General features: G+C 43.7%; 1 protein-coding gene across 1 annotated transcript; it reads left to right on the forward strand.

Moving 5' to 3' along the window:
- The first annotated feature begins 2776 nt into the window (after positions 1-2776).
- On the forward strand, positions 2777-35422 carry BMS1 (BMS1 ribosome biogenesis factor). Its single transcript, XM_010989931.3, has 23 exons — positions 2777-2848; positions 4339-4562; positions 5288-5478; positions 6452-6531; positions 7844-8032; positions 8764-8906; positions 9625-9746; positions 10035-10228; positions 11252-11391; positions 12635-13401; positions 13617-13718; positions 14623-14783; positions 19454-19535; positions 27060-27133; positions 27792-27968; positions 28766-28954; positions 29044-29224; positions 29436-29494; positions 30263-30385; positions 31332-31479; positions 31826-32001; positions 34189-34350; positions 34887-35422. Exons 2-23 carry the CDS (start codon positions 4387-4389, stop codon positions 35115-35117), a joined length of 3867 nt encoding a protein of 1288 aa, XP_010988233.1. The 5' UTR covers positions 2777-2848; positions 4339-4386; the 3' UTR covers positions 35118-35422.
- Positions 35423-71573: the final 36151 nt, after the last annotated feature.

Here is a 71573-nt window from a genome sequence, read left to right on the forward strand (position 1 = left end):
GTAAGAAGAGAACTCTAAAGGGTATAGAGGAGGGGGAGGGTATAGCTTAGTGATAAAGTGCATGCTTAGCATGCATGACGTCCTGGGTTCAAGCCCCAGTATCTCCATTTAATAAATAAATAAACCTAATTACCTATCCCCTCCCCAAATTTTTTGAGGGTATAAGAATAGCAGCTCTGAGGAGCAGCCACTACCCTATGGTGGTGATGGAGGGTCCAGGAAGGGGTTCCCTGTCCCTGCACCTGCTCCACAACAGCTGAGATGCAGACCTCATTGGAAGGGGTGTGGCCATGGCCCACCAGTGTCAGGGGGAGTCCCTGTGGTTCAGCACCACTGAAACTTGTTGGAAATCCCTCTCTTAGGTACTGGAGAAAGGGGAGGTGTCTCAGGAGAGTAAGTCCATGACAAAACTGCTGGGAGGTGGGAATGGGGCAGTGGGATGCTGCTGGTCACCATGCACCAGAAGAGCAGGCTCTGCAGGAGTCACCGACCTGAAGAAGTGTGGCCAAAGCACAGCAGAACCAAGAAGGAAGACTGCTTCTTTCTGCAAAGTCTCTCCATCACACTCTATTGACAAAACCTAGGATCCCACTAGCGTCAAAGGAAAAATATTTAAAGGGCCAATTCCATTTTTGCAGAGTAGGCAATGAAGGGTGAATCTGTAGCAGAGTTACAATAAATTGATAACGGATACAGAGGGCATATAAAACTTAAAGACATGATGAAATCACCAAGGGAGTAAGTATAGACACAGAAGAGAAGACGACTAAGGCTGAGCCCTCTGGGCTCTAACGTTACCAGGCAAGGCTGAAAGAACCAGCAAAGGCCACTAAGAAGGAGCAGCCTGGGCAGAAGGTGGTATTCTGGGAGCAAAGTGAATCAAAGAGAAGTAGGACAGAAGAACCAGAAATTTTGTACAAAGGGAACAGACAGACGATGTAGCGACTGGTATAGGAAATGGGGTCAAGAGGTGGTTTTGAAGATGAGAGAAATCATTACATGTGGTATGATGATGATGATGATGATGATGTTGGGGATAGTCCAGTAAAAACTGCTGATGTTGAGGAGACAACAGACTGGCTGGAGTGATGCCCTGGAGCAGTAAGAGAGGATGGGATCCAGTACTCAATACAGAATTCCTTTAGGTGGTCACAGTGGTAGTTCATCTACAGTAACAGGCAGGCAGCAGAGAGGGACATGAGTGGATGTGGCGGTGGAGATCTCTGGTGGTGGTAGTCTCCACTTCCATTTTCTTAGTGAAGAAGGAAGGGGGAGGCGGTGAGAAGGACTGAAGAGAGGAGGTATGAAATAGTCGTTTGGAGGAAGGGCATAGACAGGCAAAGTTAGAATCATTAAAGTGAGAGCGCTCAGCATGGTTCTGGGTTTTCCTCCAGCCATGTTTAGTTGCATTGCTATAGCATGGAGTAGATGGGGAATTCGGTTTATCCAGGGCTCTCATTTTACCAAGCAAGTATGATGAGGTGACAGTGAGGCAAAGGAGTTGAAGAAGCATGCAAGACACTGATGATAATGATTGACCATGGAGTTTAAGCTAGTTTATTAGAGACGGAGAAGTTATCAAGGGAAGAAGGTAGTGCAGTTTGGATTGGAGGTATGGGTAGGGTTACAAAGTCTTGATTTCAGGGCATCAGAGGGAGTTACCTGTAAAGAAATCAGGTGGTGTTTTAGAGTGGGATGCTTCAGGAGTTCCAGTCCTTGGACCTGCCAAAACCTAGAGTATGATCACAGGGGGAGTGAGAATCTGAGGTAAAGCAGAAGATAAGAATGGGATCCATGGAGCCAAGAAGTTAGGATTATCTACCTGTATACTGAAATCTCCAAGAAGAGGATAGTGGAGTGAGTTACAAAATTATAAGCTCTTTACAGATGAGGGAAGTGTTTGCCTTGTACAGCAGCCTCCCAAGCACACCACAGAGTGTACAGGATATGCAGAGCGAATAGCTGTGGGATGCTGAGGGAGAACGAGACCGCTTTGAAAAGGCATGAGGCGTAGTGGGGTCTCGATTACCATAGTGAGTCTAGTACTGTGAGGTAGAAAAATTGAGCCTCAGGTGCCTTGGTGGGATCATATTGAAAAGAAAACCTCCAAGACCCTGAAAATGTACCTAGTTCCCTAGGCACTGGCGCATCTCAGCTCACCGGAGAGGTGGGAATGGGCGGAACACTGGGAAGATAATTGTGCTCCAAGGAAACTGCAAGAAGCTGCAGCCCCGCAGGGAAAGCTCCTTTCCCAGGAACAGAGAAAGGCCAAGTCATTTCATGCAGGGTCAGAGACTGTTGGTCCCGGCAAAAGAGGGTCCCAGCACCAAAGACTTCCGAGAAATCTCTTTAAGTTATCTTTAAGGATGAGCAAGAGGACCAACTAGTGTGACTCCCAATCAAATGCTACTCCTTTAGGCCAGTTGGAGGACGGGTGCCTGGAGCTTTCAGAGCAGACGGGCCTGGTGACTCCGGGGTGAGCAGGCTAAATCTGTTGTTTTCGGCTTTTCTCCCGCACCTGGAAACAGATGCCAGGCGGCACTCTCACCGAAGTCTCCGGGTAAACTCGAGCATGAACGCCGCTCGCTGCTCCGAGACCCAGAGCTGCAGCGCCGAGCGGCGGCGGGGCGCTGCTTTAGATGGAGTGCGCCGCTCAATCGTCGCCTGCGACCGCCCTCAGCCAATCACGACCTTTCCTTTCGGGTTTTCCCTGAAAGTCGTCCCTCCGCGGAACGCTTTCTTTTGCTCCCTTTGTTTCCCGCCGGCGTATAGAGTTTGCTCATAGAGTGCATTTCCGCTTCCGGCGCTGTCCATGTGGGCCGGAGGAGGAGTAGCAGTTGTGAACCCGGTAACGGCCGCGGGCTGGGGGGAGGCCGCGATGGTGGGGTCCTCAGGGCTGGGGCTCCGGGAGGGTCGCGAGTCGCGCGCGTGGTAAGGTCCTCCCTCGGCCCTCCCGGACAGTCTTTGCTCCCGACAAGCGCCTCTTGCCACGGGCAGACATACTTCGTACCTGCCGGGAAAGTGTTGAAGGAATTCGCGCAGAGAGCCGGGACTGGGAGGGGAGGTGTCAGGGAGAGGTGAGAGGTCGTTAAAGGGCAGGCGAATCCTAGCAGATAGCTCAGAGCTGAGCCAGATCTGTTGACTCCAAATTGTGCCCCCACTTGCGGAAAGAAAAGGAGAAAGGCGTCATCAGTACAAGTTCGGAACCAAAATATAGTAGAGAAGAAAAATAATGTCTCTGAAATCACACAGCTGTTTAGTTAAAGAGTTCCTAGAACCAAGCTCTCCTAAGTCCCAGCCATTGTATTTTTGACATTGTGCTGGTATATGTGGACTTTGTATTTCCGCTGGTGTCTGTCCGTGGGAAATCTGACCGATCAACAGTTGTGCAGCCTTCTGATGTGGCCCTTACTGCATGGTACAGGAGACATTGGTTTGGATTTCCTCCACTAGTTCAGATCATAGCTGTAGTCATCTCCATGCACAGTGCCTAGCGCATTATAGGCAGATATGAGTGCTTATTGAACTGAAATGAACCTTAATTGAATGAAATGAGCACCCCCCCCCCCCCGCCTTTTAAAGCAAGCGCTCATATTGTATGTGACCTGATTTCCTAAAAAAAAATAAATAATCCAGTGATGCCCAATTTATGGGCCATGAATTCCTGGGACTCTCAGAAATTATTGTGAGGATTTTGCAAATCCGTATGATGTCCAGGCATCATCTAGGGCCAATCATACTGCACACACGTAGGGATTGTTTTTTTTAATGTATATACACGACTATTATGATGTAAAAGTTTTAGAGATTCTGCAGTAACTTTAAGTAATACTGCCATTATGTTGGAGAGTTATTAAAATGATTTACTTTTTCAAACTATCATAAACATAGTGTAAGTTTGGAAGCCACTTCATTAGTCCAATTGATATTTAGGGCTGAGTTAGTATGGTAACTACTAGTTACATACGGCTATTTGAATTTAGAGTTGAATTAATTAAAATTAAATAAATTTAAAATTCAATTTCTCAGTTTCACCAGGTACCTTTTAAGTTCTCACTAGCTACACGTGGCTGGTGGCTGTATTAAAAAATATAGAATATTTCCATCATTGCAGAAATGAACAATGCTGATGTAGACATTTAAGACAAAAAGTAACCTAAACAGAGGTAAATGATTTTTAGCATAATAGAAGTGAAATTGGGGATAATGTTAAGCAGTTTCCATCCCTAATGGGTGAGCAAATGCGTATCTCCCCATAAGGAGATAAATGAAATATACTGTTTTTCTCTGGGTGTTTTCTGGATTGTAAAATGTTTCCCCCATCCTTACCCCATTCAGTGTATTCAGTGTAGGTTAGAATTACGTGTGAATTGGTAAAAAGCCACTATGGAGACTAAAGACCAGAAGAAACACAGAAAGAAAAATAGTGGGCCCAAAGCTGAAAAGAAGAAGAAACGGCATTTGCAGGATCTCCAACTTGGAGATGAGGAAGATGCCAGGAAGCGAAACCCCAAAGCTTTTGCAGTCCAGTCTGCTGTGCGAATGGCTAGATCCTTTCACAGGTATGTTTAGCTGGAGTCTAGTAGTTTTTCCATTTATTCTTTTTAAACAGTAGGAGCCTCTCCAGATATTTGGGTTCATGAATCCATTCCAACTCTGAAGGACATGGAGATGCATGCCGTATTTTTTTAACTAAAATGTGAGAAGTCTTTCCTTGCCTCTAGCATCTGCACACTTACTGCCTTTTTTTTGCCCAAGAGAGAAGCTTGAGAGTTTCTTTATTGTATTTGTTTGTAAACTTTAATTTCTAGGTTAATAGATGTGGTATTACATTTTCTGGATATGTTTCATATAATTGTAATATGTAGTATTAAAAAGCTTTATCTAATGAGTGCTTATTATATGTACGTTAAAGGCAGTGTAATTTAACCATTATTGAATTCCATTTTCCCAGTAGAAGAGCCAAAGTTAACTCCAAAGCCTCAGCTCTTATTTATTATGGTACACTACCTCCACGTTTGCCTTATTGTTTTCTTTTTAAACTAGTACAGTCAACTAACAAAGCAATCAGACTTAAGGTGTATATGGTTTTCAGCACTGTACTGTCGAAGTCAGTCTGTTACATATAGTTACTGAAGTGGTTATTTGGATTGGGGCTAGAAGTTAACAAGTTAATTGTGCTCACATATTGTCTGTTCTGCTCTCTTGAAAATCTTTGCTTCTAGGAGTGATGCCTTTTATATTTTGAAAGTGAATTTACTTTTTTTTTTTTTTTGTAAACAAATAGAACTCAGGATTTGAAGACAAAAAAGCATCACATTCCAGTGGTTGATCGAACTCCACTGGAGCCCCCACCAATAGTGGTGGTGGTGATGGGGCCTCCAAAAGTTGGAAAGAGCACTTTGATCCAGTGCCTCATTCGGAACTTCACCAGGCAGAAGCTGACCGAGATCCGGGGCCCTGTAACAATTGTGTCAGGTAGGAGAGTGCTGTCAGAGACTGACGTGGCACATCCTGTCGTCTGGGGGACATACATGTCTTTGTTGAATATTTTCTTGACAGGTGACTGTTAAAGTAATACTGTCACTTCATATTACCACTCTTGTACTTTTAGTAAGGTGGTTGTAGCTTCAGAAAAGGATAGATAATAATGATGTAGATGTATACCTTCTTCTGACTGCTGTATGGATTTGCCAGCTGTGGTCCTCTGAAGGGGTTGGCAGGCCTAGGCAGGCTGGCTTGGTTAGAGTGGAGCACCTTCCTTTAACAGATAGTGAGTCCCTGCTACATACCAGGCTTGCCCACACGAAGCCACGTTCTTGTGGAAGTGAGGGAGTTTTTCTCTTTTTTTCCTGTGGGAGCTTGTCTGCTCTGGGAAATGGTGACCTTTCTAAACTTTTAGGGACACTGAAGCAGATTCCCAAATGGCAGTGGTAGAACCTGAAATCTCTTATTAGAGCAATAATATAGTTGAATTGAGGCTTTTCTTATTAAGGCATTCCCATTATTTTGACTGATTTCTTTTAACTTAAATTAGAAATAATGATTATGCCATGAACATTCTGTTGCGTTAGGTTTTAAGATGTTTTAGCTGTGGTGAGAACAGAGGAACTTTATTAGAGAGAGAAGCATTGGCCCACTGCTGAAAAGGAGGATCATGATCATCATGAAGCCTACTTGTCTGCCCATTCCAGTTGGAATTGTACATGTTTGAGCACTTGATTCATATGGCTAGTCTTTTGGTATTACTTTAAAATTAGTGAACATTGCAAGAAAACTAAGATGGAATTTATTTTTTATGATCAGTTTTCTCCTCTGCAAATGAATTTCTGGTATACTCTTTGTAAGTGTGTAAGGTGCTTTAGTGGATGCAATTAAAAATGATAATTAGAGTTAATAGATTTTTTTCCCAAGGTTTTTAAAAGTAAAATTTTTATCTTTCTACTTACAGGTAAAAAGCGCAGACTCACCATTATTGAATGTGGGTGTGACATTAACATGATGATTGATCTGGCTAAAGTAGCAGATTTGGTAAGTTATTGGGGACGGTGTGAATTTCTGGTGGGGACTTGCTGCATTATGATAGGTTGTTAATCCCATGTTGAAGGGAAGAGGTTTATGATTATTAAAGGAATGGTGCGTATCATCAGGGATACAATAGATGTGTTTGAATTGATGGTAATGATAATAATAATTGTTGTAATAAATGGGTAAATAATATAAATGGAATGCACATAATGAAATGTATTCTGAAATCTAAAAGCAAACCATAGGACAGAGAAAACGTTTAATGAAAGTACCATTTTTTGGACCCTCGCTAGGCACTGTGCTAAAGGCTTTCTACAAATTTAGCTCATCGAATCCCCCAGCATGCCTTAGAGGTAACTGGGTCTCCAGTTTACATATGATGAAATCGAGGGTCCCGGAAGTTAAGTAATTTATCTGAGGCTGGGAACTTTGCTCTTGATGGTATCAGGAACTCTGTTCTTAACGGTTATGGTAAAAATAAGTACATGGATTACCCTTGAGAAGTTGTCAAAGTTTATAATAGAAAATCTAGACAGTACTCAGCATATGGAAATTGTTTAGTCATGAATGCGCTTACAAAATGGTCATGTTCATTAATTACCTTTTAAACTAGCAAAAATAAAGCTAAAAAGAAAAAAAAATTAAACCATATTGATGAGGAAGTGTGGGGTGACAGATATGTTGGATTTTCTTATTCATTTTCATTGGTGACAAAGAAGATGCAGGTTTTATCCTTTGGTTCAGGAAGTCTCCTAAAAAATAAAATAAAAAGTAATTTAATGTAATTATTATAGTTGTGCCATCTTAATATCCAGAAACTAAGTACCATTCACATTTTGCTTATGTAATTCTGCGATTAATAAAAATAAGTATGTCGTTGGCCACACAAAATAGCACAGTGTTATTAAATCTTGTATACTTGACATGATTGAAACAATTCAGCATGTCATTAATTTCTTTTATGTAACATATACCATATATTAATTTTAAAAGCATACACATATTAAGAAAGATGCCTTTCGTATACATCTTTTTAATCTAGAGCAGGAGTAAGCAAACTTTTCAGCAAAGGACTGTATATAAAGATAGTAAATACTTCAGGCTTTGCGGGTCACAGTTTCTGTTGCAGTTACTTAGCTGTGGTTGTAATGCAAAAGCAGTTGCAGACAATATAAAGAAATTAATATGTCTGTATTCCAATAAAACTTTAGTTGCAGAACAGGTGATGGGCCAGATTTGACCCGTGGGCCATTGTTTGATGATGGTCTGTTTTGGGTAGCCTCCTTGAGAAATTTTGTTTCTCTTCTGTTTTTAGGTTCTGATGCTTATAGATGCCAGCTTTGGGTTTGAAATGGAAACATTTGAGTTTCTAAACATCTGTCAAGTACATGGCTTTCCTAAAATTATGGGCGTTCTCACTCACCTAGACTCCTTCAAGCATAATAAGCAACTGAAGAAGACAAAGAAGAGATTAAAACACAGGTTCTGGACAGAAGTCTACCCGGTAGGAATAGTACTATAATCCTTTAAAAATAGAATGAAAAGGAGAGATTAACAAACCTCTCTACAAGATCGCCTCCTTAGTTTCCTTTATATATCTGTTCGTAGTCCCTGGAATATTTCCTCACGATAGTCTTCATTCTGGGCCTCTTGGTGTGTCTTATTTATCTCTGCTTCTCCCAGCACCAGCACGAGGCAGCGTCTGGCTGTATGTCTTTTGGATTTGTGATTTAGTAGAATTTGTCCAAAGTTTTTCCTTGTCACAGGACCAAGAACTGTATTGCACACACACTGCCACTGCTTCCTCTCCCCAAGACCACTGTGTCCCATTGGTCACAGAATTTTTTTGCTGCCCAGGAGCCTCATTTCTCCTTCTGTGCGATGCTGCACTCAAATGTCACTGCTTGACTTGAAACTAAATACATCTACAGCTCTGTCCCTACAAAGCCCTAACAAGATGAGTCCTGAAAGAAGCCAGAGGCCTTCCGGAAGTGCTGGCACAGATGGGTTGCTAGAAGTCTCCCTTTCTTACCGTTGCAGCTTCTTTTTTTTTTTTTTTTAATTTTCAGTTTACAATGTTGTGTCAATTTCTGGTGTACAGCATAATGTTTCAGTCATACATATACATACATCTATTCAGTATTGCTTCTTATTTAGAGGCCTTTATTTTGGTGTGGTAGTGACAAAAATTCAGTTGAAATTTAATTGATTAATTAATTAATTTTTAATATTTAGGGTGCGAAGCTGTTCTACCTTTCTGGAATGGTGCATGGAGAATATCAAAACCAAGAAATTCATAATCTGGGCCGTTTTATTACAGTTATGAAGTTTAGGCCTCTTACATGGCAAACGTCTCACCCTTATATTCTTGCAGACAGGTAAAAAGTGAATGTAAACTTCGTCTTCCTGACCCATATGTTTCAAAGCGAAAAAGGTTAGAAAAGGAACAGTACTAGAGCTTATTTTGTCTTAGTTTTAAACAGTGGAGAGAGAAATATAGTTGATGGAAAATACCTGCTTTTTCGTATCCTTTCTTAAAAATGCTATGGCTTCAGGAGTAAGTAAAGAATAAATGTTTAGAAAAATGTGAGGATTTTGAAGCATTTAAGGCTACAGGATGTAGTCTTCATTTTCAGTGATGCTGCCTTTGGACCATGCTGCTCCTGTCACTCAGATGTGCCCTGTGCTTTCCTTCCTTTATGCTTTCTTCGTATTTTTTTTCTTGGCCTGGAATGCCCTTTCTCCACCTGCCAGAATCTAAGCCACACTAAGAAACCCAAATCAAAGCTTAATCTTCCATAAAGGGTTTTTCTGGATATGTTCTCCACTCTTGCATAACCCCAGGTGTATGTCATTCCCCATTTTTGGCATCTTGCTTATAGAGTGTGTATCATGTAGAGCTTGAGAGAGAGGCAGTCATGTGTCTGCTCCTTTTGTTCCGGTAGATGGTGAACTGTTCTTATGTCTGTATTTTCTATAATTTTCTAAACAATATGTTTAGTGAACTGCTGAATGTGATGAATCATTGAAATGTGAAGAGAGATATAGGAACTTTGACATTAATTTCTGCCATATAATTGAGTTTTATTTTTCCAGGATGGAAGATTTGACAAACCCAGAAGATATCCGAACAAATAGCAAGTGTGACCGAAAGGTGTCTCTTTATGGTTATTTAAGAGGAGCACATTTGAAAAATAAAAGCCAAATTCACATGCCAGGTATCCTTTTGTGGTAAAATATACTGTATTTGTAGAGCTCTTGGGATGACTTTCTTTCTCAGGATGCTTCATCTTGCTGGAGGGTTTAAGAGTAAGTCAGCTCTGCATCGTTCAGCAAAGGTGTTAAGTTGACCAAATTTCCTCCGCTCTGATGGTGGTGTTTAGCTAGAGAGGCACAGTGCTGGTGTCAACCAATGCCTTTGTTGTGGCTGAAGCCTTCTGACTGTGGGCCATTTCTGCCAGCGGTCACTTGTCAGCTGAAGCCATCTTTCTGGGTCTGTCTTCCAGGTGTAGGAGATTTTGCTGTGAGTGACGTCAGTTTCCTCCCAGACCCCTGTGCGCTTCCTGAACAACAAAAGAAGCGCTGTTTAAATGAGAAAGAAAAGTTGGTGTACGCACCTCTGTCTGGAGTTGGTGGTGTGCTGTATGACAAAGATGCTGTCTACGTTGACCTTGGGGGCAGCCACGGCTTCCAGGAATCGGTGAGAGGGAAGTCACGGGAAGTACTGTAGTCAGCTTTTGTTTACTGAAGCTTTTTATCTTCATGTGAATATACATCTTGTAAATATACGGAACACTTAACTACACCAAGCAGAAGGTGAAAGTCACGTCCTCTGTACCTCCCTGCTGCCAAGATACACAGGGGACCCACGTCTCCCAGTGTGAGCTTTGGAAACAGTTTGGCATACTTCCTGCTTCTCATTATACAAAATCTGTGTTTTCTGGCTCTCTTTGGTCTTTTTCTTTCTCTTTCTCTCTAAACATACACATGTTTATTTAGACTATATTGTTTATATCTTTAGATTATTATACATTATATGTAAACACTGTATGTGTGGTATTTGTGTGTGTGTGAGAGAGAGCAGTAGTATTTGTTATATGAGATCCAACTATAAATGCTCTTGCAACTCTTTGGGGGCACCTAAGAATATGTGATGCCATTTTTACCCTGTTAGTATTTGTAGAGATGCTCCAATCTCTTTATAACTGTAGTATTTCGTTGTATCGATAACTCTCCTTTACTGAACCAATCCTTGGAGGGCCGTGGGGCTCACCCCCAGTTTCCTCTGGTTGGAGCAGTGCTATAGTGAGTGCCCTCACACATGCAGCTTTGCTCACTGGGAGGGATCTTTTATGCAGTAAATTCCTTGAATAAAATTTTTGTATAAAAAGATAACAAATTAAAAAAAGTAAACTTCAGATTTTTAATTTCTTTGTTCTGAAATGGGATTTTTTTATTGGGCCAAAATAAATGCTTTCTGTAGCATTGGCACCTCTGTATTTAGGTTATTAGATTGTATACTCCATGAACTTTGGAAAAGTTTAATGAGAGAGAAATCAATTTTAGGCTTTGTTGTAAGATTTTTTTTTTTTTTTTTGAAGCAGTAAGAAAGGTTCTTAGGAATGGTGTTTAGGGTAATTTTGAGAAACTGATTGAAACCAGTGTATTTTTCTTCAGAATCCTTGTGCGTTCCTCACTTTCTCTTTCTTGGTGGCCTTGACAGGAGGAGGTGAGGCCCACCCATGAACTGGTCCAGAGTCTCATTTCCACCCATTCCACTATTGATGCCAAGATGGCTTCAAGTAGAGTGACACTTTTTTCTGATTCCAAACCGCTGGGGTCAGAGGATATAGATAATCAAGGGTAAGTTTGCTATTTTTCTATTTTTAATAAAAAAAATTATAGAAGATTATATCACACATAATTCTGCCATCATAAAACATTTTGGTGGGATTCATTCCAGGCTGTTTGGTTTTGCTTTGCTTTGCTTTGCTTTGTACGTGCATGTGTTTCTGAGGGCTCTTCGCTTATGTGAACATCATGTGTAAGTATTTTCTTGAAATAATATATGGGATTCAGTTTTTACAAACTCAGAGTATTCCTTGAATATCACAAAACCTTTCCATTGGTTGATTTGTTTCTTAGGAGTCCTAAGGCCACTTGGCTTTATTTTAATGTCCAAAATAGCAAGCAGAGTCAGGAAGCTTGCTCAGGTGGCTGTCCGGAAGCCACATGTGTTGTCTCTAAAATTTTTACTTAGATTGCGTTGTAATGTCTTCTGTGGGTTGATTTCCACTAATATCTGGCTTATGTGAATTATTTTTAGTCAGAATTGGGAATTTGTATACCTATACATAGTGGGTGTTCTGGTTTTATTATAGTGATTTATGACTCCCACTAAAAATTAGTCTGAAAACAAGATTAGTTTATAATTGTAAGTATATATAAATGCAGGAAAAATTTTTTGGGGAAACTCATCTGCTGCCCTCCAACTAGCAGTTGGTATATAGCATGGTAATTAAGTGCGATAGGACTACTGGTTTTGGGAAATCAATCTCTCTAAGCCTTAATTTCCTGATATCTCATAGTTTCATCTGTTATTATCCCATTACTATCATTATTTTTTGTGATGCCTTTAGTCTGTCTTTGTCCTTTTGGCTTGGCCCTGTTAGCCCTTGCCTCCTTCTTGCTTTCTGACACAATAGGACGTTCCAGGCTTACTTTGTACTTTCCCTGCCTTGGACCTGGAGTCAGCCATTCCTCTAAGGATCATCTGTTTCAAACTTGGAAATGATGAGTCTTCTAAAAGATCTGTTAAATACTCACTTCCCTTTTGAGCAATTTCTTTCTGAAATCAGACATTTTTTAAAGATTATTTCTTTATTCTCTCCATAAATTCTTTTGAAGAGTGTGTTTTTAGGGAAATGTGCATGAGTTTGCTTATCAACTATTCCAGTATTGAGCAAATCGTTCCTCTCTGTGCTGTGTCATTTAAAACCATTTCTTAAAGTTATTTACTATCTCTTTGCATATTTATTGACTTGCCATTTCTAGATTAGCCAATTATTGTGCAAATTGAGTTCTGTTGCTTTCCTTTCTAATACAGGCTGTTGATGCCGAAAGAGGAAAAGCAGTTGGATTTGAAAACTGGGCGAGTGCGTCGGAAAGCCGTTTTTGCAGATGAAGAAGACAAGTCTGGAGACAGTGATGATGAAGATGATGAAGAAATGTCTGAAGGTGACAGGTTGGAAAATAGCTCTAGTGATGATGAGACAGAAGAGGAGGAAGATGCTGAAATGACTGATAAACAGTATATGTCTGGTAAAGGTATCAAACGGCAAAAACTTGAGCTAGAAGAAGACGTGGAGATGGATTTGCCAGCGTTTGCCGATAGTGATGATGACCTTGAGAGGAGCTCAGTGGAAGAAGAAGCAGAGGAAGCCGACGAAAGCAGTGAGGAAGAGGACTCCACTGCAGAGGAAGAGAGGAGTATTTTACAATCTAAGGCTGTCAGAGAAGGCACTAAGCGAGGACCATTACAAACTAATGGTGTGAGTGATAGTTTGCATCTGGAGAAGTCTTTGACAGTGAAAAAGGCAGCCCTCACCACTTCAGATTCAGGCCATTGCACAGCTGAAGAGGCATTTGCATCCGAAGATGAATCTGAAGAAAACTCTTCTGTCAGTACAGAGGAGGCGGAGGGTTCAGAAAATGAAAAGGTTATTAGGAAAAAGTTCCCAGAGCCTTCTCAAGTGGTCAGTAGTCAGAAACTGGGGTTAGAGAACTTAACCGATGAGACCAGTGATATAGAAGACTTACTCAAAGAGGAAGAAGATTACAAGGAAGAAAATAACTATTCCACAGAAACTTCAGGTGTGTTTAAATTTAATTTAACGGCCATTATAAACTTGGCACTGAAAATGTTCTACAAACTGAATGTCTACATTTGAGGGTCTGCTGTTCTGGAGATTTTGTTAACTGTTCAAATATTGCACCTCATAAAGGGATTTCAGAATGAATGAGCACTGAGCTTGAAGCAGAGAGGACAGATAAACAGACTTAACTGATGTTGGTGTTGGTCCTTTCAGGTGCCCTCAAGTGGAAGGAAGACCTGTCCAGGAAGGCAGCTGAGGCCTTTCTGAGGCAGCAGCAAACAGCTCCAAATCTTCGAAAGCTTATTTATGGGACAGGTAAAAGAAGCTCTGGTTCAGATCTAGAAACATTTTAGTTTCTTAGACTATTTTCTGAAAAGGGGGTGAGAAAATTGGTTGGAGGATTTGGGTGGTACTTTTGGTATCCATAAGATATTTCTGGCTGTCAAAGTTTAGATCTGGCAGATGTTTTTAATCATCAGGTCATGAGGACCCAAAGTCAGTCATAAGAAATAGATTTATGGGTTTGCCATAAAACTTTTGATGAGAATACTCTCCATTATGTAATTTTGTACCTCCTATACAAAGTCTTTCATTAAAATTTTTGTAGAATTTAGTGCCAGAAAAATAATTCTGCCTATAAAGGCATTTTTTTCCCCTTCTGGAGAATGAGCTCTGTGTTTAACTCATTCTCTTTCCCCCCTTTGCCCTTCTCTGATTTTGTATTTTATTAATATGTCTATATATTCTTTTTGAAAAGAGCTTGACCCAATAATGCAAAAAATAAATACAAAGCGTTGAACCTGATATTGTGGTCCTTATTTTGTGATTAGAACAAGGCCAAGGAGTATATGTGAGCTAGAAGCATTTAATCGGAGGGTTGGTGTTTACTGATTTCCGTTCAGGTTTTGCCTTAGTGCTGTTACTAATTAGAGACTCAGTGCTCTTCAAGAAGAACTCTTTATGATAATTGAAAACTCTGCCTTTAAGTGTCTCTTCCCTCCCCCAAGCCCCAGCATTCTCCCTCCTCAGTGCACACTTTGCTGCTGCCTTGCGGGAGGGCAGCTGCCCTCCAGACGTTGAGAGGAGTTCCTTGGCCTTCTCTGTCTGTGGCTGATGCGCTCAGGGGCACCACCATACTTACCACAAACAGGGACCCTCAGTCCTGAGTCCTCTAGTGGGTAGATCTGTTCTCACTTTTCTATCATGGCGGTTTCTTTAGTGACAGAGGATAATGAAGAAGAAGAAGATGGTGATACCAGGGAAGAGCTTGGAGGGTTGTTTCGTGTCAGCCAGCCTGCCAGAGAGTGTAAGCACAAGGCTGACTCTTTGGATTGCTCCAGGTTTCACGTGGAGGCGCCCCATGACTGGGATTTAGAGGAGGTAAGGCTGAGTATGAATATGTGACTTATGAGAGAATGAGGGAATTGTTCTAAAAGAAGATTATGTGATTTCAATATTGCCTACCTGTTATTAGCTTCTTATGTTTATGACATAGCAGGACATTTCTCTGGCAATTGGAGTGAATGTTTCATGCATTCTAAGCAATAATACGTTCTGAGTTTAGTCAGACCACGTGCATGTGTTATGGAGAAAAGGAAAGTGTTCAGCTCTTAGTGTGAATAGTATTATAAATCTGCATTTTGAAGCATTACACATAAGTTTTCATACATTTGAGATATTTTGTGTTTTATAACTAGGAGATACCTAGTGTCCCAGAAGTTAACTTTTATAATTTCTACCATTTGTAAGCAAACGGCAGTTCATGACAGTGGTAAATTTTCTTTCCCTGCTCACCACTCTAGTCACACTGGAGAATTCATTCAGTTCTCAAACTTGCCAGGTTTAATCCCATCTTGAATTTCTTGTGCTCTATTTTCTCTTCTGGAATGTTCTTCTGATCTTCCCAAGGCTGGCTTCTGATCATTCAGTTTAGCTGAAAGGTCACTCCTTTGGAAGCCCACTCACTGTCATATTATCTATATTAATTCACTGGGTAGCAGTTTTATGCACTTTATGAGATTTTATGTAGCCATTTTTTATGGTAAAATTTAACACAGATTATAGAAAACCACAAAAAAATAATTGTTTAACTTAATGGATTATTAGGTGAGTACCTCTGTAACTCCGTGTATCCACCCCAGTCATCATCCTCTCCTCCCTGCAGAAGGAACAATGACTCCTATAGTAATCATTTCTTCTTTTCTTTATAACTTCATCTTCCAAGTATACATCAATAAACACCAGGGTTTTTTTTAGTTTACCAGGTTATCTTTGTTTGTTTTTCTCTGCCTTTTAAGTCTCTTAATCTACAGTATTCCCCTCTAGTCATCTCTTTTTTTTCCCCTTACCTTTTCACTTGTTTAAGAAACTAAGTATTTGATGTATAGAATTTCTCATATTCTGGGTGTCCTGAATTGCATCGCATCCCCATGTGCAGTTTGTCAGGCTCCACTCTTCTCTGTATTTTCTGTAAATTGGTACAGAGCAATACCAGTAGAATTGTCTGTAGTGATGGAAATGATCTGTAAAGAACTGTCCAGTGTGGTCGTTTGTATATATTATTTAAAATACTGAGCACTTTAAATGTGGCTATGAGACAGAAAAACAAAATTTTTAGTTTTATTTGTCTTATTTAATCTCAATTAATTAGAATGTAAGTTACCATGTAATAGTTGTAGCTACCCTATGGACAGCACATCTAGAAGTTTGATTAGATTTAGGTGGGTTTTTTTGTTGTTATTGTTTTGTTTTCAAGACTGCTTCCTAGGTTGTAGTGTTTTTTCATTAGGAGACACACAAAATCACCTTGTGCTGTTAGCAGCTATAGATGCTCAATGCCTAGATCCATTAATTTATTAAGGATGTAAAATGGTAATATTTTGTTCAAATTTCTCTTCACTTGTTAGCTGAAATACTTCTATAAAGAGAAACTTCTCATCTACTGTTTGGTTACCCAGTTCCATATAAGCAGTATAAATACTTGATTCCTTTTTTCAGAATGATTGTCCAAAGGTGACTTTTTTTTTTTTTTAAGTTTTATTTTTAACTTGGAGTTAAATATAGTTGATGTGTTCCCTGCCACTGCACTTGTTATCCTTACTGATGACCATATTTGTCTCATCTGTGGCCAGTGGGAGTCTCTTCATATTGGCTCCTGAGTCCTTTTGACATGATCCTAGGAGTCCCTGATTGCTTTATTGCTGTCTGATAGGAAAAGATGTCCCAGCATCATCTTGTACATTTCTGATGCCAGACTTGGAAACAGCCATAAGAAGTCCTGATTGTTTCTAGGCCTCTTCAGTGACCAGAGCTGGGAGAATTCATATGTACATTTCCAGTTCAGATTAAGGACTACAGGGTTTTTACTTAACCTCTTTTATCTTACATTTATATCTCTGTTTTTCCACTGGAGAATTATTCCGTTTGAATTGGAAGATGATTAAATTAGAAAGTTGTATAATTACTCATTTACTTTATCCCAGTTATACACAGAAGTGTCTAGCATTACACTTGTTTCTATTAATATGAATACTGAAAACAGGTAAAGTTTTTTTCTTATATGTTCTCCCTTCTCTCTTTTCAAAAGTGGCTACCCATTTTGCATTCCCACTGGCAGTGTGTGTGGCTTCCGATTTCTCCACATCAGAATAACATCACCAACATTTGTTACCACCTGTTTTGTTGTTGTTTTTTGTTGTTATAATCATTCTGGGAGGTGTGAAGTCATAACTAATTGCACTTTTGATTTGCCTTTTCCTGATGGCTAATAATGTTAGGTATCTTTCTTGTGCTTATTGGCCATTTGTGTATATTATTTGAAGAAATGTCTATTTATATTGTTTGCCCATTTAAAAAATTGGGTTATTTGTCTTTTTATCATTGAGTTTAAGATGTTTCTGTATTCAGGATCCAAGTCCCTTATCAGATATATGATTTACAAATATTTTCTCCCATTCTGTAGGTTATCTTTTCTGTACCCTTGAAACACAAAGTTTTGAATTTTGATGAAATCTAATTTCTCTATATTTTTGTTGTTATTTGTATGTTTGGTATCATACCTAAAAAACCATTGCCAAATCCAAGATCAGAAAGACTTACTACTCCTGTGATTTTGTGCTTTGTAGTTTAGCTCTTAAACTTGGGTCTTTGCTACATTTTCAGTTAATTTTTATATTTGGTGTGAGATGAGTCCAACTTCATTCTCTTGCATGTGGATATCCAGTTGTCCTAGCACCATTTGTTGAAAAATCTTATTCTTTCCCCCATTGCCTTGTCTTGGCACCCTGGGTAAAAATCACTTGATCATAGATAGATAAATGGGCTTATTTATGGACTCATAACTGTATTCCACTGAGCTATACAACTGTCCTTATGCTAGTACCATAATATTTGATTACTATTGTTTTGTAGTAAGTTCTGAAATCAGAAAGTATGAATCCCTTGACTTTGTTCTTTTTCAGGATTGTTTTGTCTTACCTGGATCCCTTGGGTTTTCTATATTTTATAATCAACTTTTTCATTTCTACAAAGAAACAAGCTGGGATTCTGATAGGGGTTATACTGAATCTGTATTTTGGATAGTATTGGTATCTTACCATTGTCTAATCTGTTGACACTGATGCCTTTCCACTTTGTTAGATCTTTTCTTCCAAGAATGTTTCGTAGTTACCAGAGTATAAGCTTTGCACTTCTTTTGTTGGATTTATTCCTAGTATTTTATTCTTTTTTTGGTGCTATTGTAAAAGAAAGGGACTGTTCTGTGAATTTCATTTTTGGATTGTTCATTCCTGGTGTATAGAAATAAAATTTGTTGTTGTGTATTGATCTAGTATCTTGCAACCTTGCTGAACTCATTACTCGGATAGTTTTTCAGTGGGTTCCTTAGGAGTTTCTACATATAAGATCATATCACTTGTGAATAGTGATAGTTTTTCTTTCTAAAGTGGACATCTTTTATTTCAATTTCTTGCTTAATGGCCCTGGCTGGAAGGTCTGGTTCAGTGTTGAATAGAAGTGGTGAGAGGAGACATCCTTATCTTACTCCTGATCTTGAGGGGAAAGCTCTGTCTTCCGCCATTAAGTATGCTACTAGCTGTGGGTTTTTTATGGATGCCCTTTATCGGATTTAGAAAGTTCCCTTCTATTCCTAGTTTGTTGAATGCTTTTATCATAGAGGGTCTATTTTTAAAACTTTATCTGGACCCCGGTTCCTTTAAGTTAACTATTGTTAACTTGCTTCCTGAAAGCAAGGATCTTCTTGGAACATTTAGTGCCTGCAAAGCTTCTTGACCACAGAGTAAATATTCAGTAAATATTTAGTGAGTGATTGTAGGCATGAAGGAATGAGTAAATGAGCAAATTTGCTTTTGCATCCATTATAACCATGCTAGCTTCAAGGCTACTCTTTGAGAATGAGGTTGTGTATGAAAAATACGAATCATGATCAAAATCTGATTGAAAGCCAGGACCTATGTGAAGATTTCTATATGTGTGCTTCTGAGGCCTTGGCTGTGAGTGACAAGTGCTGTCTTAGGTCAGGTTCCCCAGGAAACACTCTGAAACAGAGAGTTGTGTACACGTTTTAGTCTGTATTTGAGAGATGCACCCAACGTCCACTTCATGTGTATATTGGATGATCTGGCAGATCTGGAACTGGGAACCTCATCAGTACTCTTTGCACTATTGTGCTCATACAAGACGCTTTGTCTTTGTCAGAATATTATCATTGGCTACAGGAATTAAGTTTTCAAACAGCCGTGATAAGTCTGAACTAATGAATTAGTTAATATCTGTTTCTTTACCTATGAAGTCAGTGGGCTAGTTGTATTTTCCCTATCCACTGGTTAATGCTGTGATATTTATGTTTTTATCTGTTGTTACACCATCTACATCAAGATAGAGCTATTTCATAGGCCCATCTGGAATGAGAATGTCCATAAAAGTGTCTTGAAAAGTGTTTAAAGGCAAGCTATCACCTTCTGTTTCTCAATAGCAATTATTTTGTTGAATGATTGGAACCTGTCAACTAAGTGCTGACTTTTCTGTATAAGGTTATGAACAGTATCAGAGATTGCTTCGTGACTGGGAAGTGGGAAGAGGATAAGGATGCAGCCAAGATCTTAGCAGAAGATGGTAAGTAAAGGGCTGTATTTTTCAGAGAAGACTGCCTTCTCTATATCTTATTTTCTTTCATATCTTTAGTAGTCAAGTTGAAAATAATAGTCATTTGTGAAATGCCTTGGGGAACTCTGACAGAAGTAATAGTCTAGTTCCTCCTTTCATAATGATCTTATTTTCTCCCTCTGGTTAATGGACTTACTAGATACGGGCATTGAAGAAAAGTGGAAAGCTTTCCATAAATTTTATCACGCATTTGTTAAAAATAGTCATTCTTATATGTGTGGCGTGATTGTATTCAGGTTAAGCATTTTGGCAAGTAAGCATATATATGTAAAGGCTTCCTTAGAAACATTTTCAGTTTCTTCTGTGATCATTGGTCAAATCATTGATTTTCTTCCAGTGTTGGTTGTAGTTTTTGTGTTTATATTTTAACATTTTCCTGAGCTATTCTTCATAATATTTTGTGACAAGGCTTTTCACTGAAATTTTGAATTTATAATGGAATAAAGCTCTCATGTGTTATTTGCATGTTCTCAATTGTGTTCTTTTTTTTTTTCTTTTTAGTTAGATTTGCAAGTTACCTATTTTGTTAGATCTGTAACGTTCAGATTTATTTTTTATTCTCCCATTTTTCTTACGATTAAAAAATTAACAAGGTCTGATTTTTCCTTTTACTTGTATTCGTTAGTTGCGGGATCAGAAACGGAGTTTTTTCATTTTGTTTTTAAGGAAAACACTTTTAAAATAAGATACAGCTTAATGTTCAACTTACTGTATTTTGTTAATTATATATACTTGTATCCATCACACAAAACAAGAATAAGAACATTTCCATCACCCCCAGAATGTTTGCCTGTGCCCTTTGAAGTCAGCACCCAACCCCTACCACAGGCAGCCACTTTTGGATTTCTGTCACTGCAGATTTATTTTGCCTGATCTTGGACCTCATACAAATGTTCTGGCAGTATGTATTCTTTAGTGTCTAGGTTCTTCCCCTCAACATAATGCTTTACTTTTTAATAAATCCACCTTGTTGAGACATATTTTACATACAATTAAATATACTTGTTTTAAGAGGATAGTTCGGCTAGTTCGGACAATTGTATATACTCATGTACCACCACTACAATCAAGAAAAAAAGAATTTCCATCACAACAGAAAGCACCCTCAGGCCCCTTTGCAGTCAGTCCCTACTCCCACAGTCACACCAGCCCCGAGGAAACCAGTGGTCTGCTTTCTGTCCCTAAATGTTAGTTTTGTCTTTTCTAGAATTATATGAGAAAATGTACTCTCTTTTGTCTGTAGATGCTTTTACTTAACATACTGTCTTTGAGATTCATTCAGATTATAGTTTGTTTCTTCTTACTGCTGAGTAAGTATTCTGTTCTGCAGATATGCCACAGTTGTTGATCCATTTTATTCTTGATGGCCATTTAGGTTGTTTCCAGTTTTTGACTACTATAATTAAGGCTATATAGATCTTTTTGTGGAAATTAGTTTTTATTTCTCCTTGGTAATACCTGGAAGTAGAATGACTGAGCTATGGGATGGGTAGATGGACACCCAACTTTATAGGAAACTAATAGTCTGACTCCATTTTGATGTTTGACCACAGCTCTTAAGCCTTACCCTGCCTGTCCCCCTTTCTGTCCTGCATCTGGGCAGGCTGATAAAAAAAGCCCAGGTGCTCCTCTTTTGGCACCAGGAGGAAGTTCAAACCATGTACACTACTGCCCTCACCAAAGCCCCACCTCCAGACCACCATTAACAGCCCAGCTCTTCCCTTTTTCCCTCCCTGCTCTCCCAGGCTGTATTTGAACTAGCCTGGGAAGTCTACCTTGCTGTCCCCAGGAGGTCTCATTATGTGAATCATAATTCTTTCCATATCCTTTTGATTCATGCATGTAATCTGTCTCTCAGTATCCAAACCAAATTTTCCCAAGTTCTTCCTTTCTTTACAGGTTGATCACAAAGTAAACCACCCCACAGTTCTTCAAAGAGAACTCCAGCACTGGATGACAGTTTCAGTGCACGTCCTAGTGGGTGTAAAATAGTGTCTCATTGTGATTTTAATTTATAACTCCCTGATGACTAATGACATTGTGTGTCTTTTTGTGTGCTTATTGGCCAATTTAATATCTTTAACCTTTATGAGATGTCCATTTAAGTGTTTTGCCTATTTTTTTTAAAGAAGTTTATGATAGTTTATATTTAGAGAAAAATTGTGAATATAAGAGTTCCCATATACTTCACACACAGTTTGCCCTATTAATATCTTACATCTGTATGGTACGTTTGTTAATGAACAGAACACTAACAGAATCTTAAATCTCTGCCAGTTTAAGCACCTTTTTTGTGTGTTAAAGGCCATTTGTATTTCCTCCCTGAACTGTCTTTCAGTGTGCTTTGCCCATATTTCTATTCGGTTATTGTTGATATTTTTTCTTACTTATTTATAAGAATTTTTTTAAATATAAGAGAAATTAGTCTTTTGTGGTTTGAGGTCATTTACCCCCCTCATTTATCATTTATATTTTAATTTTTTGATTCTTTTATGTGGAGTTTTTTTTTGGTGAAGTTAAATTTATGTTTTGCCTTAAATGGCTTTGGGATTTGTCTTATACTTAAAAAAAATTTTTTTAAAGTTTTTAAAAAAAATAGATACATATATTTATATATACATGAAATATATATATCTTTATATACATATATAGAGAAAATAATTTCTCGTTGTTTCTTCCAGTACTTCATGATTTCCATTTTCTTTTTACATTTAAATCACTGATTTATCTAGTACTTATTTTAGTGTGAGTTGTGAGGCATAGATATAGTTTTTTCCAGGTTCTTTTGAATAATATTTATTCTTTTCAAAACTGAATAAAATGCCCCTTTGTTTTTTCCTTTTCTAAAATTTCTTTTTCTTTCTCTCTTTTTTTTAATTTGGAGGGAGGTGGGTAATTAGATTTATTTATTTATTAATTTTGATGGAGGTACTGGGGATTGAACCCAGGACCTCGTGCATGCTAAGCACGTGCTCTACCACTAAGCTATACCCTCCCTGCTACCAAATGCCCTTTTTGTCATATTCTTAATTGATAGATACAGAAATCATTTTCTGGACTTTTCTAGTCTGTCACTGATTTCTGTTGGTCCATTCATTATTGCTATGTTTAAAACCCTTATATAGTTTCAGAGTATGTTACTAAGACACCAGTTATTAAAACTGGCATGGCTGGTTCCTGTCTCTCCCTGCCTGTGCTGTGTTTTTTAGAATTCTTCTGACTGTTCTCTCTTACTTATTTTTCCATAGAACTTAAGAATCAGTTTTCTGTTTCCAAAAGAAAGTGTGGTGGATTCATGTGTTTTTTAGGAGACATATTGAGGTTTAATGGACGTACAGTAAACTGCGCGTATTTAAAGCGTACATTTTGATAAGCTTTGACATTTGTACACTATCACCACAATCAAGATAATGAACGTGTTTGTCACCTTAAAAATTACCTCATGCCACTTGTTATCCCTCCCTCCTGTCCTCTCCCTGTCACCAAGTAACCACTCTTCTGCTTTCTGTCACTATACAAGAATTTGTACCCTCTCTAATTTTATATAAATGGAATCATACAGCATGCACTCTTCTCTGTCTAACTTATTTTACTCAGCATAATTATGAGATTCATCCATGCTGTTGCATCTTCGTTCCTTTTTATTGCTAAGTAGTTAATTTCTTTTTATTGGTGAGTAGTATTCCATTGTATAATGCACAACAGTTTGTTTTTTTGTTCACCTGTTGATGGACATTTATGTTATTTCCAGTTTTGGGCTATTACAAGTAAAGCTACTGTGAACATTCTCATACAGGTCTTTGTATGAACAACTGCTTTCATTTCTCTTGGGTATATACCTCAGAGTGGATTAAATGGATCAGATGGTCGATGTATTTTCAATTTTTAAAGAAATAACTAAAGTGTTTTCCTTCATGGTTGTACCATTTTGCATTGCCACTAGCACTTTATGAGACTTCCAGTTGCTCCACATTCTTGCCAGTACTTGATAAGGCTGGTCTTTTGAATTTTAGACATTCTTTTAGGTTTAGAGTGGTATCTCATTTTATTTTCCTAATGACCAAGATACTGAGCTTTTTTTTCATGTGCTTATTTGCCATCTGTTTCTTCAGTGAAGTGTCTGTCAGATCTTTTGCACATTATTTTAATTTGGTTGTTTGTCTTCTTAATGAATTTTAATTTTTAACATATTTTTGATACAAGTCCTTTATTACATGCAGTTTGCAATTATTTTTGCCCAAGGTATGGCAAAGACCATCAAATATCATCTGTGAATAAAGACAGTTTTACTTCTGTGCTGTCTGGATGACTTATTCTTCTTGCCTTACCTTAGTACATTGGCGTAAACTTCCAGTACAGTGTTTATTAGAGGTGTTCAAAATAGACACTATACGTATTGTAATATCATACCTACTGATACTAACATTTTACCACTTTGAGTAACATGTGGAAAACTTTCTATATCTTCCCACTTAAAAAATTTTTTTTAATTATACAAGTTACAGATGTATAGTGTAGTGATTCACAGTTTTTACAGGTTATACTCCATTTATAGTTATTATAAAATATTGGTTATATTCCCCATGTTGTACAGTATATCCTTATAGCTTATTTTGTACCTAATAGTTTGTATCCTACCCTATATTACCCCCCCTTCCCTCTTCCCACTGGTCATCACTAGTTTGTTCTTTATATCTGTGAGTCTGTTACATTCATTAGTTTGTTGTATTTTCCTCACTTTTAAATATCATTGGCTTCAGTATTAGATGGTGGTATAATTTTTTTTGAATCATGATTTTAGAAATTAATAAGAAGATGGATAATCTGTTCTCTGTATCCATATTTCTGGTCTTTTTTTTTTTTTCTGATGATCCCAGATTTCTCCATTTATAATTTCCTTTCTGCTTAAGAGCTTTCTTTAGCCATTTTTTTTTTTAAGGGTAATTATGCTAGCTACAAATTCCTGTAGTTTTCCTTCATCTGAGAATGTCTCTGTTTCCTCCATTTCTGAAGAGTAGTTTCACTGGATATAGAATTTGGAGCTGACAGTTGTTTTCCTTCAGCACTTGAAAAATAATGCCATTTCCTTCTGGCCTCCAGGATTTCAGAGGACACATAGGCTGTCATTTTAAAAGTGTGCCCCTGTAGGTAATCTATCATTTCTTTCTGGCTGCTTTCAAGATTAAAAAAATTTTTTTTTTTTTAGTTTTCAGAAGTTTGAGTGGTGTAAATTTCATTGGGTTTACTCTGAGATTTACTCAGCTTCTTGAATCTGTAAGTTTATGTCTTTCACCAAATTTGAGGTTCTTCAGTCATTATTTCTTTCAGCCCCAGATTCCTCATAAAACTCTGATGATAGAAGTGTGTGGATCTTTTGTTTCTGTCCCACAGGTCCATGAGGCTCTGTTCATTTGCTTTTAGGCTGTTTTCTCTATGTTGTTCAGACTGAATGAATTCTATTATGTGGCCTCAAGTTTTCTGATTTTATCCTCTGTCTTCTCTACTCTTACTATTGAGTCCATCTACCCAGTTGTTTGTTTCTGTCACTGTGTTTTTTAGTTCTATAATTTCTACTTGGTTCTTCAGTTTGTTGCTGAGGTTTTTAAGTTTTTGGTTCTAGCCATAAGATTTTTTGTTGCTTGTTGAAGCTTTTTTTTGGGGGGGGCTTTTATCATTTTATTTATAATGGCTGCTTTAAGATACTAGTCAGATAGTTCCAACATCTGATTCATTTCAGTGTTGTTTTCACTTGTCTTTTCACATTCAAATGATAATTTTCCTGGTTCTGGGTATGACAGGTGAATTTTTACAGTATCCACACATTTTGTTTGGAGACTCTGGGTCCTATGTAATTTTTAAATTTTAGTAGGCAGTCATCCTGTTTAGGCTTAGTGTGCAGGTCCTGGTCTGCTTCGTGGGCTGTGGTTCCAATTACAGTTTAATTTCAGAGCCTTTGTGGTGCTGTTTTGGTCTGCTTGGTTTAACTGGTGCTACTGGTCCCTGCTGGTGCTTTCTGAGGGAGCAGAGGAGCTTCCCCAGGCTGGGCCATCTGTGTAGCTTTCCTTCATCACTTACTGTCAGTGGGATGCCTGATCCATCGCCCTTGCCAGTGCTGCTCGATTTACCTGGATTGCTGATGAGATCTGGTTCAATCTGAGGCAAGAATGAGCCTATCTGGGCTGCCTTCTGTTGCTAGCTTGGGACTTGAGAAACACTGGTCCTGAGTTGCCTTTCTGTGAATTGTGATGTAGTAAGACACAGGCCACTATGTCATTCCTCTGGTCCTGGGGTCCCTCACCAGCCCATCCTTGCCTTTCCACCTTTCAGATTTCTCCTCTGGTTATCTCATGCTCTTGCATTATTTCTGGAGTTGATGGTTATACATAGTCAGGAAGAACAGAGGAAGTATGTCTATACCATCTTTTCCAGACTAGAAATCCTTGGTGGTTAATTTTCATTGCAACTGTGTAAAAGAGAAAATTAGAATGTTCATGATACTGAATCTCTCTTTCCAAACACATGTACTCTTTATTTGTTCAGTAGATAATATTAATAATGCCTCCTTCATTATTGGGCTGCATTGTAGAGTGTAGTTAAGGCATGTAAAGTTATTAGAGCAGTGCCTGGTATGTGAAGCACTCAAAAGCATTAGCTATGTTATTCCATGTGTTCTTTAAAGCATATTAAAGCTCTTACATTTTTAAAAATAAAGTTTCAGCACATTTATTGTTAGGTTTATTTCTAAATATTTTACCCTGTTTTGTTTTTATTACAAATGAAATATTCCCATCTTTTCTGTCTCTTTTGGTTCTTTGGCTCTTCTTTATATGAAAATGTTTTGATATCCTTGTAAATGTCCCCTCCCAGAGGAGTTTTAACTTGGTTATTTCTGTCAAGGGTAGGATCCATGACTAAACTTAGGGCTCCAAAAACAATGAATGAGCTCTTCTTATGGGCTAGGCGGTTTTGGATATTACTGTTACTCTGAATGCTGTGTTTTATGTAATCCAAGATTGTCCTTAGGTCTGTCACATGGTTGTGCTGTTTTGTTCTTACTGTTGAGACTTTCATATGTGCTGTTTTCTCATGCCATGGCTTCTCAAGTCACTCTTTGAACTGTCGGTTTGGAGACTCACATGCAGGGCCATACATGCCACCTCTGTGTGCATCTCTGCTACAGAGTGTCCATCACATATACTGGAAAAATAGCTTTTCCCTAATTGGGATTTTGAAGTAAAGTATGGAAAAGTAGATTGGGTCCATTTACTTAATGGAAACAGGTGATGGAATGCCAACAATTTAACAAGAAAAAGAAGCCTGTGTAAGTGCAGGATTCTTCTGGAGTGTGTAGAAATAAGAGCAGTAAAAATGAAGTCTGAGATGCAGAACATGCAGTCCACCTGGTGCTGGGTGGCATTAGAGTGTCACGTGCAGACCTCACTTACAGGAGTCATTTGGGTGTTCTTTTCCCAGAGGAGCTCTATGGTGACTTTGAAGACTTGGAAACAGGGGACGTGCACAAGGGAAAATCAGGCCCGGATACCCAGGTATGACTTGGCCATGGCCAGCTATCAGCCACTGGTCCTTGATCTTTGGTCAGGATGATCTGCAAGAGGCTCATGTTGAGAAACACAGATCTTACTTGTTATCTATAGATTACGATTGGATGGATTTCTTCCTAAAAATAAGGAGGGCGGGGAAAGATCAAAAGTTCTTGGCTTATTTGTTATTCTTGATCTTTTGAGTAATGCTTGCTGCCTCTTGTTGTTGTGATTCTTCAATCATTGACAGTTTTAGCTCCTGGGTCACTGTCTTCCTCTCCACTATTCCTTTTGCCATCATTCTGCTCTTCTTAAATTTAAGTGCCATTTAAAAAAAACTGATTCCCTGTTCTCTCTAATATTTCTTTAGAACAGTATCTGGAAGCATCCGGGTTGGGGACACTTGCTGTTATTTTTATTCATGTTTGGCATTCCCAGCCGTATTAAGGAATGGCAGATAATTATAGTGTGGATGTCTAAATATCTCTTGTTGCAATACATGTTATTTAGATCCCAAGGTTGCGTTTTATTTTGTTTGTTTTATTTTCATGAAGATCATAACTAAAATTTTTGCAGCTCAAATAGAACTTTTAAAATCTGCCTTAATGTTTAAAGAAAAGGTCTCCACAAATTTTTACGAAATTTTCTCTTCTGGAAATTTAAGACTGATGACACAGAGGAAGAAGTTAAAGAAGAAACTGACCCCAGCGCAGAGGAAAGTGCCAAGAAAAAGCATTTGGATAAAAAGAGAAAATTGAAAGAGATGTTTGATGCAGAATATGATGAAGGAGAAAGCACATACTTTGATGATCTTAAAGGAGAAATGCAGAAACAAGCACAGGTGAGAAAACTCAGTTTCTGTCAGCCTCACTTCAGGGCTGTAATCGTGGTGCGGATACGTAGCTTTGTTTAGGTCTCTGCTCCCTGACCTGCTTCTGGGCCTCTCGTTTGGACTCCTAGGTTGAGATGCAGATGAGTATGTTTATTCACTCAGTCATCTAATTGTTTCTCCAGTTAGACGTTCATCAGAAAAATATCTGTCTATTTTGTATGAAGCCTTAAGTGTTGAGGAAACACAAGTAGCTGAGACACAGCCACCGTTTTTGAGGATCTCACAGTGTAGTGATTTGAGGCAGTGTGTTTGTTTCTTTGCAAGCATTGCCTTAGTTTTCTGCCTACTGCTCCCTGGAAAAACATAAGAAAATGGTGAATGGGTATGTGAGTCTTGGCCTGTGTGGCTTCTGTACACACCAGGGCTCTTTGGGGAAGGTTTTCTGAAAAACTCACCTTGGTCAGAGATATTGGGTGATGAAAGGAGAAAAGGTGTGAAATAATTGGAGAGTAAGAAAAGTTTAGATGGGGAAGTTGAACACTGTTTGCCAGCCAGCATTAAGGGCTGCTTTCAGAGTTGTTTATATTCGCTATACTATATCTTGAAGCAACAGAGAAAACAGTTGGGACATATCCTGAACAAACTATGAAGATAAAAGGTAACGATTTAATTAGAGTGAAGCCTAAATAGTTCTGTACTTGGTTCTGTTATTTGGAAATTGCTCATTTTTTTTAATGTTGATCTTATATTTATTAAAGATAATAGCATGATGGGTTTTTAATTGTTTTTTCCCCTCTCATATGTAGCTTAACCGGGCAGAATTCGAAGATCAAGATGACGAAGCCAGAGTTCAGTATGAAGGTTTTCGACCTGGGATGTATGTCCGAATTGAGATAGAAAATGTCCCCTGTGAATTCGTGCTTAACTTTGACCCCCATTACCCAATTATTTTGGGTGGTTTGGGCAATAGTGAGGGCAATATTGGATATGTACAGGTAGGTGTTCTCTACTGCATGCTTAACAATTGACATTCTTTGGACATACTGGCACCAGAAATCTTACTGAAAATCTTTTCTTCCCTCAGATGCGTCTGAAGAAACATCGTTGGTATAAGAAAATCCTCAAATCTCGAGATCCAATCATTTTTTCTGTAGGCTGGAGGAGGTTTCAGACCATCCCACTTTATTATATTGAAGACCACAATGGAAGACAAAGGCTTCTAAAATATACCCCACAGCACATGCATTGTGGAGCAACCTTTTGGGGTAAAAAGGGATTAGAATCAACTTGTGTGTAGGTTCATTTAAACCCTTTAGACTTTATCATTATAGTTTTGTTTTTCTCCTTTCATAAATCCCAATTCATAAGATTTTTCTCTTTCTTTGGATTGGAGTATATATGTAAAACAGAATCCAAAATTGTGATTCACTGTATTTCTTTTTTCTTTTTTTTTTTTTTTTTTCTGTTTTCTTTAAGGTCCTATCACGCCACAGGGTACTGGGTTCTTGGCAATACAGTCTGTCAGTGGCACAATGGTAACTATCTTGGATGTTTTATTTTACAGATTGTGTTTGAGAAGTATGTCTTGAATATGGAATGTGTACCTGAAACTTTTAAGTTGAAAATTACTCATTTTAGTAGTTATAGTACACTTTTCTTTGCTCTGAATTTTCCTACATTTTTAAAAGTAAGGTGTGGGAATGGAGAAGAGGGAAGTAGAAGAATCATAATGATACTGGTGACATTTTATGTTTTTATGATTTTATAGACATATTTTTCTAAAAATGTTTAAGCAGTGCTCACTATGAGCTAAGCACTCTACTAGATTCTGGGATGCATTGGATACCATATCTTATGCTTGACATGAGACTACCCCCTAGTAATGCTGGTTTAGCAAATTATGTTCACACAACCTTCCTTTGACCAACCAGAGAAGTTTTATTGGCCAATTTAACAGAAAAGAAAACAGATGAGGAGCAAATGGAATCCGCGGTGAATGTCCAAAATATAAATTCTCAAACACTGTAACCAAATTTTCACATCCTTTCATTCATTCATCATTGTGAAACTGTGTTACCATGAAATCACAGTCAGGAAAATACTCAAGATATCATTAGTTTTGGCTTATGTGTATTATAGTTTCAGGTAGGTTTTATTAAAATACTGTTTTTCATGTTCAGATATTCTTGTTTTTTCTTAGGTGATTGTAAGTGATGTGCTGTTTGGTAATTTACTTCATCACAGAGAAATATATATCTTGTTGATATTATTCCTGTATTCAAATTTTGGGGGTTTCTTTTTAGCCTGATTTCCGGATAGCTGCCACAGGAGTTGTTCTTGATTTGGATAAATCTATAAAAATTGTGAAGAAGTTAAAGTTAACTGGTTTTCCATATAAAATTTTCAAGAACACTTCGTTCATTAAGGTCTGTATATCTGTATATTCACATATTTATAAATGTATATATTGTTAAAGGAGGAGTGAAATACTTCTAATGTAGGTCTAAAATATAGGTCTGATGTTTTCAGAAAAGTATTTGACATCTTTAATAAACTTGGTCTTTGATATTTTTAGTTTGCTTTTTTATATTGGTCTCTGTTACTTAAATATGCTTGGAAGTCTTAAGATGAAGTACAATAGAGATACTATATATTGAGGCTATTACTTCCATATGAGACTGTGACAGAGCTAATATTGAAAATATGTTATTTCATTCACTGGATTTTGTCCCCTACCTTTTTGGTTTGTGTTAAGAGAGGGGGAAAAATCAGGTTTGTCAAAAAGATCAGTAGAAAAATAGACAAAGCAGTTCACAAAGTACTTGTTGACAGGGCACAGAGAAATGGACACTCTGTTATGCACTATAACATGGGAGGGTAGTTTGAGCAACATTTGTTGAAAATTTCAAAGTGGAGAATGTTTCCATTAAAAACACAGAGTTAAGATGATCATAAAATGTTCCTGTAACTCAAGGTGATACTGCCATCAGCATTTATCTAACTGTGTTGGTTTTCTGAGCGTGTGCACCTAAGTAATAGGATATGAGCTGTAGTCCAGCCCTGTGAGGTGACAGCAAAGGCCATCTAGACCGGTCCAGTCCAGTAAATATCTTTTAGATCTTCTCTTCGATGAAGATAGCATTGAGCATGTTAATGAGCCCACAGTCTTGATCCATGTTATTTCAGGGAAAATAGAGTTGTATTTCTTTTGACATAGTAATTCCACTTTTGGAGGAAAAATACATTTTGATTATTTTATCACCCTTCAATGAATTATTTTTTGTTTTTTAACCAAGAGTATATTTATGAACTAAGAAGTAAAATATCTGACTTTGTGTGTATGTACTTTTTTTTTAATATGTGTACTTGTAGGGAATGTTTAATTCTGCCTTGGAAGTGGCCAAGTTTGAAGGTGCCGTGATTCGAACTGTCAGTGGAATAAGGGGACAGATCAAGAAGGCTCTCCGGACTCCAGAAGGAGCTTTCCGGGCCACCTTTGAAGATAAATTGCTGATGAGTGGTAAATATCCTTTGTGGTGTGTTCAAAACAGTGTGTTACCATTCACTGTTGATTTCTAGCCAGTGTGAATTATAGGTGGTAGTTTAGGTCTTTAGAAGCAGGAGGCAGCTGTAGCTGTCCCCAGTTGGAGCATCTTGTGCAGTGTGCCAAGTCACACTGCCTGGAGCCATGTGATTCACACCCAGTGACAGTTTTGTGCTATTTGAGAGTAGTTCACTTGTGAAGTTTCTTCAAATACCGTGCAAACAGCTAGAGGAGTCTGGAGTGAATATTTTGTTCTTTTGTTTAATGAGATAGATAAGAATCTTCTTTTGAAAATGTTAATGTAAATTTCCTCTCTTTCCAGATATCGTCTTCATGAGAACTTGGTATCCTGTCTCCGTTCCAGCCTTCTATAACCCAGTCACATCTTTGTTGAAACCAATTGGTGAGAAAGATACCTGGTCAGGAATGCGGACAACTGGTCAACTCCGGCTTGCCCATGGCATCAAACTAAAGCCCAACAAGGATTCTCTGTATAAGGTACAGTTACACATGTACTCTGTAGATGGGTATCATCCAGAGGCTTTGTGTGTAATGTTTTTTTTGTGGTTTGAATTTTTAAGTGGAAAGCCTTACACTGACTTTGAATGAACATGTTGTTCATTCATAGAGTACTTTTGGAAGGAACACAGGACAAGTGGTAACAGTGGTTTTCTGTGGGTTGGAAAGGAGACAAACTCCTTTCACTGTATATAGCTCTTTTGAAGTATTTCTTTTCCCACCATATACATATATTGCTTTTTAAAAACATTAATGTGCTAATTCTTTTTTTTTAATTGAAATACAGTTGATTTACAGTGTTGTGTTAGCTTCTGCTGTACAGCATAGTGATTCATATGTATATATGTAATTGTGCTAATTCTTTTTGAGGCAATCTGAGGGTTTTGTGGGGGAAGTTTTAATAAACTTTTTTTGAAATGTTAACATACATACAGAAAAGTACACAAATCATAAGTGTGTACAGCTCCATGAATTTTAACACACCTAAGTTGCCATCGCCTGAATCAAGCAGAGAATTATCACGACAGCAGATGCCCCACTTGTGACCTCTCTCAGTCACTACCACACCTCCACCTCCACCTCAAAGAGAGCCACTTTCCCAACTCCTGACATGTAAATTCGTTCCGCCTGTTCTTGACTTTTATAAATTAGGGCATATACCATTTTGCCTAGTTTCTTTCCTTCAGTATTATGAGATTCATCCATGTTCTTGTATACAGCAGGCATTTATTTGTTGTTATTGTTGAGTAGAATTTCATTACATGAGTGACAGTTTATCCATTGATGGGCAGTATTTCTAATTTTGGACTATTATAAATGCTGCCTTGAACACTTGAATGCAGCTTGTTTGCTATGCATGTGCACACATTTCTGTTGCACAGCTCTCTACGGGGGCGGGGGCGGGGCGGGTTGCCAGGTTACAGGGAACGTGTGTTTAGCATCAGTGTACGTATTCTGAACTCATACCAGGTTAGACTCTAACAGCTGCTCAGAGTTCTCTTCTTCCATATCTTTTCCAGGGGTTGGCCTCACCAGTATTTTTTGATTCTAAGTTCTCAGCACCTGTCTGGATTCCCATTTTCATTCACATTTTGGTCTCTGAGAACTTTCAATATTTTGGTCACAGGTTAACAGTGCATTTGAAAAGACTTGTTTGTGTTATTGCAGGATGTTTAATTGTTTTGCAATAAGAGAGTAGTTTGGGGTATTGGTCTGCCATTCTGCTAGAAACAGAAGTTTTCCAGGCATTAATTTTTCTATAAAATAGTTAATAAAATTTGAATCATGTTGCCATGAATTTCTCTTAAAATACACTTTAGGATGGTAATATCTGTTGTCCAGTCTGTGGTGCTTACTTTTTTTCTGAGAAGGAGATTTCTCTGATTTCTTTCATTCTAAAGCATTTTGGTTTCTTAGAACATTGAATATTGTTGTGGGTGATGTCTTTAATAATAAATGTAAAGACATAGGAAAAATATTCTCTACAGAGTTGTCAATCTTGGTAAAGGCCTAGGGCAAAAGTTTCAACTTATTAACTATTTCTGAGGCAGTTAAAAATATTGGTCATTTCAATTTAAGCATAGAATTTGGTTAGCTTGAAAATTTAATGTAGAGAGAGTTTTGCCTTCCTTTGTTGTTTAAATCTCACTTTTCTCAACCAGCCTTCTAGTAGAAACAGAATAAAGTTAAACTTCTTAATGAGATCAGAGATGTGGACACTTCGGCTGCTCATTGGAGGAATAACTATGTCCTTAAATCCAGAGAGGTTGATAGTCAAGATGAAAAGCTAGATGATTATTATTAGGCTAGAAAAAAACATCTCAATGCCCCAAAGATGAAGCCTGAATTTTCCATTAGAAGAAACTTTGGATCTTCTCATTTGCTCTGTTGAGACCCTGCTGTCCATAATGTAGAAATGGATACAGTTGGTTTCTTGGAAGAATTGTAAATACATATATTGTTTGTTTTGCCTGGAGCCGTGTGTGCCCATTGAGCCGACTTATATTTGATGGATGATTGAGTCGCCATTTCTGACGGTCAGCAAACTCTGATGTTACTGATCTTGTGGAAAAAGTCAATCCATTGAGAAGATTTTATGCAAGTTTTAAATGCATATAGATCATAATTTAAATATGTCACAGTCTTTGTTTTATTTTTCTTTTTCAGCCAATCATGAGGCAAAAGAAACATTTTAATTCACTCCACATTCCGAAAGCCTTGCAGAAGGCCCTGCCTTTTAAGAACAAGCCCAAAACCCAAGGAAAGGCAGGCAAGATTCCGAAGGACAGACGTAGACCAGCCGTCATACGGGAGCCTCATGAAAGGAAGGTACTGTCGACCAGTGGCTTCCAGCACGTGGCATTTAGATGTGAAAATAATGCTTTTAGTAACACACTTGGCATTTCTACTGCATTCTTATTTTTCATCAGAAAAGGATAGGAGCCAGACTTATTCAAGGCACTTGATCTGGAAGTTAGAGGAAAGGCCAGAGTTCATTTCTCTTCTTTGGTTTAGTCATGCTCTGCCTTATGCATTTTAATGGGGAGTAATAGGCACACAGCTGGCAAATCACTCTGTCTTCTTTGTACGTCGTATCCACAGAGTGATTAACAAAGGTGGTTTTGTGGTGAAGGCCACTATAAAAATACTTTTGCTTAATAAATATGCTTCTCCTTATATTTCCAAGCAAATTAAAATTTCCTAGTTCAAGATAAATTTTCACTAGGTTAATATTCATTTGGCTCATGAACTGACTCTAGTTTTGATACAGTCAGCTGAGGTGTTTAGGCCTCCTGAAATTTAGAAGGAAAGCATGCTGTAACCGGAGGAATATTCTGATGCTCACTGGGTTGTATCCTTGTTAGATCCTTGCACTGCTGGATGCTCTGAGTACAGTGCACAGTCAGAAGATGAAGAAAGCCAAGGAGCAACAGCATCTACAGAACAAAGAACACTTCAAAATGAAGCAGAAGGAGGAAGAGGAGAAACTGAAGCGACAGAAGGACCTCAGGAAGAAGGTCTTCCGAATTCAGGGTCAGAAAGAAAGAAGAAATCAGAAGTCCAGCCTGAAGGGGCCCAAGGAGCAGTCGAAGTGAGCTCCAGACAGATAGAGTCGTTTGAATCTGCACTGATGAATGGTTTTATATATTGTAGTACTTGTAAATAACAAGTCAGGGGACTGGAGCCTAAAAACGACCTCTTTGTTGGGTATACCGCCCAGACTGTGCCTTTGAGAGGAGAAATGGAGACTGCTGGTAGGACGCCTGTTCATTCTCAACATCTAGGTTATGTCAACATAAAGCAATATAATTTATGGTTCTCTAGATTCTCTCACATTCCTCTTACCTGTCTTAGTTTAATCTTGTGCTACAAAAATATCATTAAAATATTTTCCTGTTAATTTTGGCTTAGTAGTTTTCATTAGGGATGAATGCTTGATAATTGTTTATTCTGCCGCCTTCCTGATGAGTCTTCCAGAAGGGAAAAAACATTAACTTGAATCCTCAGCTTTAAGGTAAAATTTTAGAGAAAGATGTATAGTTATTTTTGGTTTTTTGTCTGTCATATGTTATATTCTCTGATCATTGACCCTCGTGGACATTTGCCATCTTATTTCACATGTTTTGCATGACAGTATAACAGCTAGAACAGTAAGTACTGTTTTAATGCTTTAGACTGGGGATGACGTCTGTGGAGGTAGGAATGCTGCCTGAAGCTCAGGTTGATATACTGTCTGGACCTAAAATGCACTCGTGATAGACATCAGCGCCTACCTGGGAGTGGCTGGAATCATCTAGGAAGGGATCAAGATGAAATACAGCCAGGTCTTAGCCCAGCATTCTTTCCCATAGTTCAGTATCTTCATATTCCTCAAAGAAGTTCACTGAGTGCAACCCACATATGCCGACCAGCACCCGAGAAGCTCAAGTGATCCTGCTGAGATATTCACTTGACTAAAAGCCGAGCAGGTCCAGCTAAGCAAGGCTGTGCACAGAAACCAAATATGTGACATGAACAGAGAGGGCAACTTGTCTTTCCCAATCCCTTAGACTACCACACGCAGACTTGACTACCCCAGTGCTAAGTGCAAGGAGGGTCTGGGCTCATTGTGGCTTAACTCTGGGCAAGCCCCTGAGCATCTCTTGAGTTTCAGCTTTCTTATATGTAATATGGGGACTGATAGACCAGTCTTGCAGTTTGTGAGGATTTAATGAGGCTAAATGCAACGTGACTGGTACAGAACAGATTTTTAAATTTTTTTACTTCCCTTTCTGGTCCCATTTTGAAAAGTTGTGTGAGTCTGAATCTTAACATTTATATAGATTTTAACACATACCTGTATATTCAAGTAACCACCACCACAGTCAAGATACTAAACAGTCCCGTCTCTCCAGAGCATTCCCTCATGCTTTGTAGCCCAAGCCTTCCCCTCCCCCAAACCCCACTAACTACTGTCATGTTAATTTCATCACCATAGCTTTGTCATTTCAAGAATGTCATGTAAGTGGAATAATACAGCATGTAATCTTTTGAAACTGGCATCATGTCTGAGATTTCATCCCAGTTGTCCTGTGTGTCAGTGATGTGTCTCTTTTGATTGCTAAATAGTAACCAGCTGTACAGAGAGACCACAGTTGATTATCCATTCATCAATGGAGTGGCATTATGGTTGTTTCCAGTTTTTGGCAATTATGAATATAACTGCAATAAACATCTGTGTAGAGGTCTTTGGGTAATTAAGTTTTCATTACTCCAGGGTAAAAATACCCAGGAGTAGGACTCCTGGCTCATACAGTTTAAAAGAACTGTCAGACTTTTCCGAAGGAAAGTTTGTTTTTGAAGAATGATTGACTTTTGTGTGTTGAACTGATATTCTGTTTTGCATTCCCACCAGCTAGAGGGTATGTAGTAGTACCTCACTGTGGTTTTAAAAAATGTGTATTTGCCTAATGAACAATAATATTGAGCATCTTTTCATATGCGTATTTGCCTTTCATATACTGTGTCCTCTAGTGAAGTTTATGTTCAAGTCTTGCCTACTTTTTATTTGGATCATTTTCTTATTGTTAATTTTGAGAATTCTTTATATATTTTGGAAGAAGTCCTTTGTCAGGTGATTTGCAAATACTTTCTCCTAGTCTATAACTTTCTTTTCATTCTCTTAATAATGTCTTTGCAAAATTTAGACTATTTGTCAAGACTAATGTATTAAGTTTTTTAAATGAATTGTACATTTGATGTCATGACCAAGAACTCTTTTCCTAACCCCAGGACATGAAGATTTTCTTCTGTGTTTTCTTCTAAAAGGTTTTAGCTTTATGATTTTAATTTTGAGTTAGCTTTTGTATAAGGTATGAGATTTAGATTGGGTTGTTTCTTTAACTTACAGACAACCAGTTGTTCTAATACCATTTGTGGAAGGGTTATCCTTTCTCCATTGAAATACTTTTGCATCCTTGTCAGAAAGCAGTTGGGCACATTTGTGAGGGTGCATTTCTGGGCTGTTTGTTCTGTTCCATTGATAGGTCTCTCCCTTTGCCACACAATCTTGATTATCGTAGCTTTACGATACTCTTAAAATTGGGAAGTGTGATTCCTCTAGATGAACTTAGTCTTCTTTTTCAAAATTGTTGCAGCTGTTCTAGGGCCTTTCCCTTTTGGTGTATTTTAATAAGCTTGCTTATATTTACCAAAAAATCCTGCTGTGGTTTTGAGTGTATTAAAACTATAGATCCATTTGGAGAGAATTAACATCTTCATTCTATTGAGTCTTCCAGTCCATGAATGTGGCGTATCTCTCCACTTACTTAGGGCTTTTTGGGTTTCAAATTGTTTACTGCTAGTGTTTTGGGAAATGATTGACTTTTGTGTGTTGAACTTACATTCCATAACTTTAGTAGACCCATTTATTAGTTAGAGATCTTTTTTAAGAGAGGGTAACAAATTCCTTGGGATTTTATACTTAGACTATCATGTTGTCAACAAGTAGGGACAGTTTTTAATTCCTTCCTTTCCAACTGTTTGCCTTTTTTTTTCTTGATGTATTACACTGGCTAGGACTTCCGGTGTAACGTAGAACTGAAGTGGTGACTGTGGGCATCCTTGCTTTGTTCCCAATTTTTTTTGTAGATGCTTTTTCCCATTTTGAGGAAACTACTTTCTGTGCCTGGTTCGCTGGGAATCTTTATCATCAATGAGTGTTGGATTTTGCCAAATGCTTTTTCTGCATCAATTTATATAATCATGTTCCTTGGCGGGAACAGGAAGACTTTCCTGAGTGCTCTCTGCTCCTATGCCCACCTCGGGCTGAATTCAGGCCTCCGAGAGTAGGGACAGCTGTGAGCTGCGAGTGAAGGGAAAATGGTAAAACTCACCACCAGCTCAGTGCTACTCTGAATGATGGTCTCCTGTCCCAATTCTGCTATTATTTGATCTTAAAGTCCTCAAATAGCTTCTCCATGCATTCTGTTTAGCTTTTATAGTTGCATTTCAGTGACAGACACAGTGAAATGTACCTACTCTGTTTTCCCCTGAATTAAGATTCCCTTTGTTTTTCTCCTTAAAGCAGATTCCTACAAGTGAGATCCTGGGGCCATTGTTTAAAAATGCTTTTTTAATTCTGAAATAGAGTCACAGGAAGTTGCCAAAAAGTGTACAGGAAGTTTCCTTATGCCAGTTAGCTAGCTTCCTCCAGTGCTAACGCTGCGTAACAGTAATACAATATCAAAATCAGGAAACTGACCTTGGTACAATCCACAGAGCTTATGCGGGTCTCATGAGTTATTCAAGTACTAATTTGTGTGTGTGCTATTTTGTGCGATACTTTATCACGTGTGATACATCACAGTGTATCATGTATCACAATCATGATACATAACTGTACCATCACTGCAAGGCCTCCACACGCTAACACTTTATAGCCACGAAGCCCTCACCCCACTCACCCCATCCCTAACCTCTAGCAACTATTAACCTGTTTTCGATCTCTTTAACTATGTTACTTCACAACTTTGTGGAATCATATAGCATGTGGCTTTTAAAATTGACACATTTCATTCAGCATCATTTTCTTGAGTTCATCCAAGTTGTCACAAGTATCTATAGCCTCTTCCTTCTTGATGCTGGATGGTATTCCACAGCATCTATTACTTTCTACAGTTTGTTCAGCATTCACCATTGAAAGACACTTGACTAGTTCCCAGTTTGGGGCTATTACAAATAAAGCTGCTCTGAACATTCATGAATAAGATTCTGTGTAAAAAATTAGTTTGCATTTCTTCAGTATAAATGCCCAAGATTGCATTTTCTGGGTCAAGTGGTAAGTCCATTTTTAGTTTTAAAAGGAACTGCCAAACTATTTTCCAGAGTGGCTGAACCATTTTACATCCTTACCAGCAATGCTTTGGTTCTCTGCATCCTTGGGAGCATTTGGCGTTATCACTTTTTAAAGCCGTTCTAATGATAAGTAGTCATAATTTGTTGGGGTTCTAATTCACATTTCTCTAATGGCTAATGGGATTGACCATCTTTTCATGTGCTTATTTGCCATCTGTGTATCCTCTTTGGTCAAATATCAGTTCGTGTCTTTTGTACATTTTCAATTTTGTTTATTTAATAATGTTGGGTTCTGGGAGTTCTTTATAAATTCTAGACATAAGTTCTTTGTTAGTTATGTGATTTACAAGTATTTTATCCCATCTGAAATTTTCTTTTCATCATCTTAACAGGACCTTTTGTAGAGTAAAAAAAACAAAATTAATTTTGATGAATGTGGTCCGTTTATCAATTTCTCCTTTTATGGACTATACTTTTTGGTGTTAAATCTGAGAATTCTTTGCCTAGTCTCTCCCCTCCCCTTCTGCCAGTGCCTTGATCTTGGACTTTTCAGCCTCCAGAACTGTAAGAAAGAAATTTCTGTTGTTTAAGCCACCCAGTTTATGGTATTTTTGCTTTAGGAGCCCAAATGGACTAAGACAATGGGAGATAAAAAGAAAACCCAGGAGCTCAGTCCAGTGTCATCCCTCAAGTCCTCTGCTTCCCAGCCAGTCTGCCTTCCTCCTTCCACCTTAAGAGATTCCTTTCATGCTTGTCTGTCAGATGATTTCCAGTGCATTTAGTTATATTTAGAGGGAAGAAGTAGGAACAGGTGAGTGTACACCATCTTGTCATGGAATGCCCCGTCAAGCATTTGGAACATGTCGCCACAATGTCTGTCCCCTGGGAAAGCCGTTAACAATTCAGACCTCACCAGAATTGTATGCTTCCATTTTCTTCAACCATGAAAACATCTGCTGTGATTTGTGTTTTTAAATTTTGCTTTTGTTGCTAATAATATGATTAATTAATATGGAATGCTGACTCTAGTCTGTGAACCCAAACCTTGGAGATGCCACAAAAGGGATAATTAGTTGACAGATCCCAGAACAAAGACAAAAATCCCCAGGGAGGCAGAGCCCAGTGGGGTGTGTGAGGGGAGGGGAGGTGCATTTGAGAGTGGAAACGGCTACTCAGCCTACCCAGGGCCAGGCTGGAGCAGCTCCACTTCTGCCTGTACCACCCTGAGGTCACTGCCTGCCCAGTGCTGCGCCCATGAGGAAGAGACCCTATACTAGACACAGGCGTCCAGGCAATGCCAGAGCAACCCGGAAGCTACCTGGAGTGAGTGCCACACCACCTGGGCAGGTAGCTGGCTACCTCCCCATCCTAGGGGACATTCAATTGCAGTGCAGGTTGACAACCCCTGGACAGAGACAGCACCCAGGCTGGAAGGATAGGGAAGTTCTCTTAGGGCCAGAGTGGCCCCGAGGTGATGAGCAGAAAGGGGAGACTAAGCCAGGTTATGTCGCCCCACGCTCTGCCCTGCGGAGTGCCCTGCCCACCTTCCCTAAAGGTACCTGGGAGGTGCTGCCAGGGGCCAAGGCCCCCCGTTCCTCCTCCCTAGTGTACTTGACCAGCTATGGTGGCTGACCTTCCTCAGGGAAAGTGAGCAGCTGTAGGGAAAAATGAGACACGGGAGAGGAGTAAGCTCTGAGAGGGAAAGACCACAAACTGAACACCAGAGGGAGCAGGTAAATAGACAAGACAGCGAAAGCATTTACATGCGCATAATAAATACCCTCAAGAGGATATTGGAAATATGAGGCTAGAAGAGGCAGTTATGAAGAAGAACCAACTAGGGATAATGGGTGTGAAAAATGTAAGTGCCTGAAATGATTAACTAGATGGGAGGGCTAGAGGGCAGAAGAACAAATGAACGAACGGAGATCAGGCTGGGGGCTCTTCTAGAAGACACGAGGAGGAGGCCAATGAGACAGAGAATTAAGGAGGAATGGCGTGAGAACGGAAAACGTTCACATTTATCTAATATGAGTGCCAGGAAGAGAGGAAAAGATAGACAGATAAGAGGAAATATTTGAAAAATAACAGAATTTTCCCATTTCCAGGTCTTGCCAGTGATGCATGTGTTCAATGCTTCTAAGTTTTGCCAGTCTGGTAGATACAAGAAATATTTCATTATTGCTTAAATTTGCATTTTTATTAGATAACTAGAAGGCTTTGGCGTCTTTTCAAGTGTTTATTGGCCATTCTCATATCTTCTGTAATTTGTGCATATTCTTTGCTCATTTTTCTGTTGGGTTCTTGGCCATATTGATTTTGTAAAAGCTCCTTATATATTCTGGTATAAATCCTGTGGCTGCTTATAAATCTTATAAATATTTTTCCCTAGCATGACATTTGTCTTTTGACAAGTCCATGATGCCTTTCTTTGTACAGAGGTTTTAAATGTCCATACAATAAAATCTGGTATTTTTCCTTCATTTGAGGTTTTGTGTCCTGTTTGGGTGAGTCATTCCTACCTTTTTAACTACAAAAATGACTCTATTTAAAAATCCTCCTATTATAAAAAAATCTTTCTATAGGTTTTCTAAATGTTCAGTTTTTATTCTTTAGCTTAAAATATTATATTAGTAATTATTAAAGTATGACAGCTTCTCAAATTAATATTATCGAGCGATTTATTACAGGTTTTATTTACTTTTATTGATTGACCTACATTTAGTTTAATTATTTTGAAGTACTATATGAATATATTTAGCTTGTAAACATTCCAACAATATAAGAAGAGTGTCAAAAGAATGCGTTTTCTCTTTAACTTCCTCGCAAACTCTCTGCTTCACAGTTCGCTGTGCTGATCCATCTGATATGTACTGTCCAGATCTCTTTCAGACACTTACATTCATGTATATTTCTCTTCCTCCATGCGGTCTTTTAAAAAACACAAATAGGATTGTTTTGTTCAGAAGCTTTCTATTTTTAACTATTATATGTGTTTCAGGTGGGTCTTTCAGTATCATTGCAGTGTGTGCATGGGTGTGTGCCTGTGTGCAACGTGCAGATTGTGTGTGTGTGTGTGTACGTGTGATCCTTGTTTAGTTTGTTAATCCTGTGGAAAGAACTGGGGAGCTTCTCATTTTCTCCTGCGCCTTGGTAACATCCGTAACAGTTATCCCCTGTCCCTGGAGGCAAATGGAGCCCCTCGAATCTCTTCATTACCTTTTTAGTTCTGTTTATTGTTGTTCTTTTCAGTATTCCACCTCCTATTAGGCCAATTGTGGTGATTTATATATTCCAAGAAAATCTTCCATTTCATCCAGATACGGCGAAACCTACCAGAGTGAAGCTGTATCTACTCCCTTCTTGTGGTTTAAAGCATCTCCTTCATGTCTGCAGTCATGTCACTTTTTTTAACCTAACGTTTCCAACTTTGTATCTTTACTTTTTTCTTTTGCTTGACTTTCCAGAGGTTTGCTTATTTTAATGTTCTTTTCAAAGAACTGGGTTTTATTTACCAAGTCTATTTTTATTACTGTTGTTTTCAAATTAAATTAGTTTATTTCTTACTCCTTTCTTTTAAAAAAAGCTTAGCTGTGTCTTTCTCACATTTAAGTATATGTATGTATACTTAAGGCTATAAAGTGTCGCCTTCTTTGGACACAAGCCATAGGTTTTGATAGGCCATGATCTTATTGTACAGATCCTTCCGACCTAGTCCCGATAAACCCATTGTAAGTTGAAAATATCATAACTCAAAAATGCATCTAATATGTCTAACCTACCAAGCATCATAGCTTAACCTCGCCTACCTTAAGCATGCTCAGAACACTTAACATTAGCTCAAGTTGCCTTTCTCTTTTTCCCCCTTTTATCCTGTTTATTACAAATTCATTTGAGGATATAGATTTCCCTCCAAATCCCAACTTTGTTGAATTCTATAATTTTTATATGAATACCTTATTACTATTGAGATCCAAACACGTTATAATTCCCGTTGTGAAAATTAATTTTGTTTCCAAAATGCAATTTTAACTTTGTCTTCTTATTGTTTCTAATTAATTGTATTGCAGCCTGGGGATAGAATGTGATTTATGAAAGGTGTCAAGGTTTCCTGGCTCATCCAGCACATCCTCAATGTTTCCAAATGCTCTACAGGAGTTGAGAAGAACATGTGTTCTCTGTTGGGTTCAATTCTTTCTGTAAAAGTTAGAGATATCCCGATCTGTTCTCCTGTTTTGTGACAGCCTCATTTGTTTTGTTTGCACAAATCTCTGGAGCTAGTGAATCTTAAGGTATCCAGGATGTTTCTTCGCTTAGGCTGAAGGGGTAGAGTGGAGAGAAGCCAGAGACCTGCTGTCCAGGACTGGCACCTTTTCATTGGCTCTCGTCGTGTCTTACCAGGCAACCGCCCTCCTGCCCTCGCCTGTAGTGAGCTCATTGGGCGGGACCCGCAGGGCGGAGATGCGTTTCCCCTGGGTTGGGGCGGGGGTCCCACCTCCGTTGTAGCAGCTGAGACACTGCCCACCTCCCTGCTTCAAGATAGCTCTTGTTGGCCAACAGGCTCCCAACTGGCCTGGGCTCCTGGCCGGCCCACTGTGCGGAGATGGTCCGAGCAGGGATGAGGAGGAAGGCAGTTTCCTGCAAGGGCGCCAGGGCTCCCCGGGGGGCCCTGCAGCTCTGACACCAGGGTGTTGGGAAGTCCTACACCCCTTCCTGAGAGCAGGCAGTTCTCCTCCTCGGGGGGCTCTCAGGGTGCCCCCCTCAGCCTGCAGCCCAGTCTCTCTTGCACTCCATTTTACCCTGCTCCTTCACCTCTTCAACCTCTGTTTTCCCACACCAGCTCACAGCTTCCCTGAGATTTATGGGAGCCGATGTTAGCGTGGTGTGGAGTGTGGGTTTTTTGAAAGCAGGGGCTTGAACAGATATTTACACACTCATGTTCACAGCAGCCTTATTCCCAGTAGCCAAAAATTAGAAGCACCCTTCAGTAGATGAAGGGATAAACAAAATGGAATATGACAGCCTTAAAAAAGAGGAAGAAGATTCCGACATTTGCTACAAGATGGATGAACCTTGAAAATATTATGCTTAGTATAAGCCAGACACAACAGGACAAATTCTATGTGATTCCACTTATGTGAGGTACCTTTAGAAAAGACAAATTCAAAGGGATGGAAAATGGAACAGTGGTTGCCAGGGGCTGGGGGATGGGAGAGTCGGGGGTTGTCTCGTGGGCTGGGGTTTCAGTTTGGGAAGGTGAAAAAGTGCTGGAGGTGGACAGCACTGGTGGTTGCACAATATTGTGAATGTACTTAATGCCACTAAAACGGGCACTTAAAAATGATTAAGTGGTAAGTTTTATGTTATGTATATTTTACCACAATTAAAAAAAAAAAAAAAGGCATGGATTTAGGAGCCAGTCTGCATATTTCAAATCCTGCCTTGGCCACCAAGTCGCACAGCCCTAAGCAGGTTACTAAACCTCCTTGTGCCTCAGTCCTCATCCACACAGTGGGAATCCTAGTACCTTAAAGCATGGCTCTGGGGCGCGGGTAACACGGGCAGAGCTGTTAGAGTGTCCTGGCCCAGTGTTAGCTGCTACCTGGGCTGGGTTCCTCCCTGGGGGTGGGCACTGCCAGAAGGGAGCCCAGTTTACCATCTTGTTTATCCCCAGCCTTCTTCCAGGAGGGCTTAGCCATGCTTCTCCTCCCGGCCAAGCCTCAGCACCCCTCCCCTGCCCATCGCGCCCTGCTTGTTCCTTGACCCCCAGTAACATCTTGTCCATGCTCAGCTCTAGACTGGCCTCTCCCAGCTCCTGACCACTGGCGTCCCCAGTTCCCGGTGGGCTCGGCACAGGCGTCCATCTTCTGTCTCCTAACACGTTATTGCATCTGTTTGCGGAGACACCTGTTTCCCCCACTGGATGTTAAGTCCTGGGCAAGGTCCTCGGCTGTGACTGACCGGATCCCCGGGGTCCTCCGGGATCCTCCGCTACTGCAGCCAGCCTGCCCGGCTCTGCAGGGCAGCCCATCTCCCAGGAACCGACCACGGTGTCACAACCCTTGCTGCACTAACACCCAGCCCTGCTGCCCTAACACCCAGCCCTGCTGCCGGGCCAGCAAATGCTGCGGGACTGGACAGGACGTGTGTTCTCCTCTGGGGGTCGTAGTTTCCCCATGCATAATGTAAACAGACGAGGTCGTCGTAGCTCTGATCCCGTGTGCCTTTCGGATGGTAAGCGGTGTCGAGTCGGTGTAAGCCTAGAGGGGCCACCCAGTGAGAGCGAGTGTGCGTGCACGCGTGTGAGTGCGGGTGAGAGTGTGTTCGAGTGCGCCACGCGTAAGTGCGTGTATAGGTGCGCATCTGTGTGTTCAAAGAGAGGACGGCCATTCCTTCCAGCAAAGCGGGAGACTTTCTTCCTCTTACCCGCCTGGGGGGATAGAGGACGAGGATGGTTCAGTGAAGAGCGGTGGGGGTCGCGCTACCCGGGATGCGCGCGCCGCGGGGCTCGGGCTCCGCTCCCCGCCCTTGTCCCCGGGAGCTACACGCAGGGGCCAGGAGGGGGCGCCGCAGGCAAGCAAACGCGCGGGGACGGCAGGCGGGCCTTCTGACTGCCGGGGAGGCGTAGCCCTCGCCGCTGAGCCATGCCTACGGATGACAAAGAGAGTAATTATTAGTCACGACAATGATGGTTTATCTAGCACATATGTTTCCAGGCACTGGGCTGACTGCATAACGTACGTTGTCCCATTTTATTGCTCCAACATTTGGAACTCTGTATTTTTGGAAATCTGTTATTAAAAAATGCCCGGAGTTGAGTTAAAAGTACTGAAGACCTGAGCTCTGCTACTCGATAGTTGTGTGACTTTGGTCTTTCAGCCTGAGATTCTTGTACATAAAATAGATTTTTTTTTTAGCATAACTGTATATGTGCACATGCACACAGGTGTGTGCTCATGCCTGTGTTTTCATGGACGTGTCTCTGTGTGTGTGCTTGCACGTGTACGTTAAGTCTCCCAGGGTTAGAGTTTTAAGAGTCACGAGGAGATGCCAGGAAGGCAGTGGACACTAGGAATTTGGTGCCCAGGAGAGAAGCCACGCTCCAGATGCACCGTGGGGTCATGTTTTGGGGCAAGAGGCTCAGAGCCTGCTTCTGGTCAGGAAAGAGGAGGGCTGGGGGCTGCACCAGGGCCTCCCTGTGCTTCAGGGGTGCACGACTGAGAAGATGGCGAGAGTGGTCGGAGAAGGGAGTGGAAATAGGGAACACTGAGGAATGCACAGGCTGCCAGGAGGGCATCTTGCCACCTGGGCTAAGGCTGTCTCTTGAGGAGGGGGCTGCTGTTGGCATTGTGCTTGCGGGACAGAACAGAAGCCCTGGAAGGAGGCCTGGGCATTATGGACAAGTGGGCAATGATGGTGCCACTTGAAGGCACCACTGAAGCAGGAAGGAGATGGGTTATTCAACAGGCGTGGTTGGGACAACTAGTTAATCTATTGAAAAAACATAAAGTGACTCCCCACACTATGGTTTTAAATAAATTTCAGATGTATTAAGCCTTTAAATGTCAAAAAGAGGAAAACCTAAAAGAAAAGGCTTATGAGCAGGTGGCTAATTTGGGCTGATACCAGGAAGCATGGGTAGGGGAGTGAAGACGGGCAAGGGTGGCCGAGGTGCTGGGGTATTTCTCTGTTTTTGTGCGTATACTATTTATCTCCATTATGGTCTTTATTATTCTCTTCCCTCTGTTAGCTTTGGATTTAGTTCTTTATTTTTATAGTTCTATAAAATGTAAAATTACCTTATTTATTTGAGACCTTTCTTCTTTTTTAGTATACTGTTTATAGCTCTACATTTTCCCTCTTGGCACCACTTTTGCTGCAACCCATACGTTTTGATATGATGAGTTTTTATTTTCATTTATCTTATGGTATTTTTAATTTTCTCTTGTGATTTCTTCCTTTATCTATTGGTTGTTTAAAATTGTATTGTCTAATATTCACATATTTTTGGATTCTCCAGGTTTCCTTCTATTGGTGACTGCTCACTTCATTCCTTTGTGGTTGGAAAGGACACTTAGAGGATTTCCATCTTTTAGAATTTCTTTGGACTTAAACTGTGGCCTAACGCATGATCTACTGAGGAGAATATTCCATGTGCACTTGAAGAAATCCTGCATTCTGTTATTGTTAGCTACAGTATTCTGTGCAAATCTGTTAAGTGCAACTGGTTTATAGGGTTGTTCACATTTTCTCTTACTTTATTTCCTAATATTTCTGTCTTGTTGTTCTACCCTTACTGAAAGTTTGGCAATGAAGTCTTCAGCTTTTGTTGTAGATCTGTCTACTTCTCTCTTAAATTCTTATAGTTGCCTCTTAAATTTTGATATTCTAGTATTTGGTGCATATCTGTTTAAAATTGTTATATTTTCTTGTTGAATTGACCCTTCTATAAATGTAATGTAATGCCCTTCTTTGCCTTTTATAACAGTTTTTCACTTAAAGTCTATATCTAATATAGTCACCCCAGCTGTCTTTGGGTTTCTGTTTGCACGGAATATGAATCCTTCCTTTCCTTTCTAAGTATTTGTGTCCTTGCATCAAAGTAAGTCTCTTGTAGACGGCATGCACATAAATCTTTTTTTAAAAAATTCATTCTGCCAAGCTATGTTGTTTGGAGAGTTTAATCCATTTACATTTGAAGTAATTACTACATGGAAGGACTTCTGCCATTTTGTGATTTGTTTTCCTATGTCTTCTAGCTTTTTGTTCCTTATGTTCTTCATTTCTAACTACTTATATGTTTACTATATTTTGTAGTGACAGGTTTTAATTTTCTTATTTCCTTTGCGTGTATTCTATTATAGATATTTTCTCCATAATTACATGGGGACTAACTTGGTAAATGCCTGTGGTAAAGTTTAACAGTGGTAAAGTAACAGGGTAGAGTTTAACGGTCTTATTAGAATTGAACTATCTTAACTTCAATCACAGACAAAAACTCTCCTCTTACACTGATGGACATACTATCCTCCTTTGTGTTATCAGTGTCACAAATTACAGTACCTACTGTGCCCCAAAACATTTATTTATAGTGACGGTAATGGTTAAACTCTGTAGAGAATAAAATATTCATTCAAAAGAAGACTTTAATTATACCAGCTTTTATATTTGCTCATGTATTTTGTTAACAGAATGTTTTTGTTTATATGACTCCAAGCTGTCATCTGGTGTCCCTCCACTTTAATCACAAAGACTCCTTTTACCATTTCTTACATGGCAGCTCTAGTGGAAATTAACTCCTTCAGCATCTGTTTATCTGTGAATACCTTAAATTCTCCCTCACTCATGAAGGACAATTTTGTAGAGTATGACATTCTCGGTTGACTGCATTTGATTTTTTGTAGCACTTTAAATATGTTCTCTATTTCCTTCTGGCATCAAAGTTTTATGAAGAAAACCTAGCCTCTTCTGTCTTGTTACTTTCAAGATTCTCTCTTAGTCTTTGTCCTCAGAAGTTTGATTATAATGTATCTGAGTGTGGATCTGTTTATTTTATTGCATTTGGAGTTATCTGGGATTAGTGAAATTGCAGGATCATGTATTTCAAGTAATTTTGCACATTTTTGACTGTTATTTTTTAAAAAAGATCTTTCACTCCTTTCTTTTATTTCCTTCTACGATGCACACAATATGTATGTTGGTCTTCTAACAGGTGTTCTGTAGGTCCCTTAGACTCTGACTACTTTTACTCATTCCTTTTCTTTATGCTTCTGACACTCAGTAGTATCAATTATCCTATCTTCAACTTTGTTGATTCCTTGCTTCGCTTAGTAAAATCTGTTACTGAACCACTCTAATAAAATTTTCAATTTATTATTGCACTTTTCTGCTCCAGAATTTGTGTTTATTTTGTTAATAATTTATGTCCTTGTTGATATTTATTTTACTCATGTACTGTTGTCTTGATTCCTCTGCTTCTTTGTCTTTATTTTCCCCCTTACCTCTGAGCATATTTAAGATAGATGCTTTTAAGTGTTTGTCTAGTAAGTCTGATGCCTCGCCTGCTTTGGGAATGGTTTCTCTAATTTGATTTAGTTCCTTTTACTGAATAATGATCTCGTATTTCTTTGTATGTTTTGTGATTTTTTTGTTGAAAATTAGGATTTTTATAATTATAATAAAAGTAGAATTCACCACAGCTTACTGGGTTGTATTTGCTTTTATCTGTTAATGTAGATGTGGGTCATAGTCTGTTTATTCTGAAACTTTTCCAAACTATATTTGCAAAGAATATTCCATGTTGTGTGTGATCAATGAAGTTTCTGTTCTTTTAGCTCTTATTCAGCAAATGTACAGGCAGAGATTTCCTTGAATGCCAGGATCTGAAACAAACATAAAACCACCACAGAATTGTAAACACATACACACACACACACACACACACACGCCCATACAGAGAGCAACCACCTCTTTCATTCTTTCATCCATTCTTTGCAGAATGGTTCTTTGCTGGGGCATCTGTTAGCACTTAGCCAGATTAGCAGTGAACCTAAGGATCAGCCTAAGGGGAAAGCTTAAGGTCTTCTCAAGGCTTTCCTGAGGATTCTCCTGACCTGGGCATATGTGTCAGCTTCTAAGTTCATCTATATTCACAGCTGCTTTTGAATATCCTAGTTGACTCCAGGCAAGAAAGGAGAGTTTAAGCAATAATTTGTGATTAAGATCTACACTGCTCCCTTTGGATCAAGGACAACATAGAACTGGGCCAGTGGTCAAGACCAAAACTGCCACCATGCCAGGGGAGGAGTGGGGGAAGGGTGGTGAAATATGCATCAAAACTCTCCTACCGTTTTGAAGATAGCTGTTTCTTGAATGCGTGTTCGCTTTATCGTTGTAAATGTTTTATTGTCTCCTAGAGCTCATACAAAGTGGGTGCTGACAGCTTACGATTGTTCAATGTATCTACAGGAGAATGAGGGATTCACATTTCAGAATCTGCCATTTTGGTGACATCCCCCATGCTGCAAGTTTTTATTTACATTTCAGTGGAAATGCTTGACCATAAATGTAAAATCAAACAATATTATGTTCATAACAAAAATCTTGAGACTCCTGACCCTCTCCACCCCTCATCTGAGCTCACTCCCCAGAGGAGGTGCTTACAAATCTTCCAGATATTTCTTCTGGCATTGTGACCGTGTTTCTAACACCATTGTTTCCTGATGTTTGAGGTTTACACATTCTCAACTGTGTTTTTATTACGGGGGAGGAAATTTTATCTTTCCTATAACTCAGCTCCCCTGCATGACCTTGCCCCAGCCACTTCCATTCTCCTGGCATAGTTATCGCACTAGGATGTTTTGGCCTCAAGCTTTAATAGCAGAGATATACTCAAATTTCTGGTGGTCCTTGTCTTTCTACTCCCATTTAAGAGTGGGACACTAAAATATGATGGAAGCTCTCTGTGCCAGAAGTCCAAGTCTTCCAAACTGTCTCCTTTCTTTATACCTGTAGGTCCCTGTGACATTTTCCACCGCCAAAGCACCCGTGTGCTTCGATAAAAACCTTCCTTCAAAATAATCAACCTTTTCCAGAGAAGGTGGGTGGGTTGAAGACTCTTTGTTTCCTCTGTATCTTCTTTGCAAAATCCTCTTCACTGAGGGAAAATGCAGAGGAGAGGAGTTATGAGAAGGAAAATGGAGAGTGGTGCCAGTAGTTAGGAAAGGAGCTGCCTTGCACTGAAGCATAGAAGCTCCCACTGAAAAGTCTGCATCGTGGGTGGGTTGACAGTGTCTCATGCTTTGCCACCCACTATTGTCACACACAGCAGTGTCACCCAGATCTGCCAAGTTCACAGGGTAGAGCATAGATTTTGCAGCTAGATCTGGGTTCAGATCCATGCTAGCCATGGAAATTTTGGAAAATTCCTTGACCTATGAGAGCTTCCATTTTCTCATCTATAAAATGAGGATAATGATTATGTCATAGGATTCTTTTGGAACTGTAAGCCATTCGTGAATGTATCTTGTATATACACACTCCATGAATGATAATCTTAGTATTGTTAGAATTATCTATCCTTAATTTACTTGCCATCTCTTGACAGTTGAGATGCAGCCAAAGGGAGGTAGAAGGAATGGAAGAGAGGAGAAGGATGCTCTTGGGTATATGGAAGCCACACACATAAATATGACATTCAGGATGTTTAGGGGCATAGTGATCACTAGAGGTGAAATGAAGGAGCTCCCGGGAGTTCCTCAGACTCACATGTCATCTGAAAGACATGAGCCAACAGTCACTGGGAAAGACCCCAGGACAGGGCACCGTCCTCAGGTTCCCCCTACCATCTGCTGAACCTTGACAAAGCACTTAGCCAATGAGACGCACATTTGCCCTCTATAACCAGACTAGTGCAGACGTGCAGAGGTGTGGGATTGCAGGGACCTTTGCACCCTGGCCAGTTCAGCACATCAAATCCTTCCCACCTAGACAGAGGGGTCATGAAGCCTCAATGCCTCCCAGCCTCCTTATTCTCCACTCAGCTACTACAGTGGGAGCTGATGAGAGTGAGGAACTCAATGTAGGGACAAGAAGGTCCTGCAGCTTCCTGTGCGTAATGACTCCAGGACAGCAGCATCCCAAACCAAGCTCTGCCTTTTCCTGGAAGTGCTCCCCAGAAAGGCCTTCTGTGTCCAGAGTGGCTCAGCTTTGCAGTTTGATAAGGAAGAAAGGAAGTGAAATAGTCTGAGTAGCACATCCTCTCCCAGCCAAGACCAGGGTGCCTGTTGGTGTGTCGGTAACCAACGCGCCCTCCCTTACTCCTTGTGTATCAGCCCTCCCGGTTTGCCACCAAAGTGCCTCATCCCCAAGCATACAAGTCTGGTTGGTCACCCTCCCCACCCCCACACTGATGAAAGCCGCCCCCAGGGTGACCCGCTGACGTTGCTGAGGGAGGGTGGCAGCCTTCAGCTCCGAGGGGCGGGAAGGAGTTGCTAGAGGGTCTGCTGGAAATGGGAGGGAGAAACTGCCCACCCAGTGGAGGTGCTTTATCTCTCGTAATCAGGTCTTTTTTGTTTTCAAGTCGAGCGGCATAGGAGACAAATGGAAGGACATTTACAAAGTAGTGGATGACATGATGAAGTGGTGCACAAACTATGGCTGGTGCTTTGTTCTGCTGGGCGGAGTGCACCCTTTAGACTCGGGAGGCATGGGAGCCCCTCAGGTCAGGAGCGCAGAGCCCAGGGTGGTGACCTGAAGCAGAAAGAATTACCAATCACACTGGTTCCATCGCTCCCAGGAGCTTTCTTGGCTCCTGCCTGGGAGTCAGGCCACATTGTAGAGGACAGAGTCTGTCCAGAGGACCTCACAGATTAGGAAACAGCTGAACTAGTATCATATAACTAAACACCAAGTCAGATGGTGCCAAGGGCCAAAAGAGGAGTTCAAAGGATTTACTTGCAATTTAAGGAAAAAAGCAAGTATTCTTAGGGAATAAAAAGGCAAGGATGGCTTCTCAGAGGATGTCGAATTTTGAACTAGGTCTTGAAGGATAAGAAAAGACAAGTTAACAGGAACCATCAAGGACACTTCTTGTGCAGTGACACATCTGTTTGGCTGGAAAGCAGGCCTAATTCAGGGGAGGGCTGGTAGAGAGGTTGGACAGGACAGTTTGGGGCTAAGTCCATGGGGTCATAATGCCAAGCTTTGGGGCTTGGATTTCCTGAGAGCTATAGATGATTTGGGGGCAGGGTCTAACAAAATTATGGTTAGGCTACAGGAGAAAAGTCTAATAATTGTGAGTAAAATGAGTTGGAACATAAACTAAGAGAAGAAGGGAACCAGGAAGGGACGTATGGTAGCAATTTAGCTAAAAGATAATGAGGATCAATGGACCAGAAGACAGTGGAAGAAAAAGGGAAGGATATATATGAATTTTTACTGAGAGGTAGAACAATTTCTCTGAGGTGAGAGGCAGGCAGGGAAGACAGGCAAGGGGGGAAGTGTGGGAAGTTGAAGTTCCAAAGAATTTTACATTAGAAGAGAGCCCAGGGGAGAGGCCCTCATGCAGGAGCATGGGTGCCTGCACTCTTGTGCATGCAGGGAGAGTGTGCATATACCTCTGTGTGTGTGTACGTGTGTGTGTGAGAGAGAGAAAGACCTCAGGGTGTTGGGGGATAAGGATGGAACATGATGCCACCCAGACACTCTCTTCCAGCGAGACATCACTTCTTACAGGCCTCCCAACCCTTTACAAAGGGAATGGGAAATTTTAGGGTTTGGGAAATGGGGCCCAAACAGAAGAGTTGGGGTGGGGAGCAGGGAAACTGGAATGTACCCCCTTCCTCGATGCTCAGGGGTGTAATTTTGAGCTTCTCACACTCACACGTGCTTCCTCCCCAGCCCTAAACTGCAGGTGTCCTTCATCACCTACTCGCAATATGGCAAAGTCCTCATGCTCCTCACCTCAGACAGGTAAATGCTGTTTTAATCCCCTAAGGCAACCCTGGTGGTGAGGGCACAGGGAATTGAGGGGTTCCCTGAGACCTCATGAGGACCCACTGGGTGCAGGCTGGGCCATCCTGGGCTCCCCTCGAATGTCCACGCTGACCCCCAGCCCCAGGTCCCTGGCTCCCGCTGACCCCTGGCTGCACTGGCACTGGCCGACCCCTGTGCTGCTGGACCACCTCTGCACCTCTAAGCCCTGCCCTCCACCTGTCCTGTGTCCTCTCAGTGCTTTTCTGTTTTCCCAGATCAGACTTGCTGTGAGCATTTCCTTGATCAGGTTGACAGATGTATGTGCTCTGGTCCCTGTTGGGCACCTGCTGTGTGTCACTCTGTCCCAGGCCAGTGGGGGTGAGAAGGAGACAGTCACACCTAGGGAGTAAGGGATGGGCTGTGTTGAGGAGCTGGAGGCTTCAGTGGAAGGGAGCTTGGTCTTGGTGGGATTGAAGCAAGAGAGTTCACGAGTATGGTTCTGAAGACCCGGCTGGACTGGAGTTCAGGAAGTGGGCCCAAATGCCTGGATGTGGGAAGATATGGCTCTTCTGAGTAGCTGGGAAGTTAAGATTCTTATGGATGCAAATGACTGGAACCCAACTAACAGTGGGTAAAGCACCAAAGACAGGCTGAGGACATTTAGACCTGCATGGTCCCAGGACTTGGGGCAGAGTTGCTTTTCAGGACCTTGGAGAGAACCGCAGAGCTTCTGATGAGCCAGCACAGCAAGGCTGCAGGTGGGGGAGCAGGGCTGCCCCTGTGTGGAGACAGCACTCTCTGTGCCTGGCTCCCGGGAGAAAAGGGTAATGGGCTTCCTACTCAGTGAGCGAGGGAAAGGCAAAGTTCTGTGCATGTGTGTGGCTCAGTTTTAGGAGAGAGACCGGAGTGGGTTTGAAGTAAAATAAAGCAAGTCTGTGAGGAGGGACTTGGGCAGGAGGCAGAGAGAGAGGCAGCGGGAACTGGAGGTGGGTTTCTGGTGGAGCTGTTCATGGGGGAGAGGAAGACCACTGACTTCTCCAAGGCAGGGGCTCAAGGCCAGGACCAAGAGAGCTTTGGTGAAGCTCATGAAAGGCCTCTCTGCTCTTCTCTGGAAAGAAGAAATCTTCCATGAAACAGGGTCCAGGAGAGAGAGGGGAGCTCAGAGGAGTTGAAAACCTGTGAAATCCTGTGTGGGGAATGGACATACGCACTAAGAAGACATCTCAAAATCAACCATGGTCCTAATGCTCTGCTCAGGAGGAGCCCACAGAATCTTACTGGAAGCTGAGCCTGGGGTTGGGCATTCCCAAAAGTGTCCCACGGCCTAGGAGTTTAGGAGCGTGTGGCAGAGGGCTGTGGTCAGCCCTGGTGTGCAGGATGAGTCCAGAAGTGGCCAATGGAGCCTGATAAGCGGTGGGACTGGTGGGTCTGCAGAGAAGGAGGGGCCAGGACTGAGGCCAGTGATGGTGCTTTCTGAGCCTTGTCCACTAGGGGGAGAAGGATGAAGATGGCACAGGCCACACAGGGCTTGCTCTGGGTGCTGCAGAATCCAGACAGCACAGGGACTAGGAGGCCCCAGGGGTGATGGCTTGGTGAGCGAGAACTGGGAAGAGGTGAAGGGGCTCTCAGGAGTTGAGGGGGTATTTTAAGAGCAGAAGGGATTGCTGAGGGTGCCAGGGGCCAGGGGTCCCACTATGAGCCAAGCTGGGCATAGCACTGGAGGGGCAGCACCAGGGGAAGCCCACACAGGCAAGAACTTCACCTGGCAACGTGGGTCCTGGGCAGGAGGCTGGGGAGGGCTGACAGTTCCAGCATATTTTGGGGTGCGATCGAGAAAACGGAAATCTTCCCAAAAGTGCCAAGACAGGTGTCTGGCTAGACTAGGCAAGTCCTGGTTTGGCGTCTGCTGGCCATTGTAACCCGCCCCCTCCTCCTGGGCTGGGCTGGGAAGGCCTGGGCTCTCATATCGCACTGCACATCAGAATCTCTTCTGCCCACAGTGAGAAGCCAGCCTTCAGGGTCCAGATCCTCCTTGGACTTCAAATCCAGTCACACTGGATTAGCCTGAGCTAGCCCCACCCCCTAGTGTGTCCCAGCCCACCCCTTGCCGTCTGCTTTAACAGAGGCCGACAGCCCATCCCGGTGAGCCTGGGATCACTGCTCTCCTCCTGCGTGGACCGCCCTCAGGCCTCTTTTCCAGCTTATGGTCTGTTTCTCCAGGGGCACACGAAGTCCAGGAACGAAGGAAGCCACTTCCTTTAGCACGGATCCCAAGGGGAAGTGGCTTGGAGGGACCAAGTGGACCTCAGGGGTCTGTGGCAGGGGCTGATGGGAAAGGGCGGGGGTATCAGCAGGATGACCTTTTCCAAACTCAGCCTTGTCTGTTGTAGGACCATGTGCCGTCACGAGGAACCCCTTAGGTGCCAGCAGTCCTGCCAGTCACGTTATGAGCACTGGATTCCCAGGTGCACGGCCCCGGGTGACCCCTCTCACCACGGACAGCCAAGGCAGGGCCCTTGCTGAGTCCCTGAGGGCTGCCTTCCTGAGACAGGGATGAGCACACTGGAAGCCAGACCCTTCCCGTGGGACCAGAAAAGCAGCATCCCCCACGCCCACCAAACAGGGGGCAGAGGAGTCCTGAGCAAGGCCTGTCATGTCAGAGACGTGGGCAGGAAGGTCATGATGGGGTGACTTGTGTCCTTTCCCATCCAAGCAGGTCTGCACAGGGCAGAATGGTTCCAGGACAGGTCTGCTTTTTTTTTTTTTTTTTTTTTTTTAATGTAGCAATCAACTCTCATTCCTCCACTACCCTAGTCCTGATTTTTTCAGACAAGAAATAAAAGCTGCTCTTAAAAGACTTCAGAACCTAGTACCTGCAGGACCTAGAAACACGCATGAAGGATTGAAAAAGGTACAGACTCCACAGAGCTCTGAGAATTTATTCTCCTTTATCAAGTTCTTAGTATTATGGGTTCGTCTCACTGCCCTGTCCCAACATTCCTTCATTTTGTTGCAGGCGAATGAGCAGATGGAACAAACTAACTCAGGAGGTAAGTCGCCTGCTGCCGTCACTGCGCTCGGGTGGGACAGAGCCAGGCCCGGGCCGCAGCAGGGGCTGGCGCAGACCCACCGTGGCCAGTTCCTAGTGCTGCCTCTTGGAGCGAGGTCCTTGCCCTCTCTGTGCGGCAGCTTTCTCCTCTGCACAGTGAGGATGAAACCACCCCCAGGGAGGTTTCTGAGAACCAGACGTTTCTTATTAGACGTGAGGTGCTTGACCTGCGGTTGGGCTGCACGAGACAGAAAAGGGAAAAGCCAGGGGCCGCGAGCAGACAGGGATCAGATGAGGGAACAAAGGCCTTGATGTCCCCCTGGCTGCCCACACCTGTGTCCACCCAGTTCCGGCTCTGCCTCCTTTCCCTTCAGCTTCCTCCCTCGGGTTGACTCTCGTCCTATGAGTGAGTCTCCAACAGTGGGAAAGGCTGTGCTCGGCCCTGAACCCTCAGCACCTGGACTGCAGGGTTGTGGCTCTTGTCAGGAGAGACACATGGGTTGCAGGGAAAGGCAGGGAGCTGGGCGGGGTCTGCTGTCCAAGTGCCTTGACCTCGAGTCCTGAACGGCAGGCCCCACAGAGCCCGTAGGAAAGGCCGCAGGCGCCGCCCGGGCTGGAGCCCAGCTCCTGCCTTTGCTCACCTGAAAGGCTGGTCCTCGTCCAGGGAGGACGCTGGAGAGGCCTTTCAGGGCCAAGGCTGTGCCATCTGGTCATAGTGAGGGTTCACCAGGAAGAGCTCTGAGCCGCTCTCAGCCGCCTCATCTGTCAAGTGGGTCCTGGCCTCGGCCCCTTCTCCCTCCAGGCGCTCTGGATGGCGGGCGCTTGGGTCGGGAGGGCCTCTCCCCAGGGAGGGGTGTGGGGAGCAGCGCTGTGGGCCTGGCAGCCTGAGGCGGGGCCCTCCGGTGCCTTGCTGGCCAGACCGCTCCCTGCTCCTTCTGCAGACAGGAAGGCTGCCAGCCTGTTTTCACTGTGGTCGCTGGACCACTACTGCCAACACCTTTAAGGGAACCTAAGAGCCAGGAGAGTCCCATCCGTCATCACCAGCTTTGTGCTCCGTGTGCTTGTGTGTTTTATACTCAAAGCCTTTCTTTCTCTTAGGCTAACAGGGGTCAGAATATGAAGGCCAAGGTTTACCGCCTGGGTGTAAAAGACTATCAGAGAGACCAGGTAATTCAGAACAGGTGAACCAGTTGGGGAAAGCTTTCAAAGGCAGCTGTCCCAGGGTCACCCCGAGGATGGCCCTCTGCCCACCCCAGTGCTCAGACAGCAGACAGCCCCTGCAGATGAGCAACGAGTGTTGTGTAGACCTACACACGGAGGTGCGGGCGGGGGGCTTCCCGGTCCCTAACGATGGGCAGCTGGCAGATGCCAGGCGGTGGCCCTTGGAGTCTAACATGGCAGGAGGCAGGAGCCTGTCTCCTGGGATGGGACCTGCTGGGTCCTCAACCCCTGGCTGATTCCCTGTAGCTGATTCAAATGGTAGAAGGAAAGGAACAGCTGCACAAGGTGCCCCATCCCAGGGACGGTGACGGCTTTCTTACATCGGCGAGTGTGGGCTAAGTGTGAGGACGGGGTAGGGTAGTTTCTCAGCATGGTCACACCCGTCACTCTCCCTGACCCTGCCACCCATCCCTGTGTCCCGGCTGGTGGGAAATTCCTGTAAGGAAGGTATGGCTAGAGATACTTACTAAGCCTGTGTGGGAGGTGAGGGCTGGGGTCATTGTTTTGGACTAAGTAATGTTTGCCTGTGTGTATGTGAATGTGCCTCAGTGTGTCTGTGTAAGTGCAGTGTGAGTGTGGTGTGTGTGTGTGTTTGGTGTGTTTGTGTGGGGTATTGTGTTGTGAATGGAGTGAGTATCTACAGTGTGCGTGTGCATGAATGTGGTGTCTGAGTGTGTGGTGTGTGTGCCTGGGTGTTTTTACAGAAGTGTGTCAGATATGTGATTGTGCCCTGAGCATATAACTAAGTGTATGTTTATGTGAGCTGGGTCGGCCAGGGGCTGTGCTGTGAATATGTGCGTAGCTGCCTTTTCTTCCTGATACACCTGACATACAGCTCTGTATAAATTTAATGTAAACCACGCAATGACTTGACATACATTTATTGGGAAATAATTACCCCTGTAAGTTTACTTTTTAAAACTCAAAAACAAAAGTTTATTTAAAAACTGAGAAAAGATAGTTTTTAAACCCTGAACATAACACTAGCAAATGAAATCCAATAACATATAAAAAGGACAATGCATTAAGACTAATTATGGATCACTCTAGAAATGCGAGTCTGATTCAGTATTTAATTTATCAATGTAAATTACCACATCAGCCAATGGAGAAGGGAAACATGATTGTCTCAACAGATGAAGAAAAGAACTGGACACAGTTTGATGCCAGCATCACACTAGGAACCCGGCCTGACAAAGGCATCACGCGAATACTCACAGCCAGCATTACACCCAGCGGCTAGATGGGGAAGGCCTCTCCCTGAGGTCTGGAACTGGACAGGGCTGCCCTCTCTTCCCCAGGAGGGTCCCCGCATCAGTGCGGGGAGGACCCTGTGCAGGTCCTTTTCTGACAGGAGCCCTCTCTCTGGAGTGAGCGCTGTGTGTGCCAGCCCGTGTGTCCACATCGCTGGGGTTTGTGCCGCTGAGGCCGGGGGACGAGCACACGCTTCCACAGGGACCAGCACTCAGCCAGATGCAGCTGGACGCGGACCCGGGAGCTGGGCCTGCCCCGTGCTCCGAACTGCAGGGCTGCAGTGCACGAGGCCGGGGTCAGACGGAGCGGTGTCCGTTCCTGAGCTCTGCTGCCCACGGGCATGAACCCGGGCAAATTGCTGACTGTCTGTGAGCTCCAATTCCGTCCCCTAGAAGTATAAATAACACCCACTGTCAGATGTGCAGTGAGACGTAGACCAGTGGAGTCCACAGTGACCCGCACAGGATCTAGAAGCCGGGGCCCCTAACCCACGGGATCTGGTGCTCAGATTCCATCACTGACCATGGCTTCCGCCCCCACCCCCATGTCTGCCCAGGTTGAGGAGGAAGTGGTTTAAGAACATCCGGGGGAAGGGGCTCCAGCTGAGCCCACGGTTGCTGGCAGCTGTCAGACTCCTCCTGTCTTCTGACCCCGGGACCTGCAGGGTGGGGTGTGGACATGGGCCCGAGACCCCACACAAGGAGGGTCCTCCCCTGCTTCTCTGGTGCCACATGCCAGCTGTGCAGTGGCCTGACAGCTGCAGGTCTCTGCTTGTGTCCCTGGGACACACACAGGCCTGTCAAACCCCAGAGAGGATGCCAGTTGTCACCTATGCCCTGGGGTGGCCCAGCCGAGGTGACAGGTGCCCGCTGTACCCCCTCTGCCTGTGTGGCCCAGCAGCGCTGCTTTGACCTTTAAAACTGCTGTCATCTTGTTGAAAGCTGCCACACAGCATGACAGTCCCTTGGAGGGAAAGCTCAGGGCAGGAACCTGGACCCCAGTAAAGCTGGAGCTGTTCATCGGGCTGTTATTCTGAATAAGTCAGTGTGCCGGGTGTGAGGAGGCCGGGAGCGGGGTAAGCAGGAGGCACTCGGCCTCCTCAGCCTCTCAGGCTCCTTCCTGAGCTGGGCAGAGGCCTCTGCTGGCCTCCCTGCCTCCAGGCCTGTACTCCAGCCCATCCTGTAGGGACTGAGGGGCTGAGAAAGCCATTTCCCTAATCCAGCCTGACTGGGGAGGCTCAGGTCCCCTTGCTGGACAGCCGGGCCCCCCAAGGTCTAGGCTCTGCTGTAAGCCCACCAGCTGCAAAACCTTCCTCAGCCTTACAGGGTCCAGCCCACCCAGCCTTTGAGACTTTACCCTCGGGGCACCTCAATCCTGAAGCCTTTCCTGATCAGCTGGCCCCTCTGGCCTCCTACAGTCCTCATCTGTTCCTCTTAGTAGTCACTTGTCACCCAGTATGTACCATGACTTCTGCTTGGCTGTGTCCACAGCTTGATTTCTTTTTTATTTTTATCATTCAGTTCATTGTTTTTCTTCCAGCCTTTCATGACAACTCCAAGCCTATAGCAAAGGAGAAATGCTTGTACAGTGGACACCCCTAGCTCTGACACCTGGATTTGTAGTTAGTATCTGACCACATTTCCTTTATCATTTATTTATCTAACTCTTTCTTGTATTTTTGTCTTCATCAAACTACCTCATTTTTTGATGCATTTCAAAGTAAATTACAGTCATCAGGCTGCTGCCTCCCCAGACCCTTCATTCTGCATATCTTTAATTGGGAAACAGTTTTTGCTGAGTTCTCTTTTTTAAAAGCAGCAAACTCGTGTATCATTTGATGAGTTCTGACAGGACACCTGTGTAACCCCAAGCCCCGTAAAGACTCAGAACAGCATGGTTGTCCCCAAAAGTCCCCTCGGGAACCTTCCCAGGCAACCCCTGCCCCGCCGCCTGGAGGCAGCTACCGTCTGATTTCTTCCTCCACGGGCTAGTCTGCTCTTTAGAGCATCTGCTCAGTGACTCACGTGGGATGAATGGCGTGTGTGGCTTTGCGCACCTGGCACCGTGGCTTGGAGACTCGTCTCTGCTGTGTGTTCGCTAGATCTGGCTGCGCTTGGGGCTCTCCCCCCGGGGGTGGGCTGGAGGCGGTAACCTGGTAGTTCCTTTCCCTGCCTGTGACGGGGCCGAGGGCGTGTGTGCAAGAAGCCCAGCAGGTGGCGCACAGCGGTGGCGGCCACAGTAGGACACGGTGCAGAGCAGGGCGTCCATCTGAGGTCCGGTGGCCAGAGACCCTCTGTGGGGGAGGGAGGGGCAGGAGGGCCTGAAGGAGGGAGGCGGGACACACTGTGCAGACAGAGACCCTCCTGCAACCAGCCGGGGTAACAGCTGTCCCTCCATTACGATAAGGCTCTCCCATGTTTTATCTCCTGTCTCCAGAGATAACAACCACATATCGTTAATCATATACGTAAATACTGATCTAAATATACTTTACAAGGATATTTTTACATAGTGGGATTATGCAGTTCATGATAGTTTCCAACCATCTCCACAGTATTCCATTGTATGGATGGGCCGATTTACTTCATTAGTCTTCCTTGGTCAATATTCAGATTGTTCCTAATTAGTCTACAAGCAGCTTTGTGTGGGGACCATCCTGATGCTTACGTCTCTGTGAGCTTGGGAAAGGAATTCCGTGGCGTCAAGACCAGAAGCAGAATTGCTGCGTTAAGGACACACCTAGGTTAAAGTTGGTCAGTGTCCCATCTCTCTGTTTTCTTCCAGGAGTTTTAATGTTTCCCGTCTTATATTAGTTCTTTAATCTGTTCGGGGTTTATTTTTATAGATGGTGTGAGAAATGTTCCAATTTCATCCGTTTACATGGACTGTCTAGTTTTGCCAACAGCGCTTATTGAAGAGATTCTCTTTTCCTCTTTGTACTCTTGCCTCCATTGTCATAAATCAATTTACCATGTGAGCATGGGGTTATTGGGGGGGGGGGGTCTCTGTTTTGTCCCGTTGACCTCTGTGTCTGTGCTTGTGTAAGTACCATACTGCTTTGATTCCTGTCGCTTTGTAGTGTGGTCTGAAATAAGGAGCAAGGTACCTCCAGCTTCGTTCTTCTTTCTCAAGATTGTTTTGACTCTTTGAGGTCAAGGATATTTGCAGACTTTTAAACATAGGCTCTACTATTTTGTAAACCTAAAAACTCATATCAGCAGGCTGACTTCAGCCCACAGGACAAGAATCTATTCGCTCCAAAGCAGAGAATTTGCAAATTCTGCCTTGATCTGATGGGAGCTGCAGGAAGATCTGGAGCAGGAGGAATCAGGACTGCCAGGGCCAAGGCTGTGCTGGCATTTCTGAGGAAAGTTCCTTAAGTTAATCAACCTTAGACAATTAATTGGCCTTGACAAGAAGGCAGGGGTGGAGGCTAATGACCTTGGACTTGCAGCAGAAGGACCTACATGTTATCCTGGCCAGCTCCCCAGGGGTCAGGCCCACCAGCTGCCCTTTCTGGATCCCTTCATGTTTGTTTCCATTTCTGAGAAGCACCAGTGGAGACCTAAAAGCCTGGGGAGGGACTATGGCCCAGAGAAATTGCACCTTAGCATAACAGTGCCTCCCACCCTAGTGAAATGAAGTGCTTGGTGAATCCTTGCAGGGTGGGGGAGGCACATGAAGGGTCAGGGAAAGGGAGAGGAGGAGCAGTCATTGCAGACTCAGAACAACAGCTAACATGGGATTTCACCTTCGGTGGGGACTCTCCCATGCAGGGTTCTCGCCTCCTGGCTTACATCACCCAAGTCCCAGCCTTGCTCTTAGGGTTACCACCCTGCCACAGGCACACAGAAACTTTGAGGGGGGGAGGAACAGACCCCCCCCCAAGTGTCAGAAAGTCCCACAGGCACCTAGAAACGTGTGCTCCCCTCAGACAAGGGTCAGGGCTGTCTTCAGCCAGCATTATCTTGGTTCCACTGCCATTTATGCAAGAAAGGGCCAGGTGGAGAGCACTGCCTGCACCCGTAGGGGAGACCTTGGAGGTTCTGGGTTAATAACCACGGCGGGGTTTGCCCAGGGAGAGGGGATGAGACTGAGTGCCTTTAATAAGCTCGATGGGTAATGATGGTTGGTGACAGGCCCCCCTGAGAACTCAAAGCCCAAACCCACTGCCTCTGAGAGAACCATCAGTGACAACAGATGAGCTCAGGGTGCAAACAGATGTCGGTTCAGACACAGCTGCTTTCTCAGAGGAGTCCCCTCGGAATTCAGTTGTCATAATTTTGAGGTCAGAGGGAAGACAGCGCTCAGCCCCTCCTAACACAGACCTCTGGTTGTTGCCCTTGCAGAACCCTACAAACTTGGATTTTTTGCATATGGCCTTATTCAAAGCAGAATTCCAGAATAAGCTTGCAGATATAAGTTGGCCAAAACCACAATCTACAGTAAGTACCCACCTTTGTGCCTCCAGGTGACACACTTCCCACACAACACCGCGTCGCCTCCGCCAGCTGAGATTTCAGAGCCCCTGCTGACCACTCACTGCGGACACTGTGAGGACAGAGGCAGTGTGGACAAGTGGAAGGAGGGTCTGACTGGGGAGCCCAGCCACCTTTCCTTCATGTGCAAAACCGAGGAGTAGTCAATCTCCCAGCACATTAAGAGTATCCTGGAGCATAGCTTACACCTTTCAAGGCTGGGTTTGAGGTACTCAGAGCTGAATTCCCACCAATACCTTTCTCAGCTCTGCCTTCCCTTGACAGACAAGGACATGAATTGCACGAGTCTGCTGGTGGGGTGTGGAGGCAGCCCCAGGGCCCTGAGTCTGTGTCAGGTGTGCTGGTAGCTCTCCCAGGAAGGTGTGGTCACCTTGGATTGAGAGAGGATGCCAACTGCTGGGCCTGGGCCCTGGAATCCTGGCTCAGGCCCACTTACATGTGTGACCTTGACCTAATGAGTGTTCTGGGTCAGCCTCTACTGTCTGCACTATAAAATGGGGCCAATATGGTAGGTGCACTAACTAAGCACTATCATGCATGTAAAGCTACGTTTGGAAATACTCAGGCGTCAGGTGTCCCTCCACGATGGGTGAGTGGCCTGAGAAAGCACACGGCTGGAGCAGCAGATGTGCCCTCGGCACTGACATTGGGGTGACCCCCCACAGGGTGCCTGGGGACAGTGGGACTTTCTGCTTCCCCCTCAGCCCTCCCAGTAAGCCCCCTGATACAGTCATTTGATGTAATTAGTTCATATTCAATGATGTCTCATTCCAGGGCCACCTGGTCAACCCAGAGCAACTTCTCTTGCCCAGCACACTCTGGGCTGTCTCTCCTTCTTCCACGGGCACGTAGAATGGGCAGGGCTCTGCCACTGCCACACTCCCACACCACACAGTGAGTAGATGGCCTCAGGGCATTAGATGCCCCTTCGTTTATACTTTCTCAGGAGTGGTTAGGGACTGAGTAACTCATTCTCATGGAGAGCTAATGTTAACTGAGCACCTACTACTGGCTAAGTGTGTTGCTATCCCAATTAATTCTCAAAAGACCTATTGCTATTCCTCTGTATGGAGCTGGTGCAGCAAGAACTGGAAAGTAGACACAGGCGACCTGATTGGCTGGCCTGGGCCTTCTGCCTTGCTGACGACAGTCCTGGAGAAATTGTAGATAGAACCTATCCCCCAGGAAATGCGATCAGATACACCCTCTGTGGTCCGTGGCTCTGCAGCTCTCCCAGCCTGGGCGTCACTAGTGTTCCTCCCCGAGGTGGACCAGCACCGAGTCTCACATCCCACAGTCCTGAGCTCCTCTGCCGCCCGCCTGCTGCACCTGCCGGGGGCTGGCCGGGAGGGCTGGGCCAGGGCCGCTTACTGACGGGAGCCCAGACGCACCAGTGAGGGCTGACTGGGTTGTTTTAGATTACACTTTACTCTAATTAAAACATTTTAGAAAATTGTTTAATAAATATAGAGAAACATAAGAAAGAAAAAAAAATTGAAATCAATATGTGTATAAGTTTTATGTTGTCTATCTTCAGTGTAAAATGTTTTTTAAGAAGTCTCTAAAATACGGCAGCAGAAGTATTCGGTTTAACCAGTTAATACCGGTGAGAAAGCTCCTCCCCCGTCAGCCCTGCTTTTCTGGCCGCTCAGCAGCGAGCCGCCGGCCCGCAGCTGCTCCTCGCTGCCCCGTGAGCGCTGTGGGCAGCTCACCGCATTGCCCCGGGGCTGTTTTCACAGGCATCCCGGCCGTCACGCCCCTCAGACACAGATGCCTCCCTCACCCATGCTCGGTGATTGGCTTCATTATCAGCCCCCATGAAAGGATGAAACAGTTCGGAAGTTCATAGCTAACCTGACAAGTGAGTCATGGCAAAAAGCGGGCCACCTGGAAGTGAACCCTCCGTAGGGAACAGGCCTGACCTGTGGCCACAGTCGGGGGTGTGAGGGGACTGAGGGCTCAGGAGAGAGGAGGCTCCACAGCTGCCAGCTGTGAGCTGTCTGAGCCCCGTGAGTGCCGCCTCCCAGCTCCGCCAGACAACAGAGCGCAAACACACACACACACACACACACACACACACACACACAGGCCCCGCCCCCTCCTCAGGCTCCCCTGTGCCAGTAAATGGCACCCCCACCCCCAGGCGCTCAGGTCACTGACCTGCACGTCGTCCTGGATCCCCCTTGGGTCCCACCCCCACATCCAGTCCCTCCGCAGGTCCTGCTGCCTCTGTCCAAACGCACGAGGACCTGCAGCCCCTCCACAGACTCACTGCACTTAGAGTAAAGCCCCAACCCCTTCCCAGGGCCCCCCTCACCTCTTTCCCCTCAACCAACTCAGCTGGTTACAGCTCAGGCCTCCGCACAGGCGCCCACAGCCGGGACCCTCTGCCCCTGGACTTTCCCTGGCCGTCCCCTCAGGGGGCCTCAGCTCCAGGAGCAGCGCCTCAGAAAGACCTCAACTTACTGGGAATTTTCAATACTCTACAAAAGCACAAAAGTTGTACAGCACACTGGGAGCCGCCTCCACCTACCTCAGTGATGGTCAACCCCGGCCAGCCTGGTTTTACTGATCCCTCACCATTGATTATTTTGAAGCAAATCCCAGACATTGCACCATTTCCTGTATAAATATTTCAGTTTCTCTTAAAGAAAAATTGTCTCTAAAAGACAGGACGGGTCACCTGTTCTTAAACGGCTGTCCCTTCCCCTCCGCATTCTCTGTCCCTTCCCTTGTGTATTGACGTCACAGCACTTTTCATTTTAGCATTTGTATGTTCGTTGTTTGTTACTTCATCGTCTGTCTCCCTCCCCGATCTCTCCAGTGTCAGGCCCTGGAGAGCAGGGTGTCTGCCTGTCTCGTCCCCACTAAACCCCAGAGCCCTGCACAGTGCCCGGTGCATGGGAGGTATCAGAACAGGGCACAGAAGAGAAGCTGCTTCTGCCAAAGTGTGAGCTCGGCTCGCCAAGGGCAGGCAGAAGGGGAGGGACGGATGGATGGACAAGTCCAATGACATTTTTTTCTTGTGGTTTTCTTTTAGCTAAAAAACTGAACTCTGTGACTCATGAAAAAATAATTTGCAATAGACATGTTTTTGATAAGCGTGGACAGTAAGTGTTTAGGGCTGGGAGCCATTTGGGCAAGTTTTGCCACCACGAGGAGTCCAGAATGTGGGATGCACCCTTTTCTCAGGCAGCACATGTCTGTCTCCAGGAGGGCTCAGGGCTTCCTCCATACCTGCCCTGGTCGGTGGTCCCCTGAGATGCTCAGGGATCTGCCGTGGTCCAGGCTCTGCAGAGGAGGGCAGGATGTGTGAGATGATGTGCAGCAAGGATGGTACCTTTGCTCCAGGCAGCTTTTTCGAGTGAAACCAACATACACGATAAATACAGAGGAGTCAGGATAGTGACACTGTAGTGCCATCCCTGGTCACTTAGCTCATGACTGTGAGGTCATCTGATTCCACACGGAACTCCTCACTGCCTGGGCAGCCTTCATTGCAGTGGTTGACTTCGTAGTGCTTGGGGACGAGCGCTCCTTATCCTTGCTGTCTGCTCTGTGGTAGCCCGGAATGCCTGATCTTCAAAGTCATCACAGCGAGGAGAGCTGGGGCTACAGAAGGAGCCAAGTGCGAGAGCTACGTCAGTCCCAGCTCCTGGTCACACCTGCCCTTTCTGTGCTTTAGGGTGGTTGAGGTTGATTACGCTCTGGACCAGGGCAACTCCTTCAGTGAGCGAGGGTTGAAAGTCACCAGCAAGGACTGTGTGAGTAGCGTGTTCGGGCTTCAGCCTCCCTCCAGGGCTGTCCAGAGAGAATCTGCTCTTGAGGGACATATACCCAGAGGATGCAAGAGAGGGGAATAAACTCCCTAGGGAAGGACCAGCACGTAGCCTCTGCAGACAGGCACCTTGGGCAGCATTTTGCAGCCAGCTCAGTGCCCTTAGCTCTTAAACCGGGAAGTTGTCCCCCCACTCATTCAGGTTTGGGAAATTCCTTGGAATGCCTCTATAAGACTCATGGGGTACATCCAGCTATCCAGGTCCTGGAGAAATTCTGCTATCTCTGAACCAAGTATCATTGAAAGCACGTGGAAGGGACAAATTAGAGCTTTAAGCAGCTCCAGAAATGGTGCTGAAGCTCTGCTCTCCCTGGACCTGCCTGGCCACCCCCACTGGCCCAGGCCCTGTGCCGGGGAGTTCCGGGCTCCATCTCGGATTCCAGCGGGGTGAGCGGGAGAGGCTGGGACACTGTGTCCTAGGAGACAGAGTGCAGTACATCTGGGACACTCGGGCCCTCCAAATTGGGGTCTTGGGCACAGGGGTCGGGAGGCCTGGACCAGCTGTGGCCGAGCACAGTCAGGGACTGTTTCCGCCGTGTGGCTGAAGCAGCTGGCAGGGCTCTGAGCCCACTCCTGACCATCACAGCTCCCGCCTCCTGAGCCTGTCTGGGGACACCGGCTGTCACTTTGCAGACGTCATCAGCCTCCCTGTGCCTCTCCTCCTTTCTCGTGCTCCTCAGCTGTTCCTCTCCCCTGACTCGCTCTGGTCTCTGCAGGGAGACTCTCTCCTCTGTCAGGGCCATGGGGGAGGGCAGGGGTTCATCTCAGGGAGAGGAAGCTGGGAACACAGGGCTGCTCCCCTAAGACCCGCTTTTCCAAGCTCCACATCAGCCGTGCACCTTAGCCTGAGGCTGCCCGACGTGGACCACAGAGAGTGTTAGGTGGGAGTGAGGTTCCCCTGGGAGGAGGGACGCCTGTGCTGAATGGCCACCACCCTGGTGTCCAGTACCAGCTGGCCAGGGTTCCAACCGTGTGACGACCTCCCTGTGTCTGTCTCCCTTGTCCCTGCACATTCCCCCATTGATCAGAGACTGAACCTACACATTTTCCACCAGAGTCCCACCCCCTGCAGCTGCCTGTCCGCAGGCACATTTAGGAGAGACCTCAGGAGCAGCCTGGGACTCTGGGCCCAGCACAGGTCCCCTCAGCCTGACTGGGGACTCTCATTTCGGCCACCCTGTTTCCTGGGCACAGGCTGTCTCTGCCCCCTTCCCTGCCCTGCTTCTCTCAAGCAGAGCACATGACTTAGGGAAGTGCATGGGTCCTCGGATGGAGCACACATACCATGGTTATGAACAACAACATGACACAAATATCCCATTCCTTAAGCCCCCATGTGGCCCTGGCCTGTGCTGGGACTGTCTGTGATCTCTCTCTGCAGCTCTCAGGTGCTCGCCATTTCCTCACTGCAGGGGTGGGGACAGAGGCTCAGAGAGATGGAGTCGTTTTGCCCAAGGTTGCAGAGAAGTAGGGGAGAGAGGCTCCGGGGTGCCCTGGCTGTGTTCTTGCACGCCCACCTCTCAGGGGGCCCCAGCTGCCCCTCCCTCACCCATCCATGTAGCGTAGCTCTTTGTGGTCCTCACAGAGCCCCTGTGTGTCATACTAGGCAGGCAGTGAGGGCTGGGTTGTCACTGCTTGGAGGCCTGGACCTCCTTGATAGGGCCAAGGTGGGAGCCGCTGAGCAGGGGCAGCCATGGGATCCGTGGCCCAGGGCTCCAGAGGGGCTCTCTGGGTACCAGCCCTGACCTCCTAGCCCCAGTGTGGTCCCTCTACATGAGGTAACTTGAGGGGAAGGGAGAGTGAGCTGATGGGGGAATCAGCCATGGGACACAGTAGGTGGGCACCTGGGAGGAAGTCACCAAGAGCAGCCCCAGGACTCTGACCCCTGTGCCTTCCACAGAGAGCCCCAGAGACCAGCCCTGGACCAACGATGCCCACAGTGCCCACAGGTGTCATGATGATGGTCACAGTGCCTACAGTTGTCACAATGAGGACCACAGTGCTGAACGCTGTCACATGGTGACCACAGTGACCAGTGTTGTCACAACCACGACCGCAGTGACAATGGATGTCACAGAGGGAGAGACCACAGGGCCTGAGCTCATCCCAGAGGGGCTCTCTGGGTACCAGCCCTAACCTCTTAGGATCTTTCTCCTCAGGTAGGGCAACCCAAGTCGAAGGGGAACTGGGCAGATGGGGAGACTGGGATGGGATCTGAGTGGCAGGGGAAGATGTCAGCCAGGTACAAACCAGGATTCTGTCATGTGTTCTATCTGCAGGCACAAGGGTCAGGAGCAAGACTCCCAACAGTCCCCCAGCAGCCTTCCCTGATGGCACCTCTCCCGATGGCCTTTCCCAAGGAGGCTCTTCCCCCAGCAGCACCTCCCCTACCTGAAGTGCGTCCCCAGGCACCACCTCACCCACCCTCCCCGTTCATCCTCAGTGCCAACTCTCTCTGCTTGTTTTTGCCCATCCTGGCCCTGCTTCTATTCCTGTTGCTGCTTTGCTTCATCTGTGCCACAAGAAGGTGAGTGACCCCTGCCTGCACAGCCTGTGTCCAGCCCTCATAACCCCCCAAGGGACCAGACACGTGTCTGCCCCATGACACTGCCTGTGGGCAGGTTCCCATCAGCTCCAGGTTCTCACCCAGCAAACAAGGCACAGCCTCTGCCTTTCATCCGGGACAGACACAGCCTGGGCTTCCAGGTCACCACCTGCCTCCTGATTTCACAGGGAGGTGGCCTATGGCCTGTCCTGGGCCCTGGGGAGAAGGGACCCAAGGTCCCTGAGACCAGGGCTGCTTCACAGCAGTCAGGCTTCTGGGGGACTCAGGTGGACCAAGGCTGGAGGGGCCTCTGCTCTTGGGGGAAGAAGAGGGGTCTGCAGGGGCACCGATGGCCCAAAGGGAGAAGGACACTGGCCAGGTGGATGCTAACCTCGGGGACAGCTGTGCCTTTGAAGACAGCATGGTCCCTCCATGCCTCTAGTGCCTTCTGTCACTCCTTCCTCAGTCATTACTGTGTCCCCAGGATGTGCAGGGCTCCGTCCTGGGCCCAGAGGGACAGAAATGAAGCAGCCCCACCCCTGCCCACAGGAGCTCACGGCCTGGTGGCTGGTCTGGTGTGGGAGCCTGTGGGGCATTGAGGGTAAATGTCACCTTCAGTGGGTGTAGCAGGTGACCTGATAAAGCACGACAATAGCCAAGGACAGAGACTGGCCCCGGGAGGGGGCCAGAGAGCTGGGTGAGGAAGAGGACAAAGCCGAGCTGAGAAAGGACACGCCAACCAGCAGAGAAGCAGCAGGTCGGGTTTCTGCAAAGAGGGGACATGGGGAGAAAGGGGCCGGGGGAGGGGGGCGGACTGGCACCCCTGAGGGCTGGGAGGCCGGGGCTGCAGGGACAGGAGGGGAGGGGAGAGGAGGAAGGGGTGGGGATGCTCTCCTGTCTTCATATGACGTCAGGGCTGCTGGTGAGACTCCCAGGGGGGCCTCTACCAGGGACCAGCAGCCTGAGTCTGCCTGCCTCCCCCTCGGCCCTGCAGGGAGGGACCGACTCCCCTGTGATAACTGAGGAGCCTGAGGCTCAGGGAGGTGGAGCCTGTTGGTTACAAACCCTCAGGCAAGAGACACCCAGGTTGACAACCCCAAAGCCCATGTTCAGCTGAGCAGGGTCCCCTCCTGTCCTCCTGGCTGAGCCAGGGCCCCACAGGCCCCTTCTAGCCTGTATTAATGTCTCTTTAACATCCTAGATCATCAAGGCTCCACCACCAACCCAGAAATTTGGAAAGGTAAGTGGTGTGTTTGGTCCTGATGCTGTCAGCCTGCCTGATGCACACGCTGACCCGCACAGAGAGGCCTCCTGCCGCCTATGGGGATACGTACC

The sequence above is a fragment of the Camelus dromedarius genome, chromosome 8 (genome assembly GCF_036321535.1).
Source record: "Camelus dromedarius isolate mCamDro1 chromosome 8, mCamDro1.pat, whole genome shotgun sequence".
In the NCBI taxonomy this organism is placed as follows: Eukaryota; Metazoa; Chordata; class Mammalia; order Artiodactyla; family Camelidae; genus Camelus; species Camelus dromedarius.

Bases quoted from the DNA above. Each gene is read 5' to 3' on its own strand.
- BMS1 (XM_010989931.3), top strand. From the start codon at position 4,387: ATGGAGACTAAAGACCAGAAGAAACACAGAAAGAAAAATAGTGGGCCC. The intron at 19,536-27,059 runs GTAAGTAAAGGG...TTCTTTTCCCAG, and splicing joins CAAGATCTTAGCAGAAGATG to AGGAGCTCTATGGTGACTTT. The intron at 32,002-34,188 runs GTACAGTTACAC...TTTCTTTTTCAG, and splicing joins ACAAGGATTCTCTGTATAAG to CCAATCATGAGGCAAAAGAA.